This window comes from Magnolia sinica, chromosome 16, assembly GCF_029962835.1.
Source record: "Magnolia sinica isolate HGM2019 chromosome 16, MsV1, whole genome shotgun sequence".
In the NCBI taxonomy this organism is placed as follows: Eukaryota; Viridiplantae; Streptophyta; class Magnoliopsida; order Magnoliales; family Magnoliaceae; genus Magnolia; species Magnolia sinica.
The window spans coordinates 26,318,822-26,390,910 of NC_080588.1; positions in this window are offsets into that span (position 1 = coordinate 26,318,822).

Below are 72,089 nucleotides of genomic sequence, written 5' to 3' on the forward strand. Positions count from 1 at the left end.
TCGATCTTATGCCTGGTGCGGCGCCCAATTCTTTACCCACCTATCGTATGCCTCCGAGTGAAATGGAGGAGTTGAGGAAGCAGATAGATGGTTTGCTGGATTTAGGTTTTATTCAGCCTAATGTGTCTCCTTGGGGAGCACCTATTCTGTTTGTAAAGAAGAAGGATGGTTCCTTGCGATTGTGTATTGATTATCACAGGTTGAATCTGGTAACTGTGAAGAATAAGTACCCTTTGCCCAGGATTGATGATCTGTTTGATCAGTTGAAGGGGGCATGGTACTTTTCAAAGGTTGATCTGCAGTCAGGGTATCATCAGTTGCGCGTCAAGGATGGGGACGTGTAGAAGACCGCTTTCAGGACTAGCTTCGGTCATTATGAGTTCCTTGTGATGTCGTTCGGTCTGACGAATGCACCGGACATGTTCATGGATCTGATGAACAGGGTGTTTCGGCCATTCTTGTTCTGATTCGTCATTGTTTTTATCGATGACATCTTGATATATTCGGCGAGTCGGGCGGAACACGAGGAGCACTTAAGAGCGGTTTTGGATACTCTTAGGAAGAATCAACTTTTTGCGCAGTTCAAGAAGTGTGATTTCTGGAAAGAGGAAGTCAAGTTCCTGGGACATGTGGTGTCCAAGGAAGGGATAACCATCGACCTTGCCAAGGTAGCTGTAGTGCAGGATTGGAAGCAGCCTGGTTCAGTTACTGAGGTAAGGAGTTTTCTGGGTCTTACAGGCTATTATCGACACTTCATTCAAGACTTCTCGAAGATTGCCAGACCGTTGTCGCAGTTGACACGGAAGGATTTCAAGTTTACTTGGAATGAGCACGCGGAGTTAGCTTTTCAGGAGCTGAAGGACAAGTTGACATCCGCCCCTGTGCTAGTATTGTCAGAGCAAGGGGTTAAGTATATTATATATACTGACGCCTCTCGCGTTGGCCTGGGTTGTGTCCTTATGCAGAAGGACAGGGTGATTGCTTATGCTTCGCGTCAGTTGAGAAAACACGAAGAGAATTACCCTACGCACGACCTGGAGTTAACAGCTGTCATTTTCGCATTAAAGCTTTGGAGACATTACCTCTATGGTGAGGAGTTCGAGCTCTTTTGTGACCACAAGAACCTTAAGTATATTTTCACGCACCGTGATTTGAATATGAGGCAGCGCCGATGGATGGAAACATTAAAGGACTTCAAGTGCGATGTTTCTTACCATCCGGGCAAGGCGAACCTTATGGTAGATGCGTTGAGTCGCAAGAAGGCTATTGAGTTTGCGGCTCCGCTGATGATAGCAGAGTGGGATATGTTGGAGTTCGTGCGTGATTTTGAGCAGAAGCTTACGGTGGTTGAGCCGTATGAGGTTATCGCACACATTCATGTACAGCCCCTTATCGATGAGAGGATCGTTGCAGCTCAGGCAGATGATGAGCTGTTAGTGAAGATGAGGAAGCGGGTTGGTACAGATGAGAACTCCGACTGGAGTATTAGTTCTGATGGGGGTCTACGTTTTCGTGGCCGGTTATGTGTTCCTAACATCCCTGACTTGAGACAGGAGGTTCTCGAGTTAGCCCATAGTTCTAAGCTTGCGATGCATCCAGGTAGCACGAAGATGTATCAAGATATGAGGAGATTTATTAGTGGGACAATATGAAGGTCCAGATTGCTGAATTTGTTTCTCGTTGTCTCACGTGCCAGCAGGTCAAGGCAGTGTATCACCGACCTCCTGGGTTGTTGCAGCCCATGGCCATAGCTGAATGGAAGTGGGACTTCATTTCTATGGATTTTATTTCTGGGTTGCCGAGAACGAGGAAGGGATATGACTCTATTTGGGTGATCGTCGACCGATTAACGAAGTCGGCGCATTTCTTACCGATCAGAGTCACTAACTCTGCAGACGAGTTGGCTAGGTTGTATATCAAGGAGATAGTGCGTCTGCATGGAGTTCCCCTGGAGATTGTGTCTGATAGAGACATGCGTTTCACATCTATCTTCTGGACTCGTATTCAGGAAGCGATGGGTGTGAAACTGAAGTTCAGCACCTCGTTTCATCCGCAAACAGATGGGCAGACGGAGCATGTGAATCAGGTCCTGGAAGATATGTTGCAAGCTTGTGTTTTGGATTTTAAGGACAGTTGGGATGATTGTCTTCAGTATGCAGAGTTCGCGTATAATAATAGTTTTCAGGCAAGTATCGGCATGGCTCCCTATAAGGCGTTGTATGGTCGCCCGTGCAGAGCACCACATTGTTGGGCAGAGATTGGTAAGCGTAGTTTGCTTGGCCCAGAGTTGGTGCAGGTGACTTCAGAGAAGGTTGACATCATTCGACGTCGACTTCTGACAGCGCAGAGTAGGCAGAAGAGTTATGCTGATACGAGGTGTCGACCGCTTGAGTTTGAGGTTGGAGACCATGTGTTTCTGAAGTCCTATGAAGGGAGTTCTGCAGTTCGGTAAGAAGGGGAAGCTGACGCCGAGATTTATTGGTTCATTTCAAGTTCTGGATCGAGTGGGAGCGGTAGCATATCGCCTTGCTTTGCCCACACCTCTTGCGGGCGTGCATAACGTATTTCATGTTTCTATGCTGAAGAAGTACGTTCCTGATCCTTCTCATATTATCAGTTGGGAGCAAGTGCAGTTGAGTGAGGATGCCACTTATGTACTGCGACCGACTCGTATTCTCGACAGGAAGGAGTAGGTATTGCGTAGCAAGGTTATCCCTCTTGTGAAGGTGCTATGGATGCATCATAGTGTGGAAGAAGCTACTTGGGAATCTAAAGCTGAGGTCAGGAAGACCTACCCTCTGATCCTTGAGGAATTTATGAAGGTATGAATTTCGAGGATGAAATTTTCTTTAAGGGGGGTAGATTGTAATGACCTTGGAAATTTTGTGCTTATCTTTCCTTAAGTAGTTGTTTTTGGGGTAATTAGCGCTATACCCGATTGCTTGTGAAATTCACATCAATCACTTTAAATTTGATCTGCATGACTCAAAACCTGTAGATTAGTTAGCGCTATATTACTTTGAAATCTAGGATCCATCGCTAAATCCAGTTGTTCTGGGAAATTTTTGGAAGTTCTGGATCGGACCTGGACCGCGCGTCGAAAGTCCGATAGTGATGATCTTAGGCTGTTGCGGTCACTATGTTGGGCTTGACCATCACCTCGAAAATCAAGTCTATGTGATGTTCTGGGTCAATTTGTTTGAGTCTGGAGTGAAGAGTGTGAGAACGGTTGGATGTTTATTAAGCTTTTATGAAATCTGAGTCGTGTCGCTTGCGCGACGATTTTAAGCAATCTAACCGTTGGATTCTAACCCAATTTCACCCTCTGATCAGGGAAGGTGGCCCAGGCATATCCTTGTGCTTGTGGACCTGATCGAGATTCTGTGACCGTTGTATTGAGTGTGGTCCGCCACGGCTGATCTGAAGATCCTGTCGGTACGAAAACTCAGCCTGACCTAGATCCATGGTCAGTGAGCTTAAGTCCGACCTTTCGTGGTATTTGGCCCACCAGAAGTGCTTCGTTGGATTGCGAGAGTCAGGTTTTGGTTATACCCTAAGTATACCTTGGCCCTGGGGTTATTTTCATCAAAGTTAGGCCTATTTATAGTCCTTAAACCCTAACTCTCTTTTCCATACGAATTTTCTCTAACCCTAGCTTGGAAAGAGAGTGGAAAAGAGAGAAAGTGAGAGAGAAGTTGGTGAATCATCTTGGATTCTTTCCTGTTCTTCTACATCCTTGAACCTTCACTTTGAATCGTTATTCTGACGATTCTGAGTTCATCTTTGGGGTAAGTTAACCTAACCCTAATCTGTGTTAGAGCTTAGATTAGTCTTGGTGTTATTGTATCTCATTTCTATCCTTGTTTTAGGGTATTCTATCGCCGTTGACGAAGACAACTCGTCTAAATCAGTTCGGTGTTTCTTTTCTGGCTTAAGGTGCAGACTTTAAGTGTATAGGTTATGTTTTCAAGGCTTTCAATGCCAGTTAATGATTTATTCTTGTTATGGATGAGATTTCACATGCCAAATGTTGTGTTTATGTTTCGTTCCTGATATGCATGTATTATATTGAGATTTGTGTATTCTATGTGTATGTATAAAGTACCGTATACGTATAAAATATGCACTTATGTCTGCCATGATTATTTGTCATATACGTATGCTAGATGTATGTGCGACAACTCCTTGGTAAAAGGAATTGTCCAAATACTTGTATTTCAACATATGTCATATATGTTATTTTGTGTATTCTAAGTGTTTGTAGAAATGTCTGAATGATTTAAAGTGTGATACTTCAACCTAGTTTGGGCGTTGGGAAGCGATTTTCAACTCTCCCACTAGTGTGCATGATTTCCTTCTTGCTAGTTACATTCCTTGTTATTTAATTTCAAGCATTACTTATGCTTACATTTATGTTAAGTTGATATTCTTCAAATGCTTGAGTACCACATGATTTGAGTTGTTGCTCCATTACTGTTCTACATTTAATATGATTATCTGTTGTAGTGTACTGTGTTTGGGACTATGAATAGTCCAGGAAATCGGTAATCTGCCTTAAGGTTGTGGCTGAGATTGCTTTCGCCACAACGGATGTAATTAGACGAACCCAAGCCGTATTAGAGTTGGCGGCAGTGGTTTGGCCACGTGGAGTGTTTGCGCACTCTATGTCATTCAACCCAACGTGCGCTCGTGCTAGTCGAGTTCCTCAAGTAACCCGATTATCCGATGTATGTTCACCATGTATGGACGCTACTGCTTGAATCTAGGGTACCGAACTTACCAATGAAATCCTATTAACCATGGTACCTTGATCCGCTAAGACTCATGAGCCGGACATGGTGGTATGGGACACCGTGGTCGAGCTGTCAGCCTACGCTGGGGTGACGAGCCTCCGCGTAGTGAACAGTGAGCAACCAAACTCGTGAGCCGATTATGGTGGTATGGGACACTATATTCGTGCTGTCGGCCTACATTGATTGGTGACGAGTCCTTTGTAGTGACCTTGAGCATGCCTGAATACTGCATTGAGGCGACGAGCCTTGTTGTAGTAATGAAGGTATGAAAGGCGTGCATTGATTGGTGATGAGCCCTTTGCTACGACCTACAACAATATGATCGTATGAGATGTTTAGGACTGACGACCCTAGAATGGATCACTGTTTGGATGGTGATATGAGGAAGGTATCTTAGCTTCCCAATCCTGCTGTATGAAAAGGGCTAATAACAACTTGGTAATCATATCCATGCACCGCATTTGCATGTGCTTTGTAAATGTGGTGCACTTTGAGGTGGTGTCATGCGTAACGTAAGATGAAAACGCTGAGGGTGTACGCGTGAGGGCACGCATCATTCTGCATACATCCTTGCATTAAGAAGAGTACTTAAGATTTATTTAATTGTTATGCTTTATCATTACTACTTGATTGAACTGATAACATGTTAACCAATGCCTTATTGTTCCACTGAGTTGATCACTCACTCCCACGTTCTGGGGCGGTGTTAAACACCCACCAGACTCTGTCTTAGGTTCTGATGTTGCAGATGTTGATGCAACTTCTGAGGCAGAGCGGGAGATGGATGATGATGAGGCTGTTTTCTCTTATATGCAATTTTCAGATGGGTTCTAGCGAGCCTTGTTCTGATGTGCGGGATGTTGGGATTATTTTTGGGATTTAAATGATGTAACTTGATACTTGTAATTTTGATAAGTAACACTTTCAATACGACCTAGTTGGTGAATGTATTTCAAGGATTTACACTTGTACACATATATTTCTATAAATCTTCCGCTTGCTTTCTTCACTTATCCCTGAATTATATCTGTGCTTTGGCTTAATCTATTCCATGTTTCATGCACTAATATAGTCAACATACATCCATCATTAATTTTGTTGCATAAGTGATGTTTTAAAACTCGGGAGCTGTGTAAGACCCGTATCCTAGCCCATACCATTCCATAACTTCCACGGTTCCCTCTAGTCGAGTTTCGGCGACCCGGGACGAGTAGATAGCATTGGCGCATGCTCTTGAGTCACATCCTGTAAACCCGAGCCGACTCAAAATGAGACCTATGTCATTTTGACCGCGCCGTCGCCGCGGTTCCGACGATGCGTCTTGTGCGTCAATACGATGCTCAGATTATAAGATCCGGCCCGTGCATTATCTAGGCCGTTGATCGCTTGATTGTGGGACCCACCTATCCCTATTGTTGTACTTCCTTAGAAACATTAATTACTATGATGTCACCCTAGGGGTGACATCACCCTACCCTACCACCTTACCTTCCCTTTTCCCCATAAGTCAAACTCATTAATTCCCATTACCTCGCCATCCCTCTCTCCCATCGCTCCCTTACATCATTTCTCTCTTTCACTTCTCTCCATTCCAAGTAATCCCTCCATGGAGCAACCCACGTCCATGGCTCCCATGAGAGAGCTAGTGTGGCCCACCTCCCTATCTCCCATCTTATAACCCCACCAATCCAACCTCTAGATCGTCATCTTCACCATTGATAGAGCTCTTAGAGGCATTGGAGTTTATGGGAAGAAGAAGAGTAAGGTGGGTGCTTCTCTTTCTCTTTTCATTTTTTGTGTGATGTGTGGCCCACTTGGAATGAACTCCACTTTGATATACGTCTTATCCAAACCATCCAATCTTGTGAACTCTACCTTATGGATGAGGAGAAAGCATTATTAGACTTGTTACGTAGGCCACATTCATGTGAGACCCAACTTAATAAAGTGTGGGCCGCATACAGGTGGGACCACCATGATACTGAGCTTATCCATGCCGTCCAGCGTCCCTGGACGCTGGACGTGAAGCTGGCTAATGTGGAGGTCGTGAACCGGCATGGGTGTGCACTGGCAAGCTAACCCAAATATATAAATATAATATATATACATGACATAGGTGAGATTTTAGACTTTTGGGTGGGTCATTCATACAGGCCCCACCTTGATACATTAATTTAATCCAAGCTGCCCATTTCATTCCCCGGATTATTTTAGTCGTTGAACCAAAAAATGAAATGAATCTGATACTCTGACGGGCCACACCATAGAAAATAGTATTTTCTACCATTGAAAATCTACCATAATATTTATATATATTCAAAATACCCCAAACTTGGACTCGTTCAGACTGTCTCGAGCCATGGAATGCAATGGATGGAGTGGATTTACCTGATGCGGGCCCCATGTATGAAAAACCCTGAAAATTCAGATTTAAAAAAAAAAAAAAAAACAGAGAGTAGCAGCAGTGCCTGCTACCGCTGACACTCCTGAGGACGGACGTCCTGTGGACGGACGGACAGGGTCTCAACCGTGGGCCCCATTGTGATGTGAGTAGAACATCTACACCGTGCATGTGGTAGGCCTCTGAGGGAAGTGGGCCTAACCAAAAAAATCCAACTGTGTTTGGAGCTCAAGTGGCCCACGTTACAGACAACAGTGTGATTGAACGTCTACCTTTAAAACCCCCCATTTTGGGCGTGACAGAAGTTGGTATCAGAGCATAACTTGGGAATACCTGAAGATAACATCACATATCTGCTAATAGCTACCCTACACTTTATGATTGTTGAGAACTTAGAATGGTTAGATCCCCGAGTTCTGATAACCTAGAGATTTTTCTAATATAGCTCCCTACCGTTGAGATTGTGAAGCTGCATAGTATTCAAATTTCGATCGTCTCTGATCTGTCCGAAGATTAGTAGGGTCACCATAGTGTTGATGATGCATCTTGGGGGCGAGGTTGTAATTAGAGAACGCTATCTTCATCCTCTTGTAGATTGATTAAGCCTTAACATATATACTTGATGATGTTTCCTCTTCCCTTATCTGTTCAGCAAATTTCGAGGACGAAATTTTTATTTGGTGGGGAGAGCTGTAAGACCCGTATCCTAGCCCATACCATTCCATAACTTCCACGGTTCCCTCTAGTCGAGTTTCGGCGACCCGGGACGAGTAGATAGCATTGGCGCATGCTCTTGAGTCACATCCTGTAAACCCGAGCCGACTCAAAATGAGACCTATGTCATTTTGACCGCGCCGTCGCCGCGGTTCCGACGATGCGTCTTGTGCGTCAATACGATGCTCAGATTATAAGATCCGGCCCGTGCATTATCTAGGCCGTTGATCGCTTGATTGTGGGACCCACCTATCCCTATTGTTGTGCTTCCCTAGAAACATTAATTACTATGATGTCACCCTAGGGGTGACATCACCCTACCCTACCACCTTACCTTCCCTTTTCCCCATAAGTCAAACTCATTAATTCCCATTACCTCACCATCCCTCTCTCCCATCACTCCCTTACATCATTTCTCTCTTTCACTTCTCTCCATTCCAAGCAATCCCTCCATGGAGCAACCCACGTCCATGGCTCCCATGAGAGAGCTAGTGTGGCTCACCTCCCTATCTCCCATCTTATAACCCCACCAATCCAACCTCTAGATCGTCATCTTCACCATTGATAGAGCTCTTAGAGGCATTAGAGTTTATGGGAAGAAGAAGAGTAAGGTGGGTGCTTCTCTTTCTCTTTTCATTTTTTGTGTGATGTGTGGCCCACTTGGAATGAACTCCACTTTGATATACGTCTTATCCAAACCATCCAATCTTGTGAACTCTACCTTATGGATGAGGAGAAAGCATTATTAGACTTGTTACGTAGGCCACATTCATGTGAGACCCAACTTAATAAAGTGTGGGCCGCATACAGGTGGGACCACCATGATACTGAGCTTATCCATGCCGTCCAGCGTCCCTGGACGCTGGACGTGAAGCTGGCTAACGTGGAGGTCGTGAACCGGCATGGGTGTGCACTGGCAAGCTAACCCAAATATATAAATATAATATATATACATGACATAGGTGAGATTTTAGACTTTTGGGTGGGTCATTCATACAGGCCCCACCTTGATACATTAATTTAATCCAAGTTGCCCATTTCATTCCCCGGATTATTTTAGTCGTTGAACCAAAAAATGAAATGAATCTGATACTCTGACGGGCCACACCATAGAAAATAGTATTTTCTACCATTGAAAATCTACCATAATATTTATATATATTCAAAATACCCCAAACTTGGACTCGTTCAGACTGTCTCGAGCCATGGAATGTAATGGATGGAGTGGATTTACCTGATGCGGGCCCCATGTATGAAAAACCCTGAAAATTCAGATTTTTTTTTTTAAAAAAAAACAGAGAGTAGCAGCAGTGCCTGCTACCGCTGACACTCCTGAGGACGGACGTCCTGTGGACGGACGGACAGGGTCTCAACCGTGGGCCCCACTGTGATGTGAGTAGAACATCTACACCGTGCATGTGGTAGGCCTCTGAGGGAAGTGGGCCTAACCAAAAAAATCCAACTGTGTTTGGAGCTCAGGTGGCCCACGTCACAGACAACAGTGTGATTGAACGTCTACCTTTAAAACCCCCCATTTTGGGCGTGACAAGCTGAGTTATGCTCGACCCCCGAATTTCAGGGCGTTACATTACATAGGATGGATCTTATGGATATTTGGAAACTTGAACATTTCTTTGAAGAGTTCAGTGGTCATTTTTGAAATAGAGGCGATACGGTCGGGCGAAGAGACAAAGGCTAATTCATTGTTAGTAGGGAAAAATTCATCGAAGAATTTTTCGATTATCAGCAGACCGACAATCCTATGAATGTCCCAAAGCGTAATGCTCATTTCGCCTTCGGGTAGATGGAAAGAATTGGTGGAAGGGCACCAGTAGTTGAGAAAGGCCTTCAGAATGGAAGACTCCTTATAGAAAGGATGTGATGTTGCTTCAATCATGGTGTAGATATTTATATTGGTAAGATCTTTGCGTGCTTCGCTAGAACTGTCATGGCCCATTCAGAATAATAATTACGAGGAGTCAAGAGGCCCCTTGTTCTAAATTCTTCAGGACTCCAAATGAGTAGACCTTCACTGAAATGTTGTTGGAGCGTCTCATAAAAATGGGTTGGATACAGGCTGTGAGGATCATAAGATGGGGTGAGAGAGATCATAAAATGAATATCACCAATTTGCTGTCTCGATTTTGTCTGCTGTAGAATGCCTTTCAGTAATCTTGGTTCTCTAAACGACCAAGACTCTATATAAGCTAGCCTCTCTCCGTCCATCTGATCCCTAGGCTCGCAGTTTAAAATGGAGTAGTGATGATGGAGGCTGACTGAAATCACCATGATACCTTGCTTGTAAGGGTTGTCAAATTTTATGACACCCTCGATCGCGCGAACTGACTCCCAAGAGTTTTGCAACTTCTTTCAGTTATGCTCCTTAATTTTCTCCTGAAACTCTTGATCCTTAATCTGGCGAGTCTTTTTCGATCGGGAAGGGGGTGGAGTGTCTTCCCTGGTAGGAGGTTTCTGGCTAATGGTTTGGGGATGCGTTGTTGATTTTAGCCATTCCTCCTAGTCGTATTCATGACCATGCTCGGGAGGTCTTTCAATATCACCCATGGTGATGGCTCTGTGGATGGGAGATGAAAGCGTGTTGATGCGTTCGATGAAGTTGAAAGCAGGAAGCACTGGCTCCTTGAAGTAGGCAGGGTGCTTATCGGTTGTCTTAAGGCGCTTGCGCAGGGGCTGGATAGGGGATGATGGAGATTTTGTGGCTTGAAAAGGTGTAGGGTTTGGTAATTCTCAGTGAGAAGGATGTTCAGTGGGAGGATTGACAAAAATAAAGGTTCTTTTCGTGTGGGCCATAGTGGAAAAGTCCCAGTTTTAGACTTTCGAGTTCAAAAAATTGGTTAAGTTTGGGAAGATTGGCTAAGGGTCAATTGCACGAGTTGCGAAACCAATATCTTGTTACGTGGGCAGCAAAATGCAATTCTAACTCGTGCGAACAGAAAGTTAGTTGCGCAGGTCGTGTAACCAATGTTCATTGCACAGGGAGGAAAAAGTGAAACAGAGCTTCGCTGCAGAGAATGGAAGTGAAGAAATGAGTTAGGACCAGCTATTTATAGAAAATTGGGCTGAGTACGGTGCTCGAGTGGCCATTGCGCAGGTCGCGCAACACGTTCAGGATTCAGAAATTGAACATGATTGATTCTAATTCTTTGATTCCAATAAACAAAGAAAAGATCAAGGGGGCATCTGTTGGAGCATAAAAATAATGAAGAAAGATTGAAAAGGTAGAAGATTAAAAGAGAATTGGAGAAATGAGAAAGAAAGAAGAAAATTAAATATCATAGTCAGTGGTTGTGCGGGTCGCGCAGGCCGCGCAATCGACTTCCTCCATTGCGCGGGTCACGTAAACAAGATCAGAAGTAGTTTATTATGGCGGGTCAGATCTGATGCAAGGTGGGCCCCATGGGACAAAGATTGAGGGTTCACACGTGTGGAGGCCTATAAATACCCCACTCCCCCTCTCATTTAAGAAGAAGAAGAATTTCAGAAGAAGAGTAGAGCTCCAGAGGAAGATCGAAGGTGAGAGAGAGTCGTGGCAAGTTGGTTGCGAGCCACGCAACCAAGCTGTTAGACAGCCAGTAATGAAAGGGGCCAAGGTGCTGCCGAAATTGCCAAGTTCAATCTTTGTCGTTCAAGCTCTCCTTTTACATAAGGGACAAGATCAAAATAAAAGGAAAGATAGAATGATCAAACCCACACAACATTCCTCCTAAGGAGATGATCGAAGCACAAGTCGAAATGCTGTTGAATTTGAGATTCGACATTCAAACTTTGTCAAATTATGTATTTTAAATGATCTATCTTAGAATCAGTGGATATTAGAGGATGTAAATGAACTCAGTATTATTAATATAACGATTGTTCTGTGTATTCTTTTTTTGTTATGTTCTAATAAGATAATTCTCCAAATCAAATGCATTTATTTTTAGTTTGAAATAATGAGCACCTAAAATAAAATATATAATAACATATAAGAAAGAAAAAAAATAATGATGATGAAAGAAAGAAAAGCAAATAAAGAATAATAAGATTTTCTTACCCAGCGAATATCCATATCCCCCAATGTCCAGGAGTTCATCTTCTCCTTCCTCCACCATTAGTGAAGTCCTTGCATACAGTGATATCAGGAACAACTTCAGAAGTTAAAGGGAAATGCTCTTCGTTGGTAGAAACACCCTCCGTAGCAATGTCTTCTTCGCCATCAATGTCGACTTCTCCTTCCTCATAGTCATCATCTTCATTCTCCCCTTTAGTCTCATAGTCACTAGAAGCGGTACTTTCAGATGAAGAGGTCAAGCCCTCATCCTCTGAATCTCCTTCGCTTGCTTCTTCAATTACCACCTACATCCCTTTAGAGAGAGGAGACCGACTGCCCCTTGGCTGAAGAGCTGTACTAACTAGAGCTGGGGAAGTGGAAGCAACAGTCCCTTCTTGAGGTGAAGGGGGAGAGGCTTGGGAGCGCATCTGAGACCTTGTCATCGGTGATGAAGGACTGGGATGGACAGTCCTGGGGGCAGGGGAGGAAGTTGGCTGTTCTTGAGGATTGGCTGAAGAAGCTGGCTGATTTGGAGGATTGGCAACATCTTCTTGAATTGGAGAAGCAGCTCCCATTATCTCCTTAACTATCCTCTCAAGGCGGTCTCGGGGAACTCTTTCAAAATCTCGAATGACTCCATAAGCTACCCATCCTTCCAGAGTATTATCAGGTTTTTGTTTGTGAATGGGTTCGTCTACGGATATCTTAATGCAGAGATGACCAGAAAAGGGGGCATGACTTGTTTCTAGTATAAAGCCTAACCCTTCTTCGATTGTATGGCCCCTAAGCCTCGGTGGTGAAAGCCAAACAAGCTTAGTCACCGGAAAACCTTTCCTTACCAAATATGATTGGTGAACCCACCATCTCATGTGACTATATGAGGCCCGAGGGATATGATTGTAGCCAGGAAGGATGAAAGAAGAGTTGACTCGGCTGCCCAACAGTTGTTTCCATATCATCGCCCAATTATATGGACCAGTTCCATAACTCCACATCCATCTGGTCACTAATCCGCAATCCTCTGGAACCGCTTGGTCAAAGTCGAATTGATGAGCAAAACGACTTGGGTAATATGGTTCTCTCCAAAATTTTGTTCCTTCCCTCAACGGGAGATTGCACGATCAGATCAACAAGAAAAATGCTCTTTCCCTCAAGGTAAGTGCTCCCATGTCTATTTTATCTGTGTCTGTTGTATAAAGATGTAGGCAAAAATGGAAATAATTAATCTTGTCATCGAAAGAGATTGCATCTTTCACCCAATCATAAGATCTCTTCGCCATAGCTCTCTTTTGAAAGAATAAGAGTGGAATATAAGAAGAGTAAATGTAAGCTTTCTCCGAAACTTCAAAGGTCCAGGGGAAGTATACACCTAGCCAGCTGATAAAGTAGTGCCATGGAGTGTAGGTAGAGGCAGAGCTAACGAAAGGACTTTTCACATGTGAAGTGATTTCTCCAAAAGCTTTATAAATCGAACACAACACTGGAGGGGCAAGGGAATACTTGAATCCTTCGGCCATAGCACCAGCAACTACAAAAACTGAGGGATGGATGGCATTTGCCCACTTCGAGCTAGGCAAGACTACCACGCTTAGCCAATAGGCGAGGAATGCCGCAAGCTCCCTATCAAGAGAATATTCGGGGCGCTCTTTCATGTTTTTACAGAGGCCTTCCAGCACTCGTAAATGATTGCCATTAAACCTGGAAGAAGAAGGAAAGACAGGAGATGAAAAATTTATATGAATCAAGATAAGATGAAAATTGTTAATTCAAAAAGAAGAGAAGTTACCAGAGAGTCCTGCTGAAGTGTGTGAGCCATTGCATAGGAGAGATCTTGTGGATCTTCGAAAACCTGGACATTTCCCTGAAAAGTTTGCTAGTTGTTTCTGAAATGGAGGCAAGGCAACCAGGAGAAGAAACATAGGCCAGTTCATCGTTAGTTGGAACGAATTCATCATAAATCTTTCCGGTTATTGGAAGACCGACAATCCTGTGAATGCCCTAAAGCGTGAGGCTCATTTCACCTGTAGGACGATGGAAAGAATTGGTCGAGGGACACCAGTACTTAAGGAAACCCTTTAGGATAAAAGACTCCTTGTAGAAAGGTTGTGACGTTGCCTCAATTACAGTATAAAGGCCTAACTTGGACAAGATCCTTGAATGCTTCGTCAGAATCGTTGTGGCCCACTCAAAATAATAATTACGTGGGGTCAAGAGACCCCTTGTTCTGAGTTCCTCGAGACTCCAAATGAGTCGGCGTTCATTGAAATGCTGTTGAAGCATCTCGTTGAAATGGGTACAAGTTGTGGGGATCATGAGATGGAGTGAGGAAGATCATAGGATGGATATCGCCTAGCTGTTGCCTCAACTTCTTCGGTAGTAGAATGCCTCCCAGAATTCTTGGTTCTCTGAACGACCAGGACTCTGTGTAAGCTAGCTTCTCTCCGTCCATCTAATCCCTAGGCTCACAGTTCAAGATGGAATGGTGGCGATGAAGGTTCATAGGAATCACTGTTATACCTTGTCTATAAGGGTTATCAAATTTCATGATACCCTCAATTGCTCGGATTGATTCCCAAGAATTCGGCAGCTTCTTTCTGTTGAGCTCTTTAATCTTCTCCTGAAACTCTTGGGCCTTATTTTAGCGGGTCTTCTTCGATTGGGAAGGGGACAGAGTATCTTCCCTAGCAGGGGGTTTTTTACTAATGATTTGAAGATGAGTTGTTGATTTCAACCATTCCTCCCAGTCGTATTCACGACCGTGCTTAGGAGGTCTTTCGATGTGACCCATAGAAATGGCTCTGTGAATTGGAGACAGAAGTATGTTGATGCACTCAGCGAAGTCAAAGGTAGGAAGCACCGACTCTTTGATATAAGCAAGGCACTTACTAGTTGTTTTGAAGTGCTTGTGTGAAGGATGGGCTGGGGATGATGGAGATTTTGTGGCTTAAGAAGGTGGTGGGTTCGGTAATTCTTGGTGTGAAGGATGTGCAGTAGGGGGATCAACAACAATGAAGGTTCTTTTTGTGCGGCCCATGATGAGAAGGTTCAAGTCCTGAAAGAATTGGGTTCAGGAAAAAATTTTAATCAGGAAAACAAGCCAAGTTGAAGAAAAAAGACTAAGTCTAGGAAAATGACTAAGGGTCGGTTGCGTGGGTCACGCAACCAAAGTTCATTGCATGGGTGCATGCAATGCACTTATACCTTGCAAAAATGAGATATTCGTTGTGTGGATCATGCAACCAGATTTGATTGCATGGGGAAAAGTTGGCGAGGCAGAGCTCCGCTGCAAGAAATGAGAAGTGAGAGAATGAAACAGGTGCTACTATTTATAGAGGACGGGGCCGAGTGCGGAACTCGAGTGCCAGTTGCGCGGGTCGCGCAACCACTTTTATGGTTTAAAAATTAGAATAGATTGATCCTAATTCTTTGATTCAAAAGAACAAAGAAAGGATTAAGGGGGCATCTGTTGAAGCATAAAAAGAAGAAAGAAGATTGAAGGGATAGAAGTTTGAGGAGAAACAAAGAAATGAGAAAGAAAGAAGGAAATGGAATGACATAGTAAGTAGTTCTGCGGACCGCGCAACCAATAGTTGGTGGTGCGGGTTGCGCAAATGACTTGATGTGTTGAGCAATAAAGAGTTGGTTATGTGGGTCGCGCAAACAACTTAGCATGTTGCACGTGTCACGCAAATAAGATCAAAAAATAGTCTGTTATGGATGGTTAGATCTGATGCAAGGTGGGTCCCGTGGCACAAAGACCGAGGCTTTACATGTGTGGAGGCCTATAAATACCCCATTCCCCCTCTCATTTATGGTCGGAAGAATTTTGGAAGAAGGTCAGAGCTCCAGAGGAAGTTGGTTACACGGACTGCGCAACCAATACTTAGTTACACGAGTCATGCAACCAGGTTGTTATACAACCAATGATGAAAAGGGCTGAAATGCTGCCGAAATTATCAAGTTCAATCTTCATCACTTTAAGTTCTCCTTTTGCATAAGGGATAAGCTCGAAAAGGGAAGGTCAAATGATCAGACCCGTACAACATTCCTCCTAGAGAGATGATCAAAGCACAAGTCGAAATGTTGCCGAATTTGATATACAGATTCGACATTCGAACTTTGTTAATTTATATGTTTTAAATGATCTATCTTAGAATCAAGGGATATTAGAGGATGTAAATGAACTCAACATTAATAAAATAATGATTGTTCTTCATACACTTTCTTTTGTTATGTTCGAATGAGATAATTTCCCCAAATCAAATGCATTTGTTTCTTGTTCGAAATAGGGTCCACCTTGATATATGTATTCTATAGCCACGCCATCCATCTGCTAGGGATGGTGGGCCCCTAATGCATGCATTCTATATCCACTCGTCCATCTATTTTGACGTGGGGCCCACCCCACACATGCTGCACATGTGGGGGTGAGGTCCACCTTGATGTATGTATTTTGTATCCCCATTGTCCATCTCAGGATGGTGTTGTGGGATGCACCATGATATATGTGTTTGATCCCAGCCATCCGTCCATCTAGGGATGAGATGTGGGACCCCATCGTTGATGTATGTATTGTATATTCACACCGCCCATCTCTGGACGGTGTGCCATGTAGGGCCAACCATGATGTACAGGTCTTATCTACATCATCCAGATCGCTGGATGGTGGGACCCACCTCTGATGTATGAGGTTTACAGCCACGTCGTCCATCTATTTTAACTGCCACGTGAGGCCAGATGATGTATATCCACCCCGTCCATTTACTGGATGGGCGGGGCCCACCTTATGATGTGTTGTATATTCACATTGTCCATCCACGTGGCCCCCACGTGATGTACGTGTGTGATCCAAGCTGTTCATCTGGTAGGGCCCATTTGGAATGTGCAGGGCCCACCCTAATGTGATGTATTTATAGTGCATGAGTGAGGCCCATTGTGATGTATTTTTGGTCCAATTGGTGAGTCCCATTGTGATGTGTTTGTGGCCCAATTGGTGAGGCCCATTGTGATGTATTTGTCACCTAATTGGTGAGGCCCATTGTGATGTATTTGTAACCCAATTGGTGAGGCCCATTATGATGTATTTGTGGCTCATTTGGTGAGGCCCATTGCGATATTTTTGTAGCTCATTTAGTGAGGTCCATTGTGATGTGTTTGTGGCCTTTGATGAGGCCCGATGTGATGTATATGAGGCCCATATGATGAGGCCCGTGTGATGTATATATGACCCATATGATGAGGCCCGATGTGATGTATACATGGCCCATATGATGAGGCCCATTACGATGTATGAGAGGCCCATTTAGTGAGGCCCAATGTGATGTATATGAGGCCTTTGTGTGAGGCCCAATGGGATGTTTATTAGGCCCTTATATAAGGCTATGGGCCCACTATATGTTTGGCTCTATGTGGGCCACTCCTTGGGAGCAATGTTGGTTAAATGTCCACATTGATGGGCAATGATGGTTAAATGTCCACATTGTGACCTTCCCTTAGGCCGTTGTTAGGCCCATTCTCATCCTTCTCTAGTGGGTTGACCTAAATCACTAGGCCCCATTGATGTTTGCATGACCCATCATATTGGGCTAACCCATAATGTTGGGTCCCCATTGGTTGCTAGTAGGATGTTTTAATCTTGGAGTCCATCTAGGACTTATTTGGGCCCCCTAGGGCATCTAGCGGACCATATGATAGTATAGTGAAGGAAGCCTTCTGGATCCTTAGGATTAAAGGTAGGCCACCTAGGCCTAACCTTGATATGAGTAGAGTTCATCATCACCGTAGACGGAGGGATTTGTGTTATTAGATTTGTTATATCCACAATTGAGGACCGACCTTCATGTTATGGGTCTGCTGCCCATCTATGGACCCCACCTTGTGTATAAGTCGATTATCGATGCCGACTATGAGTAGGTGCTAGTATAACATCATGATACAAGTCATTGAGATGGTACGAGGCCCCTTGTGATTGTATTAGGCTCATTCTCATTTCCCCCTTAGTGGACTAACCCAAATTGATGGGCCCCCACTATTATTAGTATGATCCATCTCGCCTTATTGGGCTATCCCAATTCTTTGGGTCCCCATTGATGCTAATAGAATTACCCAAACCTGGAAGCCCACTCTTAGGCCCATGAGTAGGCCATTTAGACCCATCATTGTTATGAGGAAGATGTATCATCACCTCTGGCCATAGGTAGAAGAATTTGTGGTATTAGATTTAGTATATCCACTGTTGAGGACCGATCCTCATGTTATGGATTAGATCTGCTATCCTTCTATGGACCCCGCCATATATAGGCCGATTATTGGTTACGGCTATGTTAGTATACGCGCTGAATATGTGTTAGCATAGCATTATGATTATATAAGGTCATTGTAAGCTTTATTGTGATTGTATGAGGCCTATTGTGATTATATGAGGTCTGTTGTGACCATGTGAGGCCCATTGTGATTGTTGAGGCCCATTGTGACCATATGAGGCCCATTGTGACCATGTGATGCCCATTGTGATTGTATGAGGCCCATTGTGTGATTGCATGAGGCCCATTGTATAATTGCATGAGGCCCATTGTGATTATATGAGACCCATTGTGTGATTGCATGAGGCCCATTGTGATTGTATGAGGCCCATTGTGTGATTGTATGAGGCTCATTATGATTGTATGAGGCTCATTATGATTGTATGAGATCCATTGTGATGGTACGAGGCCCATTGTGATTGTATGAGGCACATTGTGATTATATAAGGCCCATTGTGATTGTATAAGGCCCATTGTGTGATTACATGAGGTCCATTGTTTGATTGCATAAGGCCCATTGTGATTGTATGAGACTCATTATGACCATGTGAGACCCATTGTGATTGTATGAGGCCCATTATGATTATATGAGGCCCATTGTCTGATTGCATGAGGCCCATTGTGACCATGTGAGACCCATTGTGATTGTATGAGGCTCATTGTGTGATTCTATGAGACTCATTATGATTGTATGAGATCCATTGTGATGGTACGAGGCCCATTGTGATTGTATGAGGCCCATTGTGATTGTCCGAGGTTCATTATGATTATATAAGACTCAACTGTGATGTATGAAGCCTATCATATGTGTGAGGACCATTATATGCGTGAGGCCCATTGTGTGTGAGCCCCACCATGTGTGGTTGATTATTGCACACCACCCATTCACCTATATGGGCCATGGGCCATCTTATACCAGCCCACTATGATGCATGTGATTATAATCATACTTGGTATACTTCATGATACATGCCCATATGCATCATCCATATGCTTATTATAAGGAGTGATTAAGCGTAACATATGCCATTGGGCTGATTGTTTATGGGACTCCCTGAGAGACAGAGTTGCCCCATATGAGCGCATGGTATGCGTAAGTTTGATGCATGACTAGATGGTATGACTCATGCATCTCGCATTTTATGATATAACCACTATACGCCCTAGCGACATCAGGGCCGTGGCCTCCACAGGCATATCATGGATGGCCAGATGGGACATCAAAAATGTTTGGTTGTAGCATATGGTCACGATCAATGTCCCTGTGTGAAATTTTCTAAACCCCCGAGGCCAGAGGATGCTCCAACGTCTTGAATGAGTGGATATACATGAGTGCATAAGGGCCGTATACCAGTAGGCCACGTCTCCCATTGTGTCGTGGTCGGTTAGAAGGGGAAATGGCCTAACCCGCCCGAGGGTAGGGGGCAATTGCTAGGCTGAGTATGACCAGCTCGTAAATGGGTCCGTTATTGACATGCTGGATAGATATTGGTAGACTATTGGTCATGTGGATAGTGAGGTCTCTTCCTCTTGCACAGTCGTGCGTCTAGTGTGGGGCGGCAATATGGTGTATAGTGTATTAGACCCTGGTGAAGATCCCAGATATGAGGACTTACTGAGTAGGAGTTGCATACTCAGCATTTGACTCATTCATTCATTCATTCACTATCCACTCAGGTTGGTGGTGAGCTACCAAATCATTATGTGTTCCTTCACGATGGCCAGGATTTTGGTTGGGGGGTGCGACCAACCTGAGATCAGGAGTTTACCACATTGGTTCAAGCTATCCAAATTTAAGTATATGAATGGTTTGGATAGAAGTCCTTGTGATGGACCCACAGTCTGTGATACCACGTACTATCATCCCAATTTCACACTCTAGATTGGTCATTTCTTTCGTACCGCATATTGCATTATATCCCTAGCACATGGCATTTGGTTTACCATGACCCCGCATTGCATAGCCGATCTGCATTGCCAACTCTGATATTATATAACTCATGGACTTGTCAGTATTTCTGCTTACTCTAATATTGTATGACTCATGGACTTGTCAGTATTTCTGCTTACTTTGATATTTTATGACTTATGGACTTGTCAATATTTCTGCTTACTCTGATATTGCATGATTCATGGACTTGTCAGTCTTTCTGCTTACTCTGATATTGTAATCTGAGCACGCTTATATTATGCACACACTTACACCATCCTCTAAGCTTTCTATAAGCTTATGCATGATAGATGCGTGTAGGTGACGATAGGACGTAGCTGAGCTAAGGCAGGAGCATGCGGTTGAGCTTTTGGAACCTTGATATCTATCTTGTATTTCCCCTTTTATGTATTATACTCAAAGTTTTTTGTTATAGTAGATATGTGGTGATGTTTCTTATTATTATTATGGGTTATGCTTATGGTTATGCGTCTCTTTATGAAATTTTATTCTGAAAATCCTCCTTGTGGGATGCCAGAAACGGAATCTAGTGTATAGGTGTTAGGAGTCGACAATGGGGTATTACAGAGGCTGTCGGCACGGGATTCGACGATCGGGAATTTTGTGAGCCCGGTTTCCGAGCTTAGGAAGTGACATAAAGCAATGCATGTCATGAGCTAGGCAAATGGAATAGAACCATGATCAGGATGAAGACAAAACTGAATAATAATGTAGCATATGAGAGATGGAAGATAGACTTGAATATCAGATGCAATTGAATGGAGGACACGAGTTATAAAGGGAGTAAGTTCCAACTTATTCTCCGATCTAAGATAGACATTAAACGTAAAGATCCTATGAAGAACTCAATACTTTGGGAGCATTTGGTTAGCACGGAGAGCATTATCGGATTTCCATTTAGTATTAAAATGACATAATTTATGAGTAATCGCTTGCCATTCAGAATGAGTCATTTTATCAGTTAAATTATCAATTGGAATTGCATCTTCTACAACGGTAATCTCAGTTAATGTCGAGATAGTATATCAATTTACTATGAAGGTCCCTTCTACGAATTTAATCGTAAATGTAAGCTCTTCTAGAGACACATCTCAAATAGAAGCGTACATTGCTTGCGCAATGAAACAGTAAGCCATTTCGCCCCAACCAAGAATGTCATCCCAACCGGTATTGGAAAGAAGAGGAACAAGTTCAAATGGTGTAATGTGATCAAGATTGATAGTACGCTTGATACTTATATCTCTTGAGCAAAAATCCCTAACTTACTCCGAATCTTCTTCGGGGCCCCTTATGGTTCTCACATTAATTAGAGTTAGCCTAACGATGAGCCAGCATGGCTCTTGCGTGTTGTCATTCTTTTAGTACGATTCTCCATTTAATGATTGCATAAGAAATAATTAAAGAGTAGATGGATTGAAGCTAGATCAGATTTTACACAAAACCCACCAAAAGAGGGTTTGAAAACAACAATACACCCCAAATATGAGATTTACTAGCAAAGATACACCTAAAACTTGAAGGAAATCGAAAAATAACCACTTACAAGCAAGTTTGGAAGTTGGGTTTGTTGAGTGGAGCACCAGCTATCGAGGAAGAGGGTGAAAATAAATTGAAAAAAAAAATGATTTTCCCTTTTTAGGGTGAACCCGCATGGTCCTCGACCGGTCGAGCACATACTCGACTCGTCGAGGATTCGACTGGTTGAGTATTTACTCGACTTGTTGAGAATCACACAAAAATTTAAATTTTTAACATGATTTTTTTAATTATCATTTTATGCATTTAATTAAAATAAACATAAAATAAATAAATGCATAAATTATATGATTAATTAATAATACACAAACCAATATCATGCTTTAAATTGAAAAATCTATTCCTGTCGAGCTGTTTAGTTAGTATGTCCTCCAACTGCTTCTTAGTTTAAATGTACTTTAGTTAAAACTCTTGTCTTCAACTAATTCTCAAATATAATGATATCGAATATCGATATGTTTAGTACAAGAATGTTAGATTGGATTTTTTGAAATATTAATTGTGCTCAAATTATCGCAGTATAATGTCATTGTACCTTGCACAATACCATAATCAGCTAACATTCTTTTCATCCAAATAAGCTGAGTGTAGGCATTACCAGCTATGACATATTCGGCCTCAGCTGTTGAGAGAGATACAGAATTTTATTTTTTACTGAGCTATAAAACTAAACAGTTCCCTATGTAGAAACATCCACCACTGGTAGATTTTTTATCGTCAATATTTCCTGCCCAGTTTGTATCAATATATCTGGCAATTTGTACAGATGTATCATGTGGATATCAAAGTCGTAAGTTAGCAGAACTTGCGACATATCTGATTATCCGTTTAACAGTAATTAGATGTGATTCTTTAGGATTAGATTGATACCTAGCACATATTCCAACACTAAAAGTAATATCAGGTCTACTAGCAGTTAAGTATAAGGGACTACCAATCATGCTTCGATATAGACGAGTCTACACTTTTACCTAATTCATCCTTTAAGAGTTTAAGAGTTGTACTCATTGGAGTATCAAAATTCTTTCCATTCTCAAACCCAAACCTTTTTACAAGGTTCATGGCGTATTTGATTTGTGAGATGAAAATCTCATCTTCAAGTTGTTTAACTTGTAATCCAAGAAAATAGTTTAGTTCACCAACCATACTCATTTTAAAATTAGATTTCAATAGATAAGTCAGTGCATGTAGATCCATAGATATCATCAACATAGATCTAAACTATCAGTATATGATCATTATATTTCTTGACGAATAAATTTTTATCAATACTACCCATTATAAAGTTACGACTAAGTAAAAATTTAGTCAATTTTTCGTACCATGCCCTGGGAGCTTGTTTCAAATCATAAAGTGCCTTTTTAAGACGGTACACATGATTTGGAAGTTTAAGGTCCTCAAAACCCTTAGGTTGTTCGACATATACTTCATCATGTAAGTCACCATTTAGAAACACACTTTTGACCTCCATTCGATATATTTTAAATTTCTAATGACATGCAATTGAAATGAATAATTTTATGGATTCAAGGTGTGCAACTGGTGTAAAGGTTTCATCATAATCAATACATTCTATCTAAGTGTACCCTTGTACAACCAATCGAGCCTTATTTATGATAATATTACCTAATTCAACGGTTTTATTCTTAAAAATCCACTTGGTTCCAATTATATGTTTATTAGAAGGTCTATAAATTAAGTCCCATATATCATTTCTGACAAATTGATTCCATTCTTCTTACATGGCAATTATCCAATTTTCATCAGCATGTGCTTCATTTACATTAACCAGTTCAATTTGGGAAGCGAAGTAGACATAAATACAGATATTTTCTAATTGTCTTCTTGTCTGAACACCAGTACGAGGGTTACCAAGATTTTGATTAGTTGGATGGTCTTTGACTAATCTTGTCTCAGTATTGACTGATTTGGATGAAGAGTCAAGTATATAAATTATATTGAGTTCATCATCATCTTGACTTGGAGTGGGTGTGATTTGTCGATCATCAATCACTACATTTATAGATTCATGAATCACCCCAGTTCTTTTATTAAGAACCTGGTAAGCACAATTATTTAGCGCATAGCCTAGAAAATTTCCCTCATCACTCTTAGCTTCAAATTTTTCCAAATTTTCTCAATCACGTAAAATAAAACATTTACTTCCAAAAGTCTGAAAATATTTAACAGTGGGCTTTTATTAAACCATAGTTCATAAGCTATTTTATTTTTAGATTTTTTTAAATGTAAACATGATGTATAATATAACATGTAGTATTAACAACTTCAACCAATAAAGTTTTTGGTAGTTTCATGCTATTTAGCATTACACTAGCCATTTCCTGTAAAACTCTATTTTTTTCTTTCAACAATTCCATTTTTTTAGGTGTTTTAGGAGCAGAGAACTCATGTGATATACCATTATCATTATAGTACTTCTCAAAATTGCTATTCTCGAATTTTGTGCCATGATCACTTCTAATTTTGATCACAAATATCTCTTTTTCAATCTGAATACGCTTTAAAAAATTTCTGACTTCATCGAGAGTATCTGATTTCTCTGTTAAAAAAGCTACCCATGTATATCTGGTGTAATATCAACAATGAATATACTTCTTTCCACCTCTACTCTCTGTTCTATTTGGTCCTACTAGATCCATGTCGAGTAATTCTAGAGGTTTGGCCTGGCTAAGGAGTTCACTTTCTTATGACTACTCCTGATCTGTTTGCCAATTTAACATGCGTCACATACTTTTTCGATTCTTTTCAGCTTAGATAAGCCATTTAAGTGATCTCTTTGCCTAACTTATAAAGATCTCTATCGTTCACATTGAAATGGACAAGCTACATGTCCTAGGAGGGGGGGGGGGGGGGGGGGGTGAATAGGACTATGCCAAATTTTAAGATAAATACAACAGAATATGAAACAAAGAATAGATAGCTCTATACACCAATCACAGTATAGGAATGGAAAGCAACTAAAATAGAGAAAATGGAAACACAAATTGTTCTAAGGACAACCTTACACCAAAAACCAAAGTTTATAGTAGGACAACCATATTTCTAGAACAAATAGAGAAACAGAAGCACAATGTAATAAAGAGATAGCAAAAATATAATGCTGAAATGTAAATCTAAATTATTACAACATTCCCCACTGTGCTTGAAATGTAAAATTTACAACATTCACACCCACACATACATTCCATAATTCTGAATGATAAAAGATAGAAAATATAAATCACACATCCACAACACAAAGAATTATAGTGGTTCACCTGTGTGTTCACCAACTGTTAAACAACAGCCACACAGAATGTTATTCCACTCCTAATATCCTCACATAGGGGATATTAGCGTTCACCATCAAATAGGTTTTCACAAGTTCATGTAAAACCTTCACAATTGTATCTTTTTAAAAGGGCTTACACAATTCAAAAACCCTCACTTCTGAGTTTTCTAGCTCTCCTCAGATAACCAACAACTTTGAGATTTTTCTGGCTTAACCTCAAATAAAACCAAAACAATGTAAATTATACAAATTGTAAAATACCTGATTTTTTCCTTCATTGTAGCAGCCTAGAACAACCAAGTCGAAGCAGAGATTTGAATGTCAAAGTTCAATGTCTAATACTCACTTTATAATGGTTCTAGGTTCTAATAGATTTTAAATTAAAACAAAAGGGCTAGCTCTAATTGATTTTGATTCTAGAAAAAAGAAAACAACAATTCCTCTTTTCAGATTAGATTGGAATGCAAGAAACAAAACCAATTAACAAAGCTAAAGAAAGAGAATATTAAATATGCACACTTAGCTTACCATCAGGAGGAAGTCACCAGCTTCTCCCTTATGTACAGCTTCACCATCGCCAACACCATCACCTTGGCTAGGAAGGTAATCCAGTTTCATCTTATTGATATTGGAATTGTTAAATATCAGATGATGGATAGGGGCCTCTCCAACCGGCATATCGACTGACATATGTGTAGCCAACACAGTCATCAAATATCCAAAAGGAATGTCACTATGACTAGGATGGAGATGAAACTGAATGATGAAGTGATAAATCAAGGATGGTAAACAAATGTTAACACCTATAACAACAGAATGAAGAATACGAACTATGAAGACGTCAATTCAGATTTGTTACCCGACCGAGGATACAAATTAGACACAAAGATTTTGTGAAGAATTCTGTATTTGGGTAACAAATACCTTGAGGGAAGCACATTCCCTTTATGCGTCTATTGTACAACCAAATTGCATAAGTCATTAGTCAGCATACGTTTTTCAGTGACAAAGGGTTTATCATATAAAGTATGGATAGGGATACCCTCATCATTCACTGGAATATCCCTAAGGGCTGAAATCAAATGTCAATCAACTTCAAATGGCCCTTCTCTTGTGGAGATAGAAAAAGTTAAATTTTCCAGAGAGAAAGCACATATGCATGCAAACATAGATTGGGCAATGGACCGGTATGCTGGCCCACCCCAAAGCAATAAGTTATTCCAACCTACAGATTGAAGCATAGGAAAAATATCAAAAGGAGCAATATGATTAATATTAACTGGATGCTCAACAATAACATTACGCAATCGGATTTCCCGAAGATAAGATGGATCGTCCTTAGGAGCCCTAAGAAGACGCTTAGTGATAGGGGCTGATCTGGAAGAAGAAGATGGACCACGGGACGTTGATTTTCTTCCTCTAGAAGTCATATGCAACAATGATTTGAAGAATATAAAGAGTTGCAATGGAGTAAGAAATGGGTGTTCTTAAGTTAGATTTTTTTAAAAAAAATTCCCAAATCTCAACTAAATTCGAAATAGACAACTCCAAGAGAGAAATAGAAGCAATCTAGACACAAATCTACAAGCAAAATACAAATGGAGCACTAACCTTGAAGATTTTGGAAGATGGGTTCGACTAGTCATGTGTCGGCTTGTTGGAGAGTGAAGTTGAAATGAAGAAGAAGATGATTTCCCTAAATTTTAAGTGAATCCACGCAATTCACGACTGGTCGTGGATATACACGACTGGTCGTAGCACGACTGGTCGAGTACAGGCCAAAAAATCTGAAGATTTGAAAACTAAACTAGTAAATATATACAATAAGATACAAATAGGCATAATTAATCATTTTAAAATGCACATGCCGAGATCAAATTTCATTTTATTAAACCTGCTTTTGTCAAGCGGTTTAGTGAAAATATCAGCACGTTGATTCTCGGTAAGGATATATTCCAAAGATATAACTTTTTCTTCTAGTAATTCCCGAATATAATGAAATCTAATGTCAATGTGCTTAGTACGAGAATGTTGAATTGGATTTTTTGAAATATTTATGGCACTGAAATTATCACAATATAATAACATAGAATCCTGTTTAATTCCATAATCACTTAGCATACGTTTCATCCAAACAAGCTATGTACACGCATTACCAGCTGCGATATATTCAGCTTCAACTGTTGAAAGTGATATAGAACTTTGTTTCTTGCTAAACCAAGAAACTAAACGGTTTTCGATATAAAAACAACCACCACTAGTTGATTTTCGATTATCAAGATTACCAACCTAGTCAGCATCCGAGTACCTAGCTAATTGAACACTAGTCTCATGTGGATACCAGAGACTGAGATTCACAGTACTTGCGACATATCGTATAATCCGCTTGACAGCAGTCAAGTGCGATTCTTTAGGTTCAGACTGATATCTAGCGCAAATACCAACACTTAGAGCAATATCTGGTCTACTAGCAGTTAAATACAATGGACTACCAATCATACTCCGATATAATTTCGGATCCACATTTTTACCTGCAGAATCTTTTGAGAGTTTCAAGGTTGTACTCATAGGAGTATCAAAGTTCTTACCATTCTCAAATCCAAATCTCTTAATCAAGTTCATAACATATTTAGATTAAGAAATGAACATTCCATCAGGTTTTTATTTTACTTGCAACCCGAGGAAATAATTCAATTTCCCAACCAAGCTCATCTCAAACTGAGATTTCATCAAATCTGCAATAGTCATGTCAGTACAGGTAGATCCATAAATGATATCATCAACATAGATTTGTACTAATAAGATGTGATCCTTATGTTTTTTAATAAACAGAGTTTTATCAACACATCCTATTTAAAAATTATGGTTTAATAGAAACTTTGTTAATTTCTCGTACCATGCCCTAGGAGCTTGTTTTAAACCGTAAAGTGCCTTTTTAAGATGATACACATGATCAGCATTTTTGGGGTCTTCAAGACCCATTGGTTGTTCAACATAAACTTCCTCATGCAGATCGCCATTTAAAAATGCACTTTTCACATCTATTTGGTAAATCTTAAACTTTCTAAAACACGCAATGGATATAAAGAGTTTGATTAATTCAAGACATGCAACTGGTGCAAAGGTTTCATCATAATCAATACCTTCAATTTGAGTATAACCTTGTACCACTAGCCTAGCCTTGTTTCTAATTATATTGCCAAGTTCGTCAGACTTATTTTTGAAAATCCATTTAGTTCCAATGATGTGTTTATCTTTAGGTCTAGGTACGAGATACCAAACATCATTTCTCACAAATTGGTTAAGTTCTTCTTGCATTGCAACGATCAAGTTTTCATCCGCAAGAGCTTCTTTTACGTTAGATGGTTCTATCTGGGATGTAAAACATACATAATTACATATATCCTCAAGTTGTCTACGGGTACGAACACCAGTGAGAGGGTTTCCAAGAATCTGTGTGGTTGGATGATCTTTAATAGTCCTCAGTTCAGAATCAGTCTGATTAAATGAAATATCAGATTTATCAATTACAAGAACTTCATCATTATCTAAACTTGAGACAGGTGTGCTTAAGTGATCATTAATGACCACATTGATGGATTCTTGAATCGCACCGGTCCTTTTGTTCAGAACCCTATAAGCTCAACTATTTAAAGAATATCCTAGAAAGATCCCTTCATCACTTTTCGTATCAAACTTTTCCAGATTTTCACGATATCGTAAAATATAACACTTGCTGCTAAAAACTTGAAAGTATTTGACAGTAAGCTTTTTATCGAACCACATTTCGTAAGACGTTTTATTATTACCTTTACTAGTGTAAACCCGGTTAATAATATAGCAAGCTGTATTGACTGCTTCAGCCCAAAGGATCTTAGAGAGCTTCATACTATTCAACATGACATTAGCCATTTCTTGAAGCACTCTATTTTTTCTTTCAACTATTCCATTTCATTGTGGAGTTTTGGGTGCTGAAAATTCATGTAATATTCCCTGGTTGCTACAGAACTTCTCAAAACTGCTATTTTCAGATTCAGATCTATGATCATTACGAATCTTACTAACTTGAGAACCTTTTTTAGTTTGAATCCTTTTAAGAACCTTTTTTACTTCTTCAAAGGTTTTTGATTTGTTCCTTAAGAAGACTACCCATGTATATCTAGTAAAGTCATCTACAATTACCAAGATATATCTTTTACCACCTCGACTTTATGTCCTGGTAGGTCCTACTAGGTCCATATGAAGAAGCTCGAGTGGTCTTGATGTGGTATTGGAATTCACCTTTTTGTGTGAGTTCCTTGTTTGTTTGCCAATCTGGCATTCACCACATATTTTATCTAATTTTTTTAGTTTGGGTAAACCTCTTATAAGTTCCCGTTTGCTCAATCTATATAGATTTCGGTAGTGTATATGTCCAAGACGTTTGTGCCAAAAGTCAGTCTCATCTGTATGGACCATGTAACATGATTGATTAGATGAGCTGGATTCGCTAACAATATAGCAGTTTTCAGACATTCTACGTCCAGTTAATATTACTGAACCCTTGTTGTTTAGAATCTCACAGCTTTGATTAGAAAACCGTACACTATGGTTATTGTCGCATATTTGAGATATGCTAAGAAAGTTATGTTTTAGACCTTCAACATATAAAATATTTTTAAACAAAGGAAGGTTATAGAGTTGAACAATACCTTGGCCCATAATCTTGCTATTGTTACCATCTCCAAAAGTTACTGAACCGTCAGTCATGTCTTTGAGATCGGTGAATAAAGCCTTGTTGCCTGTCATATGCCTAGAGCATCCACTATCTAGGTACCACTTAGAATGGCTTGTTGCTTTGAAAGCGGTGTAGGCAACCAAGCAAGTGACCTTTGGAACCCATTTCATAACCATTTTGGGTTTAGGAGGATAGTAGGTCTTGTTTCAACTGTAAGAGTTATAAGTATAACCTAGTGAGTTAGACTTTAGAAGCTCCTTAAGTAGATCAACTATCTTTTCTGCCAAAGGACTTTGGTTTTGCTTTTTATAGTTGATATGTCTTTTAGGTTTTTGAAAAGACTTAAAGTTTTTAGAAAACATTTGATCTTTCCCTTTTGAGTTTAAGATCTCTCCCTTTACAAACGTGGGAGAAGTATTCTTCGATTTAGGAGGAACACTCTTGTCATAGCCCAAACCGGATCGATTACCACATTTTCTTGATCCAGCCGGATCGATTACCACATTTTCTTGATCCAGATAAAATTTTTCTAATTTAGGATCACCTTGGGCATATTTCCAAGTTTCCTTTAAACTCAAGAGAGAAGAGACTTCATGTTTTAGTTGTTCGTTTTCAGATTTTAGATTTTCAAACTGCGAGGTTTTAAACTCTAAATCGCATTTTGTCTTTTCAAAACACTCTGAAATATGGGACTTTTCTAAAACAAGAGATTCATAAATTTCTTTGAGTTTAGAAAATTTCTCTTTTTGAAGTTTTAATTTCACAGCAATTTTACAACTTTCCTTGTATAGGGCATTGTAAGCATCTTGAAGATCATCTTCATTTTCATATTCACTATTCAAATTTTCTTCATTAGTCGAGTCATCATTATCTAAAAAAGTGAATTTGGCTAGAGTCATAAGGGCCTTAACATCACACCTTGACTCAGTTTCAGAATCTTCTGATTCAGAAGAGACTTCAGAATCAGAGGACTCATCCGAAGTAGCCGTTATACTTTTCTTTTTTAACTTGCCCTTATTAGGACATTTGTTAGCCAAATGCCCATACTCATGGTAGCTGTAACATTGACTGTCTTTTAAAGATTTTCTAATTTTAGATTTAGGTTTCTTTTTATCAAATACTTTTTGAAAATCAACCCTCTTTTTACTTTTAAAAATTTTATAAGATCTCTTAGCCAAAAGAGTCATATCATCCTCAAAGTTTTCTAAATCTGAGTTTAAATCATTTTCAAAAGTTTTTAAAGCAATAGATTTACCTTTTGGAGCTTTAAAGGTTAACTTATAAGTTTGTAATGAGCCAACTAATTCCTCAACCTTCATATTGTCCGTATCACGAAGTTCCTGGATTACGGTTACTTTAGAATTGAACCGTTCAGGAAGTGAGCGTAGTATTTTAGCACATATCTTGCTTTTAGGAATTTTATCGCCTAGACCCCATATAGAGTTTACAATATCATTTAATCTGGTATAGAAGTCCATAAACATATCATTTTCTTCCATACATTTTTCCTCAAATTTAGTTGTGAGGATTTGTATCATAGATTTCTTGACAATTGAAGTTCCCTCGTGTGTCATTTCCAATATATCCCAAGCATGTTTTGCAGAATCACAAGATATAATTCTTTTGAATTCATCCAGTGATAGTGCACAAGTAATTACATTTAGTGCTTTAGCATTTGCACTACTCTCAGTTTTCTGAAGTGTGGTCCAAGAGAAATATGGTGTAATTTTCATAGATTTTGAACCATTAATCCCGGTTACTTCAGTGGTAGGAGGGGTCCATTCATTCACTGTAGATAGCCACACACTTTCATCTATGGATTTGAGGAAGATCCTCATCCTGGCTTTCCAATAGGCATAGTTGGAGCCATCAAAGGGTGGAGGCCTAGTGACTGATAGGCTATCAAAATTTGACATCTTTTATATAGTTGAGATCGTTAGCTCAAGAATTAAATCCAAATAAAAAGCAATAAGAGCGAGCAATTAGGCTCTGATACCACTTGAAATGGCCAAGCTATATGTCCTAGAGGGAGGGTGAATAGGACTATGCCAAATTTTAAGATAAATACAGCAGAATATGAAACAAAGAATAGATAGCTCTATACACCAATCACAGTATAGGAATGGAAAGCAACCTAAAATAGAGAAAATGGAAACACAAATTGTTCTAAGGACAACCTTATACCAAAAACCAAAGTTTATGGTAGGACAACCTTATTTCTAGAACAAATAGAGAAACAGAAGCACAACGTAATAAAGAGATAGCAAAAATATAATGCTGAAATGTAAATCTAAATTATTACAACATTCCCCACTGTGCTTGAAATGTAAAATTTACAACATTCACATCCACACATACATTCCACAATTCTGAATGATAAAAGATAGGAAATATAAATCATACATCCACAACACAAAGAATTATAGTGGTTCGCCTGTGTGTTCACCAACTGTTAAACAACAGCCACACAAAATGTTACTCTACTCCTAATATCCTCACACAGGGGATATTAGCGTTCACTATCAAATAGGTTTTCACAGGTTCACCTAAAACCTTCATAATTGTGTCTTTTTCAAAGGGCTTACACATTTCAAAAATCCTTACTTCTGAGTTTTCTGGCTCTCCTCAGATAACCAACAACTTTGAAATTTTTCTGGCTTAACCTCAAATAAAACCAAAACAATGTAAATTACATAAATTGTAAAATACCTGATTTTCTCCTTTGTTGTAGTAGCCCAGAAGAACCAAGTCAGAGTAGAGATTTGAATGTCAAAGTTCAATGTTCAATACTCACTTTATAATGGTTCTAGGTTCTAATAGATTTTAAATTAAAACAAAAGGGCTAGCTCTAATTGATTTTGATTCCAGAAAAAGGAAAACAACAATTCCTCTTTTCAGATTAGATTGGAATGCAACAAATAAAATCAATTAACAAAGCTAAAGAAAGAGAATATTAAATATGCACACTTAGCTTAAATGGAGCACCGACTTATCTCTCAGAAGATCGCATTAAATTAACTTGAATTGCTTGTTTTATTCTGAGATTCGTGCTCTATTTATAGGTGAGCAAACCACATCTTTGACTGGTTTAAGGACCTCTATGACTGATCGTAGAACCAACAGATATTTAAAAAATTCAAGCGCGATAAGATTTGGCAGTTTTACGACTGGTCGTAGGTGGTCTACGACTGGTCGTGGGTCTCCTACGACTGGTCGTAGGTTTGACGCGACTAGTCGAAGCAAGTTAAATTTTAGCGCTGTACATTGAGTTGTAGATCTACGACGGGTTGAAAATGCAGTCGACACTGTACCTACGACTAGTCAAACAGTCCCCAAGACTTGTCGAAGCCTAACAGAAAATTTTCAATTTTTGTAACAAACTTACGACTGATCCATGAATTTCTTAGACAGGTCGAAGCAGTGCTAGGACTAGTCGAACAAAGTCCAAGACTAGTCTTAAAACAGACCAAACTCACTTATAGAAAACATATGAATTATGTATCCAAAATGACCTACTCTAAAGGTCAACCTAAGGTCAGTCATACCTCAGGAGTGAAGTAAGGACATTGAAACTTTAGAGACAAGTGACCTTTGAAAGTAGCGAAGCTTAAAGTCTTGATGGAGCTCAAACTTGAAAGCTTCTTAAGATTCTTGACTTGTGAATAGTGCTTGTCAACCTAAGTTGATCTTGAGTAGAGCATTGTTCTTCACAGATGCAAGCTTCATAACAGTGTCTTTGGCACCATAAATTTGACAACACAAAGGGCTATAAACTATGGCACTTACACACATGTCCAAGATGTTTATGCCAAAGTTCAGTCTCGTCTGTTTGGACCATGTAACATGAATGGTTTGATGAGCAAGAGTTATCGATAATATAGCAATTCTCAGATGTCCTACGACCATTTAATATTACATTACCCTTCTCATCCATTATCTCACATCCGTGATCAGAAAATTTCATAGTGTGTTTATTATCATAGATTTGAGATATGCTTAAGAGGTTATATTTTAAACCTTCAACATAAAGCACATTTTTAAAGAGAGGTAAGTTAGGAAGTTATACAGTACCTCGGCCTGTTATTTTACAGTTGCTTCCATCACCAAAAGTAACTGAGCTGCCATTTACTTCTTTAATATTCGTGAATATCCCCTTATCACCTGTCATATGTCTCGAGCATCCACTATCCAGGTACCATCTTGAGTGACTAATGGCTTTAACAACTGTGTGGACAACAAGACATTTAACCTTTGGAACCCATTTCATTACAGTTCTAGGTTTAGGAGTGACTCTTGATTTTCACTGCATTTGAGAGTTAGGATTTCGCCCTTTTCTATAAATTCCATTTTCAACTGAGTTGGATTTTAGAAGCTCTTTAAGCAAGTCCACAAATTTTTTAGCTAAGGGAGATTTATTAATCCTTTGATGTTTATAGTTGATGACATTATTAATTTTAAGAACTTGAAAGGGTTTTGAGTTTTTGAAATCATTACAATTAAAATATCTTAAAGTCTTACCTTTAGAGTTCGAGGATTCTCTTCGTATAAAAATAAGAGCAGAAACCTTGGATTTCAAAGAGTTACCATTAATATAACCCAGACCAGACTTGTCACCACATTTTCTAGATGAGGTTAACAATTTTTCAAGCTTTTTGTCACTATGGGTATATTTCCAAGTGTCCTTAAAACTCAAAAGGGAAGAAACTTCAAGTTTTAGTTTCTCATTTTCTGTTTTGAATTTTTCTAGTTCGGAAGATTTAAAGCTTAAATCTAATTTTGTTTTTTCAAGGCAATCTAAAAAATGAGATTTTTCTAAAACTGTATTTTCAAGTTCTTCCTTTAGTTTATCATATTTCTCTTTTTGAATTTTCAATTTAACAGCAGTTTTATAACTTTCTTTGTATAGGGCATTGTAGGCATCCTGAAGATCGTCTTCATTTTCATTTTCAGGGTCACTTCTAAGATTTTCATAGTCAGATATATTACAACTATCTGAGGAAGTGACTCTAGCTATAGTCATAAGAGCTTTTACATCATTTGCATTTGCATTTTCTTGTTTTGACTCATCAGACTCAGAAGTGCTTTCAGAGTCAGATGATTCATCCCAAGTATCTATCATGCCATTTCTTTTTGATCTATCCTTTCAACATTTATTAGCCAAATGCCCATATTCATAACGGTTGAAACATTGACTGTCCTTTGTTTCGGATTTCTAAGAACTAGATTTTCCTTTTCTTTTATCAGTTGATTTTTGAAAATTTGATCTTTTCTTGTTTTTAAAAATTCTATAAAATTTCTTAGCTAACATTGCTATATCATCTTCATTTTATTCAAAATTAGAATTAGAACTATTTTCTTTTAAAATAGATTTAGAAGATTTAAGAGCAATAGACTTAGCTTTAGGAGCCTTAAAATTCAACTCATATGTTTTAAGAGAACCAACTAACTCCTCAACCTTCATAAGATCAGTATCCCTCAATTCCTGAATGACAGTAACTTTAGAATTGAATCTCTTAGGAAGAGATCGCAATATTTTTGCACAAACTTTACTTTTTGCGATTCCATCTCCTAGACCCCACATGGAACTTACTATGTCATTTAGTTTCGTATAGAAGTCCATGAAAGTTTCATTTTCTTCCATGCGAATTTTCTCAAATCTAGTAGTGAGGATTTAAACTTTTGATTTCTTAACTATAGAAGTTCTTTCATGTGTCATTTAGAGAATATCTCATGCTTGCTTAGTTGTATCACATGAAATAATTCTTTTGAATTCATCAGGCGATAGAGTGCAAGTTATGGCATTTAAGGCTTTAGCATTAGCACTGCTTTCACTTTTCTGAGCTCCAGCCCATAAATAAAATGTCGTTTCTTTTATAGATTTAGTTCCATCACTGCCTAATACTTCAATTATAGGAGGTTTCCATTTGGTCACAGTGGCTTGCTACACACTTTCATCTAAGGAATATAGAAAAATCCTCATTCTGGGCTTCCAGTATGAATAGTTAGAACCATCAAAAGGAGGTGGCCTGGTAATAGATAAACTGGAAATTTGACATAATACAACTTTAGATCTTAACTTAAGGAAGTTAATAAAAAAAATGAGCAACCCGCTTTGATACCACTTAAAAAGGAGAGCTGAAGAAGTCCTAGAGGGGGGGTGAATAGGACTATGCCAAATAATCAAATAAAGTGCTGAATTAGTAGATCATAAATCTCAATTGCACTAATATTGAAACTTTGATTCAAACTAATTCGTAGGACAACCATGGCCCAAATAAGTTTAGGTAGGACAACCTTATTTCACGAATGTAATAAGAATCAAAATTCTAAACTGAGCAAGAGTAAATAAAACTAATTATTACAAACATTCACCACTCATAATAAAATGAAATTACAACCATTCACCATTAAAGAAATAAAAGTATTCACCACAACAAGAAGAATTACAGTGGTTCGGTGTGTCAACAACTGTTCTCAAACGGTCACACCTACTTCACTCCCAAAATTAGAATCCACGTAATCTTGGCTTTCACTATGAATAAGGTTTTCACAAGGTCACTTTAAAACCTGATATAGTTGTGATTTACCGGGCTATCACAAACAAAAACCCTCACTGAGATTTTCTAGCTTATCTCAAAAAAACCAACACTGAGATTTTTTAGCTTATCTCAAAAAAACCAACACTGAGATTTTCTGGCTTATCTCAAAAAAACCAACACTGAGATTTTCTATCTATCTCAGAAAAACCAAATACAAAATGTAAATGTATACTTATCTTCACCGTATAAGAAGCTATAGCTGTAGAACCGCTTTTCTTGAATGTCAAATGTTCAATGTTCAATCTGATAGAAAAGGTTCAGGGTTCTATTGATTTTAATTAAATTTAAACCAATGGTTACTTGTATTAATTCTTTTAAATCTCAATAAGAAGAGTATTCTCTCTTTTTAGAATCACAATGATAGAGTTTTGAGATTAAGGGATTAAACAAAAAAAACTATAAAATGATTTATAAATACTGCTTAATAGCTTGACATTAACTAGGGCTTCTTTCTCTCTTGCAAAAGAATTTTGATAGACTTTAATACCTTTTCGGATTGAGAAAGAACCTCAATTTATAGGTAAAAAAGTTGTTCCTTCGCCTGGCCTAAGGTAGTCTTCGACTGGTCCAAGCACCAGATTCAATTCCAATGGATTTTCATATTTGAACAGGATATGATCTAACGAATCTTCGACTGGTCAAAGGTGGTCTTCGATTGGTCGAATATGATCTTCGACTGGTCGAGGATGCCAGAATTCAAAATGATTTGGTTGATGGACTTTGAATCAAGAAATGCACAACTAGCCGAAGAGTATTCTTTGACTGGTCGAGAAGACCACTCGACTGGTCAAAGGTGTAATAGAATTTTCTATTTCACTTGGTTTGTACTAGGACTGGTTGAGAAAATCTTAAGCTGGTCGAGCCATAACTTAGGCTGGTCGAAACTCAACCTAATACAAGCATAAAAATTCAATTTTAAATATATTTTGAATGCACTTAAACCTAAGGTCTTTCTAAGGTTTATAATACCTGTATGGACTGAACTTCATTGCCTTGAAGTAGATTAGAGATTTGAATTTCTCTAAGGAGGTTGATCTTCTACTAGAACTGTAACGCCCTGAAATTCGGGGGTCAAGCATAACTCAGCTCCCGAGTTCCAAAACATCACTTATGCTACATATTCAATGATGGATGTATGTTGTATGTAGTAGTGCATAAAACATGGAATAGATTAAGCCAAATAGCAAATATAATTCAGGGATAAGTGAAGAAAGCAAGCGGAAGACTTAAAGAAATATATATGTGTACATGTGTGAATCCCTGAAATACATACACATACCAGGTCGTAATGTAAGTGTTGCTATCAAAATTATAAGTATCAAATTATATCATTTAATTTCCAAAAGAAATCTCAGAATCCCGCGCATTAGAACAAGGCTCACTAGAACCCGTCTGAAAACTGCATAAAAGAGAAAGCGGCCTCATCATCCTCGATCTCCCGCTCTGCCTCAGAGATTGCATCAACATCTGCAACATCAACAACTAAGACAGAGTCTGGTGGGTGTTTAACATCGCCCCAAAACATGGGAGTGAGTGATCAACTCAGTGGAACAATAAAGCAAAGGTTAACATGTTATCAGTTCAATCAAGCAGTAATGATAAGGCAGAACAATTAAACAGGTCCTAAGTACTCTTGTTAATGCAAGGATGTATGCAGAATGATGCGTGCCCTCGCGCGTACACCCTCAGCGTCTTCATCTTACGTTCCGCATGACATCACCTCAAAGTGCGCCACGTCTACAAAGCACATGCAAATGCGGTGCATGAACATGATTACCAAGTTGTTATTAGTCCTTTTCATATAGCAGGATTGGGAAGCTAAGGTACCTTCCTCATATCATCATCCAAACAGTGATCCATTCTAGGGTCGTTAGTCCTAGGCATCTCATATGATCATATGGTTGTAGGTCGTTGCAAAGGGCTCGTCACCAATCAATGCACGCCTATCATACCTTCATTACCACACTAAGGCTCGTCACCTCAATGCGGTATCTAGGCATGCTCGAGGTCACTACAAGGGCTTGTCACTAATCAATGTAGGCCGACAGCATGAATATAGTGTCCCATACCACCATAATCAGCTCACGAGTTTGGTTGCTCACTGGTCACTACGGGGAGGCTCGTCACCCCAGCGTAGGCCGACAGCTTGACCACGGTGTCCCATACCACCATGTCTGGCTCATGAGTCTTAGCGGATCAAGGTACCATGGTTAACAAGATTTCATCGGTAAGTTGGTACCCTGGATTCAAACAGTAGCATCCATACATGGTGAACATACATCGGACAATCGGGTTACTTGACGAACTCGACTAGCACGAGCGCACGTTGAGTTGAATGACATAGAGTGCGCAAACACTCCGCATGGCCAAACCACTGCCGACAACTCTAATACGACTCGGGTTCGTCTAATCACGTCATACGTGGCGAAAGCAATCTCAGCCACGAACTTAAGGCCGATTACCGATTTCCTGGACTATTCATAGTCCCAAACACATTACACTACAACAGATATTCGTATTGAATGTAGAACAGTAATGGAACAACAACTTCAACAATGTAGCATATGAGTACTTGAAGAATATCAACTTAACATGAATGTAAGCATAAGTAATGCTTGAACTTAAACAACAAGGAATAAGACTTGCATGTAGGAAATCATACACAACAGTAGGAGTGTTGAGAATCGCTTCTCGACACCCGCAATTAGGTTAATATATCACACTTTAGTTCATTCAGGCATTTCTACAAACACTTAGAATACCTAGCTCAACATACATGACGTATGTTGAAATACACACATTTGGACAATTCCTTTTGTCAAGGAGTTGTCGCACATACAATTAGCATAAGTACACGACAAATAATCATGGCAAACATGTGTTCATATTTTATACGTATATGGTACTTTATACATACACATAGAATACACAAATCTCAATATAACACATGCATATCAGGAACGCAAAATAAACATAACATTTGGCATGTGAAATCTCATCCATAATAAGAATAAACCATTCCCTAGCATTGAAAGCCTTGAAAACCATAACCTATATGATTAAAGTCCGCACCTTAATCCAGAAATAGAGCACAGAACTGATTCAGACAATATGTCTTCGTCAACAGTGACAGGATAACCTAAAACAAGAATAGAAATGAGCTACAACGACATAAAAACTAATCTAAGCTCTATCACAGATTAGGGTTAGGTTAACTTACCCAAAGATGAACTCAGAATCGCCGGAATAACGATTCAAAAGTGAAGGTTCAAGGATGAAGAAGAACAGGAAAGAATCTAAGATGATTCACCAACTTCTCTCTCACTTTCTCTCTCTTTTCCTCTCTGTTTCTTAGCTAGGGTTAGGAAATTCGTATGGAAAAGAGAGCTAGGGTTTTAAGGTCTATAAATAGGCCTAACATTGATGAAAATAACTCCAGGGCCAAGGTATACTTAGGGTATAACCAAAACAAGCCTTTCTCGATCCAACGGAGCACTTTCGGTGGGCCTAATACCACGAAAGGTTGGACTTAAGCTCACTGACCATGGATCTAGGTCAAGCTGAGTTTTCGTACCGATTGGATCTTCAGATCAGCCGTGGCGGACCACACTCAATTCAACAGTTACCGAATCTCGATCAGGACCACAAGGACTAGGACATGCCTGGGCCACCTTCCCTGATCAGAGGGTGAAATTGGGTCAGAATCCAATGGTCAGATAGCTTAAAATTGTCGCGCAAGCGACACGACTCGGATTTCATAAAATCTTATTTAATTTCCAACCGTTCTCACACTCTTCACTCTGGACTCAATCAAATTGACCCAGAACATCATCTGGACTTGATTTTTAAGGTGATGACCAAGTCCAACATGGTGACCAACACAGCCTAAGATCATCGCTATTGGACTTACGACGCGTGGTCCAGGTCCGATCCAGAACTTCCAAAAATTCCCAAGAACAACTGGATTTAGTGATGGATCCCAGATTTTAGAGTAACATAGCGCTAACCATTCTACAGGTTTTGAGTCATGCAGATCCAATTTAAAGTGATTGATGCAAACTTCACAAGCAATCGAGTTAAGCACTAATTACCCCAAAAACAACTTCTAAGGAAAAAAAAAATAGAGGTAGTACTCAGGTCTTGGCACAAAATTTTTCGAGTCATTACAAGAACATTAGTAGATCTTAAACTTCATTTTGTTTTTCGAGCTTGATCTTCAACTTTATCTTAAGCTTGATCTTCTACTAGATCTTTAACTAGGCTTGAACCTTGATCTTGAATCACACTTGAAGATCACTTAATAAGATGTTTTGACTACACAAAATTTGATAAACAAGGTGTGAAGTGTGCTTTAAATATTATAGCACTTACAGTACCGAACATGCTTTCGATGGCACCAAACCTGGCTTCGATCGCACCAAAGTGTCAAGACGAACTAAGTCTGAAAATCAATATTTTTACTGGACCGTTCTATGCACATTCGATCAGACCGAACCAACCTTAGGTGGGACCGACAAGTTTGTTTATTCAGTTCTTGAACCTTGTGATTTTGTCAGTCTTTTTCCTCTCCTTTGTACTTAGTTTTCTTAGATCTTTGGCATGTGAATTCTTCATTAATGAATTCCAAATGTCCAATTCTTCATCATCTTTAAGCTTAATAACTTTTTGAGCTTTAAATTCATCTTTTAAGCACGCATTTATCTTTAGGTCCAAAATCTTCTTACATGAAGAAAACATATATAATTATATCAAATTAATACGTATATGTCAGGAAAGCTAATGTAATTGAAGAGATAAATATTAATATTTAGCCATTATGTCACCCCCTAACCACGATTTTGCTAGTCCCGAGAAAGACATATGAAAGTTATTTCGAAACCAAATGAATAAGTTTTCTATAAACTTGATTAATTTCTTAAAAACAATCTAGATTATAGAAATTTAAAATACACTAATGTAGAGTACTACTTTCACCTAAACTCTAACACTTGGTAAGTGTCCTAATCAATTTCAAAGCATTAATCTTATAATTAGAAAAATTCTAAACATTGAGTTCCATGGGTACATACTGAAGTGTAGACTTATCATAACAAAGGTTTAATTCTCTAGTTTCATGATAACATTGATAATTAAAAGAGTTTAGGATAACCAAAACCTAAACCAAAATTTGCCTTATAGTTTAGTATTCTACTCATCTAGCTTTTAATTTTTCCATCAACGACTTTCACACTATTTTCAAATTTTCTTCTTTTATTTTCACAACAATACTTTCATGGAACTTCGATAGGTAGCCCTTTTCAATGACAACTGTTTTTTAGCTAGGTATTTTCTTTTCTTTCATTTTTTTATTATTATTCTTTTCATTGAACATGATGGACAAATTCCCCGAGTTTGATTCCTATTAGCCTTAATAATCATCAATTTAGCAGTTCAATATCAAACTTAAGGTTTAATATATAAGATAGATGTGACATGTGAAATCATGAATCAATCAATATTTAAAACTTCTAATCAAAGATTAAAAACTTCAACTTAACTTGGAAATATATCAAATAACTAGAATCTAGGATTTAAAAATCATCAACATTAAGTATCTAACCATTTTAATCTTTAGATTAATTTCTTGCCATTCTAATATTTGGATTAATTTCAAAATCACTTAAATTCACATAAAATTTTAAAAAAATTGAAACTTTTTTATAGCTCAAAAGTTTAACAATTCAGCACAAATCCGAAGATTTTTTAAAGGAAACCTATCCTCTAACCTAAATTCTACATTGTCATCAATGTATAAATTTATGCAATAAGAATAACATGAGAGCAAAGAAAATAAAGAGGAGTAGATGAAAAGTATCTAAAAGGTGACAGATAAATAAGCCAGTGCAAACTTCCTATCAATTGGTCATTGCTTTAATACCACTTGAAAGGACAAGCTATAGATGTCCTAGTGGGGTGGATAGGATTATGCCAAATATTTCGATATAATGCGGAATAATAAAATAATAATACTCAATTGCATAAAGTATTGAATTCTTGATATCAAATAGTTCGTAGGACAACCTTCACCTAAAAGATTTAGGCAGGACAACCTTATTTCACGACGTCTTTGAAATTAAAATATCAAACTTAGCAAGAGCAAACTAATCATATGACTAGCATATCAATAATAAAAACATTCACCATAATGCACAAAGGAATTATAGTGGTTCAATCCTTAAACCCACACCTACTCTACTCTCAAAATTAATACTCTCACAATTTTGGCTTTCACTATTTAGGGTTTTTCCAGGGTCACCTTAACAACCTGATACAGTTCTTATGATTTTCACGGGCTATCACAACAAAACACACTTTGTGATTTTTATGGGAACACCACAAACAAACCCACTGAGATTTTTGGGCCATCTCAAAAAAACACAAAATGAAATAATTAAATTTACAGTACTTATCTTCCAATGGCGAGCGAAGACGTTACTATAACCTGATTGCAGCGATCTTCTTCTTGGGATATTGATGAAGCCGTGAATGAATTCAACCCAAAAGAATATAGGCATCGATTGTGTATTCAATATAAACAAAAACCCTGGGTGCTGCAAATTCTATTCTCTAAATCTTAAGTAGAGTTTAGATCACTCTATTACAAATGGTTATAAAAACTTAAGAAAGAGAATAAAATAAGCTAAAATATAAGATTAGAATTACCGCTCAAAAGCTTAGGAAGGGTCTGGCTTTCTCTCTTTCTTATCGGAGGTTTCTCAATGAATTTTGTTGTGGGAATGAATGAGAAAAGGCCTTTATTTATAACCAAAGGAATTGAAAATTTGGCTAGCCCAATTTTAGGTTTGGCTAGCCGAATTCCAATGATTGCATTCCAACGGATCTTTCGATTTCGCGAGATAAGATCTTTCAAAAATTTGGTTGGCCGACCACAAGGTTCGGCTGGCCCAATTTTCCTAAAATCCAAAATCTTGCATTGCTGGAAACTTGACCAAACATATTCAGGCTTGCTGAATGGTCATGTTTGGCTGGCCAAACCCAGGGTTGGGATGGCCGAACATGCTACAGAAAATCTTGTTCAATCTGTAATCTTGCCTGAATCATGTAGGGTTAGCCGAAGGCAGCTAGGCTGACCGAACCAGATGTCAGACTGGCCTAACTAGAGTGTATTTTAATATAAAAGATGATCATTAAGACACTATGAAAAATACACCTAACCTAAGGTCAATCTAAGGTTATACCACCTAATTGTTGACTCATCCGGAGTGTTCCGATCTTCGAACCATGTACTTTCATGCCTTGAGATGTTGAATCTTCGCCAAGACACTTGATTGAGTCGATAGCATATCTTCATGAGTTGTCGAAGAGTATCTTTATGAGAGCTTAAGATCCTTTCAGGACTACGAAATTTGACAAACTTGATTGTGCTTAAGTATAAGAATTTACAATCCCAATGGATACGATCTCGGTCTCACCAAGTTATTACTACAGCGTAGCCCTGCACTTGAGGTTGTCAACAAACACAATGATAATCCTATGAAGGTATGGCCTAAACACCATGTTCATCATATCCATGAATACGATGGGTGCATTTTTTAGTCCAAAAGGAATCACTAAAAATTCATAATGCCAAAAGCTCATCTTAAACGTTGTCTTCTAGATATCTTCTTCTTTGACTCTTAACTAATGGTACCCAGACTGTAAGTCTATTTTCAAATAATGTTAAGCACCACACAATTGATCAAATAGATCATCTATTCTAGGGAGGGGATATTTGGTCTTGATTATGATTCGATTCATTTGTTTATAATCGATGTAGAGTCACAACGATCCCTCTCTCTTCTTAACAAATAACAATGGGGCTCCCCACAGCGATACACTCAACCATATGAAACCATCATCGATGAGTTCATCTATCTGATGTCTCAATTTCTCCATCTCATAAGGAGGAATACGTTACGCAGATAGTGCGATAAGCATTGCATTGGATAGAATATCAATAGTAAAATCAATCTCGCACTTAAGAGGTAATCCGAGTATAATCTTGAACACATCTTCAAATCCATTTACTAACAGTGTCTTCGACAATGATGCATTACTCTGACTTTCATCTTGAGTGGCAAACAATAGTAAATGACACCATAACTAACATTTACGGAAAATGTGATGAGAGAATCTTCCTCATCCTATACCGTGATCGTCCTGGCATCACAATCTATCCTTGGCTTCATCGGGGTTAGCCAATCCATGTCAATAATAACATTGTAATGATGTATATTTACTACTATCAGATGAATGCATATTGCCTCACCACCCAAAACAATGGGACATTTAGGGCATAACTTATTAGACTCAGAACTTGTTCCCATGGTTAATATTAACGATCTATTAGGCGCAAGTATCGTGTTTATCTTCAGTTATTTCACAATACCGTTAAAAATGAACGAACACGTGGCTCCAGTATCAACCAAAAGACATATTGGAGTGCCATTAAAGTATGTTGTACCTTCAAACACTTCTGTGATGGGAATGGTTTCAGAAAGTGTCTCGGCCGTTAAAGCATGAACTCGAGCCTGTTACGCTTGATTAGCTACTGGGGTCATGGGATTCTGAGGGGGGCGACTAAGTACATACAGAAGGAACTACATTTGCTTGTTGTGGCAGACAACTTGACCAAAGAGGTGGCAAGACACCTTCATCTCTCATCTTCTTATGGCATTCATGGCCAATGTCTTAACTTCCCATAATAGATGCATATATGTTTGATAGTCCACCCTTAGCAAAGGCGCTTATTGTAAGGCTGCTTAAGGTCTCTTATCGATGGGGTAAAGAGAAGAAGCCAACCTGATCCTTTTATTCATCTAAATACAAGCTTTTGAAATACGTTCCCCATCTACTTATGACCTCAATGGCATATCTACCATAGTGACATAAGATGTGGCACACGAGCATCACATTTTTGTGAGAAAAACTATGATGTAACCCATCTTCAAACCACTATCTCAGAAAGATCACTAGCTACTTCGATTGGCACATACCAGGATAGCTTAGTAAAATGATTTTCATACTCAGATGTGGACATACTTCCTTGCTGCAGTCAGTTAAATTGGCTTTATGTTCACAACCCTAACTATATGGTCGCGATGTAGTAATAACTCGGTAAGGACGAGGTCGAATCCACGGGGAATGGGGAACATGGTCTAGAACTAATCTAAATCTAACTTGGTTGTCTGGGTTTTTAATCTAGCAAAATAAAAAGAGTTTTAAATAATAAAGATAAAAGACTAAGGATCCAGGAATCCACCTATAGCAATCTCAATATTAATTTACTTGATTTAATGATAACTCAATTGGAATCGAAGTCCTATCCTATCCAATCAGATGATGGAGCGGCTAAAATAGAATCTGAACTTTCATTGGATTAGTTCTCAAATATCCATCTATTTGTAATGATGGCAGGGAATTTAATCATCCACCATGCCCAGGGGACAATGGTGAACAATGACTTATACACATCACATAATTTAAAATAATAAGAAGATATTCAAAGTTCTCACAGCATCTACTGTAATTGGAGTCACAATAAACCATAAAAAACTGAAAATATTCCTTAAATCAAACTAGAAATCAATGAAGTTCAATATAAACTTGAATCAAAATTTAAAAAAAATCAAAATAAACTACAAGTTTCATCCCTTAGCCTTAGCTAAAAGATTAGACTGAGAAGACTAACATCCTAGAAGAAAAACAAAAGAAAAACTAGAAAGATCTACTAGAACCATGAAGAAATCGAAGTGGAAGAACATTGTCGGCGCTTTATCTAAGCCTTGTTTCCCTTTTCAAACCCTAGAAGATACTTTAGAACGTCCTAGGGACTCGTATTTATAGTTGTGGAACTCCAACTTTCGCACCAACTTTGAAACTGCCTCAAATTTATGCAAAAATTTACGCTTCAATTGGACTGAATTAAGGCTGAAAATCTTACTTTCTCGTTGGACAATTCTGCGGGATTTCGGTCGAACCGAATTAAAGCTGAAAATTTTTCTTCTCACTGGACTATTTTGCCTGATTTCGGTTGAAAAGAAATTGAATTTTAGTCAGATCGAAGTCTGTTTCAGGACTTTTTTGTTTTAAACTCATAATTCCAGAATATATTTTTTTAGGCTAATTTTCAAAATTCCTTTTTTTCACTTCAAACCTTCGATTCTCTTCATTCCTCACTTGATTTTCTTGGATCTTTGGCATGTGAATTTTTCATTAATGACTTCCAAATCTCAAATTCTTTATTATCTTCCTTTGAGCTATAAATCCATCCTTTTAAGCGCATATTTATCATAAGCTTCCGAATCACCTAGCATGATGAAAATGTTTATAATTAAATGCTAGGAAAACTAATGTAATTAAAGGGTTAAATATGCACTATTTGAGTCTTAACACACACCCCAACCAACATTTTGCTAGTCCCGAGAAAAATATGCAAAAGATATTTTAAAAACCAATGTATAATTTTTCATAAGCTCAAGCGGTTCTAAAAACAATCCAAATTGTAGAAATCTAAAATATATTAATTTTGAGCACTACTTTCTCCTAAACTCTAGTAGTTTGTAAATTTCCTAATCAAGCTCAAAGTGTTAATCCTCTAAGTAAAATAATTCTAAACATTGAGTTCCATCGGTGTATAGTGAAGTCTAGACTTATCACAACTAAAGGTTCAATTCTTTATTTTCATGATAACATTGATAATCAAAAGAATTCAAGATAACCAAAACTTGCCTTACAGTTCAACACTTTATTCTTCCAGCTTTTGATTTTTCCATTGATGGCTTTCACACTATTTCACTTTTTTCTTCTTTTCAACAGTCTTTAATGAACTTTAATAGGTAGCCATCTTCAATGACAACTATTTTTTTGTGTATTTTCTTTTTCTCACTTTTTTTTTCATTGAACATGATGGACAAACTCCCTGGGTTTAGTTCCTATCATTCTTAATAATCATCAAGTTAACAATTCAATATCAAACTTATACTTTAATGTGTAAGCTAGATGTGATATGTGAAATCATGAATCAATCAATGTTTAAAACTTCTAATTATGAATTAATAACTCAAACTTAAACTTGAAATATATCCAATAACTAGAATTCAGGTTCAACAATCTTCAACAATTAATTATCTTATCATTCTAATATATGAATTATCTTTAAAATCACTTAATTTCACAGAAATTTCTTTAAAAATTGAAAAAAAAAATTATAACTCAAAATTTTAACAATTTTGCTCAAATTTGAAGAATTTTCAAGGAAACCTACCCCCAATCTAAAATCTACATTGTCCTTAATGTATAAACATATGCAATAAGAGAAAAATTGAGAGCAATGAAAATAAAGGATAATAAATGAAGAGTACTTGTGAAGTGAATACAATCTTTCAATAAAATATGGTTCTAGTGATTAAAATAAACTACGAAAAGAAAACTGTGAGGCCCGTATCCTAGCCCGTACTGTTCCATAAGCTTCCACGGTCCTCCCGGTTGAATTTCGGTAACCCGCGATCTGTTATCGGTGTTTGCGCTTGATCCTAAGTCGTGTTCTGTTTATTAGAGTCGGCTCGACCTAAGACTTGTACCCTTGCAACCGTGTCGTCGCCATAGTTTCAACGCCGCATATTACGCGCTGAGGCAATACTCGGGCTAGGAGATGTGGGCTCGTATTTAGTTCGAGAAAAATGTTGTGCGTTGCAAAACCCAAGAGAAATGTTCCATCAATCAAGTACTATATCACATCATGTTAAGTACCAACACCCATCCCTCTCTCCCCTAAAGTCAACTCTCTCTTACAACCAAGTACACCCATCACTCACTCACCCTTCACACCCCATCACTCACCCATCCCTCTATCTCTTACAACCCTTCTCTCTCATCTGTCTCTCTCATTTCTCCCAAGCACCATGAGAGCAACCGTCCAAGCTTCCATGGAGAAGCTAGTGTGGCCCACCTTCCTACCTTCCATCTCCACCATCCAAGTCCAATCTCGACCGTTGAAAATGCACCCCTTAGGGCTCTAGATCGCATCGGTGGAAGGAAGAGTCCAAGATCTAACGATGGGTATTCATTTCATTTGATTTTTGATATAAGGTTCACATGATTTGGAACCCACTTGATGTATGCATTGTGTAGGGAGGGCCCATAGTGGCTGGGTCCCTCCCCTTCACCGATTTCTTTCTCATTTTCTCTATCTCTCTCTCCCTTCTTATTTCTTTTTTTATGTTGAAGATGATATGTGTGTGGCCCACCCGATGTGATCAATCATGTGGATTGTCCCGATTATTTTTGGGGCGTTCAGCGGATGAGGCACACCTTGCTACCCATTTTGGGCTAGCTAGGATGGAGGGAAACAACAAATATCATCTTGGTCCATGTGGATGCCACCATGATGTACACTCATCCACACCGTCTAGCCACGTGGATGGTGGATCCGACCACGGGGTATATGTTATATCCCACCATCCATTCATTTCTAGTGGGTCCCACACGTGTGGACCCACCTCTGGCATATGCATTTCATCCAAGGGGCCCCACATGATGAATATGTTTTATCCAGGCCGCTCGTCTAGGGCTAAACTCTGGATCAAATTATGATGTAATATTATATATAATATAATATAAATATATATATGATACATATATAATATAAATATATATGTATATATTCATGTATGTGTGGTGGGTCCCACGTGAGACCCACCTGCTATGAGTGGATTGGATGGTCTATCACCACACCAATCATATAACTATTGTATTGACGTCAGCAGTTCTGTGGGCCACTCGTGATGTATGTGTTTCATCTAGGCCGTTCGGCCATGTACCCCACCTAATGTGTGTGCACTGACCACACACGTGGGTCCCAAATGATGCCGGTGAGATATCCACACCGTCTAATCTCTAGACATGTGGATAATGCCCTGATATATGTGTTCTCCAAGCTGTCCACTTGTTTTGCCATGTGGCCCCCACCTTAATGTATTTATTTTATCCACACCGTCCAGATGTGCTGAACGGTGCTGGACAATGTTTGGATAGTGCTGATCATCATTAATGAGCCATGTGCCCCATGGAATAATAGTGTACAGTGATACACATGTTACACCTACAACTATTGAAATGATTTTTGGTGTGGTCCAAGCTCACTTAAGGCCCAACACGATGTATATTTGAGACTCATGTGATAAGGCCCACCTGTCTTGTATTTAAGGCCCATATGCTGGGGCCAACCTGCTTATATCAAGGCCCACGGGCAAGGCCCATTGTAATGTATTCGAAGCTCATGAGCGAGGCCCAATGTGATGTATTTGAGGCCCATGGATGAGGCCCAATGTGATGTATTCGAGGCCCATGGGCAAGACCCATTTTGATGTATTTGAGGCCCATGGGCGAGGCCCAATCTGATGTATTCGAGGCCTATAGGCAAGGCCTAATGTAATGTATTAATGGCCTATGTGATGTATTTATGGCCCATGTGCAAGGCCCACTTGTTGTGTATATAAGGCCCATGATTGAGGCCCAGTGTGATGTATGTGTGGTCTATATGTGAGGCCCATCATGATGTGTATTAGGCCCGTGAGAGAGGCCCATGGTAGTATATATTGGGCCATTATGTGAGGCCATGGGCCCATTATACATTTGGCTTTATGTGGGCCACTCCTTGGAAGCAATAATGGTTAAATGTCCACATTGATGGGCAATGATGGTTGAATGCCCGTATTGTGACCTTCCCTTAGGCCAATTGTTGAGGCTGATTCCGATTATTGAGGCCGATTCTGATTGTCGAGGCCAATTCCCATTGTTGAGGCCGATTTCGGTTGTCAAGGCTGATTTTGATTATCGAGGTCGATTATGATTGTCGAGGTCAATTCTGATTGTCGAGGCCAATTCCAATTATCGAGGTTAAGATTTCGATTGTCAAGGCCGATTCTGATATCAGGGTTGATTCTGATTGTCAAGGTGGATTTATATCGAGGCCGAATTCGATTATCGAGGCCGATTCTGATTATCGAGGCCGATTCCGATTATCGAGGCTAATTCCAATTGACGAGGCCGATTCTGACTGTCGAGGTCGATTCCAATTATCGAGGCCGATTCTGATTGTCGAGGCCGATTCCAATTGTCAAAGTCGATTTTGATTATCGAGGCTGATTTCGATTATCGAGGCCAATTCTGATTGTCGAGGTCGATTCTGATTATCGAGGCCGATTCTGATTGCCGAGGCCGATTCTGATTATCGAGGCCGATTCCGATTGTCGAGGCCGATTGTTTGGCCAATTTTGATTATCGAGGCCGATTCTAATTATCTAGGCTAATTATCGAGGCCAATTCTGATTATCAAGACTAATTCCGATTGTCGAGGCCGTTTCCGATTGTCAAGGCCAATTCTGATTATCGACGCCGATTGTCAACGTTGATTCTGATTATAAAGGTCGATTATCAGTGCCGGTTGCCGATACCGATTATGAGTATGTGACAACATATCATCATGATACATGCCCATATGCATCATCTGCATGTTTGTTATGAGATGTGGTTAACCATTGCATATGTCATTGGATAAGTTGTTATGAGACTCCATGATAGGCAGAGAATGTCTCACATGAGGGCACGATATACGCAAGATTAATGCATGACTAGATTGTATGACTCATGCATCTTGCATTGTGTGTTGTGATTACTATACGTCCTAGCTACATCAGGGTCGTAGCCTCCATAGGCATGTCGTGGATGGCTAGATGGGATATCGAAAATCTGTTACTAGCATCGGGCTGTCATATATGGCCCTGGGTGAAAATTTCTAAACCCTCTTAGTACCAGAGGATGCCCCAATGTTAAGACCGATTGGATGTATATGAGCGCATGAGGGCCTTATACCAGTAGGTCACATCTCCCATTGTGTCATGGTCGGTTGGGAGTGGGTGTGACCTTACTCGCCTGAGTGAGGGGGCAATATCTAGGTTGAGTTTAACCAGCTTGAGGAATGGGTCCTCTATCGACGAGCCAGGCCCGATATTGGCAGGTGGATAGTGAGGTCTCTTCCACTTACCCAGTTGTGCGCTCAGATAGGGGTGGCAAGATGGCGTAGAGTGTAATAGACTCCAGTGATGATCCTAGAGATGTACAGTATTGATTTGTAGAGCAGGAGTTGCATACTCATTCATTCATTCATTCACTATCCACTCGAGCTGGTGGTGCGCAACTATTTGTTACGTGTACCTTCGCAATGGCCAGGATTTTGGTTGGGGCGCATGACTAACCTGAGATCAGGAGTTTACGACATTGAGTCTGACTATCTAAATTTAGGTATGGGACTAGTTTGGATAGAAGTCCCTTGTGGTGGACCCCATAGCTTGCGATACTACATACCATTAACCCGACTTCACACTCTTGCATGGTCATTCACACCGCATATTGCATTGTATCCTCGGTATCTGATACTTGACTCTTTATGACTACTCATTTGCATAACTGATTTGTATTACGTACTCTGATATTGTATGGCTCATGGACTTGTCAGTATTTCTACTTACTCTGATATCATATGATTCATGATCTCGCCAGCATTTCCGACATTGTATGATGATGGCATTATATTGAATACTTGGCACTTACCTTGTGCACACACTTTCACCACCCTCCAAGCTTTCTATAAGCTTATGCACGATAGATGCATACAAGTGGCATTGGTCGCAGCGGCGTTGAGCTTGGAGCATGCAGCTGTCTTTTAGAGCTTCGATTTTATTTTGACATATATACTTCCTTTTTAGCGTTGTATTCAAAGTTTATATTAGTGGATACGTGATGATGATGTTGCCTTTGTGATTTGGTTAAACTTGTGGTTATGCTTATTACGAGACAAAAGTACGTTGGAAAATCCTCCTTATACAATCTCAGGATCGGAATCTAGCGTATGGACGCTGGGAGCCGAGAATGGGGTACTACAAAGGCCGTCGACAGGGATTCGGCGATCAAAAATTTTGTGAACCCGGTTTCCGAGTTTGGGGCATGACACAAACTGTCATGCCCTGTGTCACGCCCCAAACTCGAAAATTGGGCTCACAGAATACCCGATAGCCGAATCTTATGTCGATAGCCTCTGTAGTACCCCATTATTAGCTCCCAGCACCCATACGTCAGGTTCCGATCCTGGGATCCTATAAGGAGGATTTTTAGTATGAATTTTTTTTATAAATAAAGGAGCATAACCACAAGTGTACCCAAATCACAAAGGCAACATCATCATCACATATCCATTAATATAAACATTTGATTATAGTGCATGAAAATGGAAAATACATATATATGAAATAAAACACTAAAGCTCAGGCACCTGCTCCTGACTCAACGCTGCTACAACTTAACATCACATACACGCAATAGTCGTACATAAGCTTACTACGAAGCTTAGAGAGTGGTGTACGTGTGTGCGCAAAACATGTGCCAAGCATATAATATCCTCGTAATCGGAATACTGGCAAGTCTATAAGTCATTCAATATCAGAGTATGCAACGCACATCGGCTATGCAATGTGGAGTCACGGTGAACCAAATATCAGATGCAAAGGTGCAATACAATATGTAATTTTTTACGAACCGTAAATTCCATCAGCCTCATCTAGGCCATATAAATGCAAAAACATAGCAACCCAAATACCATATGCCGCAGATGTAATGCAATATGCAGATCCTAGCAAGTCCACAATACTATCAACCTTATTCAGGCTATGCAATACAAAAGCATAGTAAACCAAATGTTATATATCACACCTCAAACTCGAAAACCGGGCTCACAAAATTCCCGATCGCCAAATCCGATGCCGACGGCCTCCATAGTACCCCATTCTCAGCTCCCAGCGTCCATACGCCAGATTCCGATCCTGGGATTCGACAAAGAGGATTCCCATGTACATTTAACTCGTAATAAGCATAACCACAAGTTTACCGAAATTACAAAGGCAACATCATCATCACATATCCACTAATATAAACAGTTGAATATAATACTGAAAAGAAAATATATATATCGAAAATCAAAGCTCCAGAAGACAACTGCATGCTCCAAGCTCAATGTTGCTACAACCTAACGTCACCTGCACGCATCTATCATGCATAAGCTTATAGAAAGCCTAGAGGGTGGTGTAAGTGTGTACACAAGGTAAGTGCCAAGTATTCGATACAATGCCATAATCAACAATATCAGAAATACTGGCAAGATCATGAATCATACGATATTAGAGTAAGCAGAAATATTGACAAGTCCATGATTCATACAATATCAGAATACGTAATACAGATCAACTATGCAAATAAGTAGTCATAAAGAGCCAAATATCAGATGTCGAGGATGTAATGCAATATACAATTCCTAATGAGTTCACGAATACCGTCAACCTCATCTAGGCCATACATCAAACCTGCGCGTATCACGCAATCATGTGGAGATAACTCCATCTTACAAGGAGTCTCATAAATATCTCAACCCAATGGCATTTACTTTAATCAATCATCCATCACAACATGCATACGAATGATGGGGGGTCCACAGAAGGATAGCGGATCTAGTCCAAATATCAAGATAAGATCAATGATTTAAAACGCATCATGATAGTTAAGAAAAGAATCCAACTTATAGCCACCACAACATCGGACAATGCTCTCGATGTGAGATAAAGTCTGCCTTCACTGTGTGCACAGTAGCCTGCCAGCACAGTAGCCTGCCAATATCTGGTGGCTCGCTTAGGTCCTTATGCACAGCCCACTCAGTGTCTGCCCATGTGTGCCTACCCACATGTGATCACAGTGATGGAGTGTCACTGAGGGCAGATCTGAGTCTAAGTGCAATAAGTGGGCTTCCTTACCCTCTCAATCGCACAATAAACTAGACTTCCTAAGGGGCTCAATAATTAGGGTTAACCCACTTAGAAAATGATGAGAATGTGCCCGATGTTAGGCCCATTCTCACCAATTCTGATTGTCGAGGCCGATTCTGATTGTCAAGGCCGATTGTATAGGCTGATTATCGATGTCAATTATCGGTGCCAATTGTCGATACTGATTATGAGTATGTGACAGCATAGCATCATGATACATATCCATATGCATCATCTGCATGTTTGTTATGAGATGTGGTTGACCATTGCATATGTCATTGGGTAGATTGTTATGAGACTCCCTGATAGGCGGAGATCATCTCACATAAGCGCATAGTATGTGCGGGATTGATGCATGGTTGGATTGTATGACTCATACATCTTACATTATATGTTATGATTACTGTACGACCTAGTGACATTAGGGCCGTAGCCTCCACAGACATGTCGTGGATGGCCAGATGGGACACCGAAAATCTGTTACTAACATCAGGCCGCCATATATGGCCCTTAATGAAAATTCCTAAACCCTCTTAGTACTAGAGGACACTCCAATATCGAGACCGAGTGGATATATATATATATATGAGTGCATAAGGGTTGTATACCAGTAGGCCACATCTCCCATTATGTCATGGTCGATTGGAAGGGGGTGTGGCCTTACCCGCCTGAGGGAGTAGGCATAGCTAGGATAAGTCTGAGCAACTTAAGAAATGGGTCCACTATCGACGAGTCAGGCCTGATAATGGCAGACGGATAGTGAAGTCTCTTCCACTTACCCAGTTGTGCGCTTGATGGGGCGACAGCTGGTTTAGAGTGTACTAGTTCCCGGTGATGATCCTAGAGATGTACAATACTGATACATGGACTTATTAAGCAGGAAGTGCATACTCATTCATTCACTATCCACTTGGGCTGGTGGTGCGTAACTAATTATTGTGTACCTTCGTAATGGCAAGGATTTCAGTTGGGGGCACGACTAACTTGAGATCAGGAGTCTACTACATTGAGTCTGGCTATCAAAATTTAAGTATGGGACTGGTTTAGATAGAAGTCCCTTGTGGTGGACCCCGTAGCCCATGATACTACGTATTATCATCCCGACTTCACACTCCTGCATGGTCATTTTATTCACACTACATATTACATTACATCGACGCCATAAAGCATTTTGGGTTGCTATGTTTTATATGATATTAGCTTATTATGTTTTTTCCATTGCATAGCCTAGATAAGGCTGATGGTATTTATGGACTTACCAGCATATTTTCGCATTACTCTGAAATTGTACGATTTATGCATTGCCAACATTTCCGCATACTCTGATATCTATAGGCTTGGCACGTGCATCGCACACACTTTCACCACCCTATAAGCTTTCTATAAGCTTATGCATGATAGATGCATGCAGGTGGCATTAGATCACAGTAGCATTGAGCTTAGAGCGTGCAGCAGACTCCTGGAGCTTTGATTTTGATATATGTATTTCCCTTTTAGCATTGTATTCAAATGATTATATTAGTGGTATGTGATGATGATGTTGCCTTTGTGATTTGGGTATACTTGTGGTTATGCTTCTTACGAGGTAAATGTATGATGAAAAAAATCCTTATTGTAAGATCCCAGGATCAAAACCCAGTGTATGGAAGTTGGGAGCTAAGAATGGGGTATTACGGAGGTTGTCAGCACCGGATTTGGTGATCAGGAATTCTGTGAGCCCGGTTTCTGAGTTTGAGGCATGACACTATGTGCTGAGATTGCAATGCAATATGCTGTGCGAAAGAAATGACCAAGCTGAAGTGTGAAGTTGGGATGATAGTACGTAGTATCGCAAGCTGTGGAGTGTTAGGGCATAAAAAGAAGAAATATTAAAAGGTAGAAATTAGAAGAAGGGAGTGAGCCAAAGAAGAAAAAATGTGATTTCATATGGTTGTGTCGCGCAGTCCACGCAACCAATATGTTGGTTGCGCGGATCACACAATCAAACAAACCAGTTGCACGGATCGCCCAGGAGTCTTATTGATTGCGCTAGCCGCGCAGATAGTTCCATTGATTACATGAGTCGCGCAAAGGGATAAAGGTGTTGTTTTGAATGGACGGTCAGATCTAATGTAAGGTGGGCCCCATGGCACAAAGATCAAGGGTTCACACATGTGAACGCCTATAAATACCCCACTCCCCCTCTCATTTGGTGGTTGGAAAATTTTAGAAGAAGATCAGAGCTCTAAAATATTTTGAAGGTAGGAGAAGAGGGGCGCAAGGGGTTGCGCAGGTCTGCATAGACCATATTGGTTTCGTGGCCCACGCAATTGAGCTGTTATACATCCAGTAAAATTCAAGAGCTGTATTGTTGCCGAAATTATTGATCTTAACTTTCAGCATCTCCAGTTCTCCTTTTGCACAAGACCATAAGCTCAAGAGAGGGAGATCAGATGATCGAACCCGCACAATATTCCTCTTAAAGAGATGATCAAAGCACAAGTCGAAATGCTGCCGAATTTAATATTCAAATTCAACATTTGAACTTTGTCAATTTTTGTATTTTAAATAATCTATCTTAAAATCAAGGGATATTCGTGGATGTAAGTGAACTCAATGTTAATAATACAATGATTGTTCTTCATATACTCTCTCTATAATATTTAAATAAGATAATCTCCCAAATAGAATGCATTTGTTTCTTGTTCGAAACAAAATGGCGACTCTGTTGGGGATCGAAACCAGAATCTCTGGTTTCATAGTCCAATAAAAGTTAAGAGTTATAATGCTGCCAAAATTGTTGATCTTAGCTTTCAGCATCTCCAATGAACATAAGCTCAAGAGAGGGAGATCACATAACTCGCACAATATTCCTCTTAAAGAGATTATCAAAGCACAAGTCGAAATGCTGCCAAATTTGATATTCAGATTCAACATTCGAACTTTATCAATTTCTATATTTTAAATAATCTATCTTAGAATCAAGGGATATTCAAGGATGTAAGTGAACTCAACGTTAATAATGCAACGATTGTTCTTCATATACTTTCTCTGTTATATTTAAATAAGATAATCTCCCAAATCGAATGTATTTAGTTTTTATTCGAAATAAAATAGCAACTCCACTAGGGATTTATCTTATTTAATGTTAACATTGAGAAGGTTACAGGACTTTCGTTGTAGTTTGGCGTCTTTCTGACGCCAAAATGGCGACTCTCAGTGGGAACATCCTCCCCTTCATCTCTTAGATAGATTACATTATCATTCAAATACTAATTACAATTTCATGTTTTATATTAAAGGTAAAAAAATAAAATTGCGAACTATGATCAATGGCAAACTCAATGAGAAAGGTAAACTTCTATTTCACTATAACTAGATTCATGGTGGAATACACACCAACCAGCCTCCGAGGCATAAGACTCAGTCCCCCGCAAGCAAAGATGACTTAACCTGAATAATGGTTGGAGTTATATCTGCCTCACCTCAAGCACTGGAAGGTGATGAGGACTGGATTATCATGACATTTAGAAGGATGAGAGTTCGAAATGCAAGAAGTCCCGGAACGAGCTTACCTTCTCCATGAGTTAGGGGACCAATAACGCAGAATGCTGCTAAGAAGAATCCCGAACTTGCCCCTCCTATGATATATCCTGGGCAAACAGCTCCACAGTTAACATCGCGTGACTTCCCGACTCTGATTACCTCAAGAGTCCAATGGACAAAAGAACAAAAGGGTAAGGCACTACTCGTAAGTTCACCTACTTCTATATCACCCCAATTAATCAGTTGCAGTGGAAACACAGGAAAATCGAATAAGACTCCCCTCTTCATAAGCCCTATCACATCAATATATTCCCATCCCACTCTGACCACAACTTCATTAGGAAGTGAGGAAGCCGCAATACACATGGCCAGAACAAATCGGGGAACTATACCGACTATAAAGGACCGTATGAATGAAATGGTACATGCATAGAGAACACTGATAGAAGAGTATAGAAATCTTAGAGAAGCTTTAGCAACTCTCATGCACAATGTAGCCCAGATGGCGGCTCCTTCAATGATGGGCATGATGAACAAACAAGAACACCAACTTGAAGGTTTTCAGCCACCAGTGGCAGGATCACTCAGATCTACTCCAGTAATGAGAACCATAACTCAAGCGGATGTACGACAAATTGTTGAGGAAGCTGTCAGAACAGAAAGGGAGCGTGAGAATGTTGGTCGATTCAGATATAAAACACCATATCCAAGGGAAGTGGAAGACGTCCCATTTCCAGTTAACTTCAAGCATCTAGACTTTCAGAAGTTTAATGGGGACAGATCACCAAAAGAACATTTGATGCATTTCATCACCAGTATGGGAAATTTCTTTACGATACTACAATATTGTCTATGATTGTTCGGATCTTCTCTAACAAGTAAGGCATTCTGATGGTATTCTAGTTTGACCTTAGGATCGATACACACTTGGGAACAAATGCAGGACACTTTTATGTCAAATTTCTTCTCATCAAAACACGACGTTAGCATTACAGAGTTAGCTTCTGTACGGTAGAGAGAAGAGGAACCTGTGGAGAAATTTATAGACAGATGGAAAACATTGGGAGCCTCTTTGTAACGTCCTGGATTTTCACTATTTTAGATTTGTCAAAAATCCTTTAATTTTTTTAACAACTAGCCACGTCATCACTTACGGACCATTGATGCTTTCAGGTGAGCTTACACGTGGCTGGTACCGATAAAGAACCATAGAAATAAGATTGATCAACCATAGAAAAACAATGAACCCAACCGATCACTTAAAATCAAGTTTATCTCCATGATATGTTCACATAGGGCCCAAATCTAACCGACCTACCACTGATTAAAAACAACCCCTGGACCACAGTACGTGCACCTTACTCAACTTAGAAATGAAATAAATACATTTAGGGGGACCTAAGGGGTCCCACGGAGTGAAACCACAAACCCCAGGGGGGTGGCCATTGCCAAATCGGCGACGCACCGCCGAAGGCTCCAGAGGAATGTGGCGACACCGCAGGCGGCTTGACCATGTGGGTCCCTCCCACGTGCGGGAGGCATCTCTACATGACCCTACACCCCTTTAAACTCCCTTTTACCCCTTTTCAACTCATTTTCACTCCCCATAAATCCTCCTTCACTCTTAAATTTACCCGAAGCCGAGTCAGATAAGGCCTAGTTCTTGACTAATAGACCAAATCAACCCCATTACTCTTTTAGCCTAAAACTGACAATTTAGAGTATTCATGACCAAATATCAATTTTCACTGATTATAAATAGACTACACTATGAATGTAGTTAATCCAAACCCTAATCATTGCCCACGAGAAATCTCGATACCTAATTCATTCCATAAATGCCTCGATTTTTCAAACAAGTTTTAGACTGCTCGTTAGTGAGGCCACTAGTTCCGAAACTATAGAATAATGTCTGTCCCATTGGGCTTGAAGCCCATCGCAGGTGGCGAACCAAGAAAGTGCCTAGAACGGCTCAACTTGGGCCAAAAGCTAAGTGCTTGCAATGCGCGAATCCCCTATGCCGAAATTTGAAACTTCAATGAAATAGACCTTTTCGTTCTTTCGTAAAGTTGTGGTTTTTCGACCGTTAGATCACAACCAAACTTAAGGCATGAGTTAATGATATTTCTCTGCTCATATCTGTATAACAATGGCCCCGATCGACCATTGGTGACCATTAAACAGACTTCTAATCATATCCGTTAATTGACGCATCCAAATGGTGGGCCAATTAGATCCATACGTAGATCATCAGTAGGGCTAACTATCCTATAGTGTATATTAACATGTACACCCCATAGTGAGCCCTAGAGATTAGAAAAATCCTCCCATAAGGCTAGTATACTAAAAACCCAACTCTTAAGGCCATTTGCACCAAATCTGGTGCTTTAAATAAGTCATTTGGGGGGCCTCATTTGCCCCCATACGAATTTGTAAAGCCAAGGAGAGAAACAGGAGGAGAAGAAGAAAGGAATGAGAGATAGTGGGGCCCGGTGACGGATCACACCATCCAATCCCCATGCTCACCGAATTCGTATAAGACCTCACCTCTATTCCCAATCTCATGTCTTCCGCGGATGGAATCCGAAGATTTTGGGTTGGATTCTCCACTCACTTGCTAGGTAAGAGATTTCCCTACATGTATTTCCATCTTTTTTTTTATTTCTCTCATTTTGAGCCATTAGGGTTAGAAACCCCATTTTATTTCCATCGATTCTCGCAAACCCTAATATTAGGATTGAGTATGTTAGGGCTTTAAGTCATAATTATCAATTAAAGCAGTCCATACTCTTGAGGGAGTCATAATCGGGCCCTATTCCATTACGGTTTCGATTGTACGTTGATTACGAGTCCCGATTTGTCGAACTGAGTTGATGGATCAACCAAATTGATTTAGTTAAGCCATAATTCATTATTAAATATTTAATTAGGACTAAGTCCATGTCATTAACGATAGTCTTATGTTTTAATTTAGGTTTGGAGCATTTTCCCCAAATACCCAACCCTAGGAGCTCAAAATTGGAGATTTCTTCTTAAGGTGCAGACCATTATCTCTAAGTTTTCATTTATCGACCCTTGAGGGTCTTAGTTAATGATTAGATGCTTATAGATAAGTTTATGCATGCTAGTATGTTAACATTTTAATTTTTACTATAATATATATTATTGCTTAGATATGGATGCTCACATGTTTGATGAAATGTCTGAGTGGTGGAATATCTTGCTTTGTCGATATTTACATGCTTGATTTAATGCTTAGGTGGTTGTATTACTTTATGTGTGTTCGTATGCTTGATTTAATGCTTTAGTGAATGTAGTACACTATGGATGCTCACATGTTCGATGAAATGCCTAAGTGATTGTGTAGTGAAACTTATGTTATAATTATGTGATATAGTGTTATTCCATAGCGATACTTAGGATTGTTACAATGTTGGGTCAGTTGGCTAACCACCTGAACTAAAAGGAGTGGCCCAAGTTAAGGCGGCCACTCTAGGCTTGTTCAATCGACACGGGTTGAACACGGACGACCGAAAGAAGCTGGACAACATGGGCTGCTTGCACCCAATGCCGGTTTTATCGTGGTTCTCCCAGGTCAATCAAATTAGTCTACTAGCCGACTGATCATGTATGTTTACAATGTATGACATGACTAAATGGAATCAAGAATACCCCGTTCCCAATGGATGTGTCCATTCATAACCGTTAGTGCGATACGATCCCACTAAGACTCATGAGCACATGGCCCACTAATGAATCCTTAAACAACTGGATTATCAATTGCATCACTATAATAGCTTTAATATAATGATCAGTGTCATCTAAACATTGTCCAAGTAAATCAGCAGTTAAAAGTAGTTTATTAGTCACCCGGACATGATCTTGTGCCTGTGGCCCCTCCAATACTTCGAATTTCATCATTTTCAAGCAAAGTATATATTTCAATGGGATTATTACAACTATTAGATCAAACATTACATACGTTCACTAATTAGAAATATTAAAGTTGATTTAGTAATTAAATTTAAACCTTTTTAAATATACCATGTATAACTACTTTTGGATTAAAGTTTATTCCAAATCAATGGTTTCATACACAATAAGAGGATTTCAAATCCATGAGGTTCCAAGTCCAGAGGTTTCCAAATCCACCCTCCTAAATGAGCACATAGGAAAATGAAAGGTCTAAAAAGCAAAGAAAAGGAATGGGCGTAATGAAGTCTATCACCGTCTTCCTTAAGAAGACAACTACTCTAAATCCATGGAGCTTCTCTAGGCTCCTCATAAAGATGAAAAGGCCAAGCTATATGTCCTAGAGGGGGGTGAATAGGACTATGCCAAATAAAACTTTTAATACCGGAAACTAAGAAAATAGAATAGCCAACAATATAAAGAAAACAAACCACAATACAGGAATGTAAAGCAACCTCAAAATTCAAGTCTTGAGAAATTGATACAAATGTTGTTCTAAGGACAACCTTACACCAAAAACCAGAGTTTATGGTAGGACAACCTTATTTCTAGAAAGGTCTTTGCATCAAAAACTCAAACTGAAGAGGAATAAATAAATAGCAAGGAATTGAAATTAATTACAGGAATTTAAATCTAAGTTATTACAACATTACCCACTATTCTTGAAATGTAAAAATTACAACATTCACATCCACGCATACATTCCACAACTTGAATGATAAAAGATAGGAAATTAAGCAAACATCCAAACCACAATACACGAGTTATAGTGGTTCGCCTGTGTGTTTACCAACTGTTAAACAATAGCCACACAAAATGCTACTCCACTCCTAATATCCTCACACAGGGGATATTAGCGTTCACTATCAAAATAGGTTTCACAGGTTCACCTAAAACCTTCACAATTGTGTCTTTTTAACTTGGGCTTGCACAATCCAAAAACCCACACTTTCTAAGTTTTCTGTCTCTCCTCAGATAACCAAACACAATGAGATTTTTCTGGCTTAATCTTAAAAGAAACCAATAATAGAATGTAAATTACAATAATGTAAAATACCTGGATTTCTCCTTTGTAGCAGCCCGGAAGAACCAAGTCAGAGTAGAGGTTTGAATGTCAAAGTTCAATGTCCAATACTCACTTTATAATGGTTCTAGGTTCTAATAGATTTTAAATTAAACCAAAATGAGCTAGCTTTAATTGATTTTGATTCTAGAAAAAAGAAAATAACACTTCCTCTTTTCAGATCAGATTGGAATATAAGAAACAAAATCAATTTAAAAAGCTAAAGAAAGAGAATATTAAATATGCACACTAAGCTTAAAATGGAGCACAAACTTATCTCTCAGAAGGTTGGATTAAAATTGCTTGAGTAGTGATAAATATTCTGAGATTTGTGCTCTATTTATAGGTAAGCAAATAGCATCTTCGACTGGTCCAGAAGTCGCTACGACGGGTCATAGGACCAACGGATATTTGAAAATTTGAACGCAATAAGATAAGGCAGTTTCACGACTAATCGTAAGTAGTCTACGACTGGTCGAAGGACACCTTCGACTAGTCTTAGGTTGCTCATAACTAGTCGAAGCCAAGCAAAATACATCGCTTTAGTTTGAGTCGTAGGTTCACAACTGGTCGAAGGAACAGTCGACACTGTTCATACGACTGGTCGAACAAACCCCAGGACTGGTCGAAGCTTAATAAAAAATTCTGAATTTTTACAACAAACTTACGACTAGTCCAGGAAAATCTTAAACAGGTCAAAACAGTGCTAGGACTAGTCGAGAAAGATCTAGTACTAGTCGTAGAGCAGACCAAATTTCCAAATATAAAACATTTGCATTATGTATCCAAAATGACCTACTCTAAAGGTCAACTTAAGGTTAAACATACCTTAATTGTGAAGTAAGGACATTGAACCCTTAAGATATGTAACCTTTAAAGAAAGTGAAGCTTGAAATCTTGATGTAGTATTTCCTTAAAAGCTTCAATTACACAATCTTGAATCTTGACTTGTAACTTGTACAAATTTAGTTGAACATTCTCGAGTCTTGACTTGTAAACATGTCTTGTCTTTCGAAGTCGATGTTGCGAGACAATGTCGTGGCTTGACATATCTTGAGTTGAGCATTGTGCTTCACTAATGTAGTCAACATCCATACACTAAGACTCGCTTCATCTATACATGCTTCATCCATACTATGTCTCGAACATTTGTATTTATGTAATTTCACAAAGTACATGCAGTGTTTTTGACACCACAAATTTGACAACATAAAGGGGCTTTCAACCATAGCACTTACAATCTCCCCCTTTGTCAAATTAGTGACAAAACACACTTTCAAGATATATTACATAAATCAGAATATATGATTCAAGAGTCATGCACCAGTTATTATTAACTGGCCCACATTCATAATCAATTCAACATATAGACCACCTCTGCACATACCTGCACATACTCCCCCTGAGTAACATACATCACATAAATCCAATACCATAGACATCCATCAGACAGCCATTCAAATAGGACAAAGGAAGCAATGATCAAATGGCGGAGGAGTTAAAATGAAAGAGAGAGTAAAAAAAATAATCCATAAACAAAGATAAGTCAAAAGCAGTAACAATCTCACAAACAGAGAGAGAAGAAGAGTAATAATGTTATTACAGTCTAGTAAAATAAAAAGAACTAATCTGAGTCAGATGAAGGAGCAGGGATGGAAGGATCAAGTTAATGCATGCCCTTGTTTAAATGCCTAAGATATTTGCGCATATATTTGAACTACGTGACATTAGTAACATGCATATTCTCAACCTTCTCCTCCAAAGCACGTAAACATGCATCAAACTCAGAAGGCTCATAATCTGGATCATTAGCAGAATCAGATTCAAGTTCTTCAAAAATATCATCCATGTTAATGTTATCAAGAGGAAGATCACCAGCATCCTCCACATTTCCAGCTTCAACACCACCATTACCATCATCTTGGCCAAGAAGCAAATCCAACCTCATCTTATTAAAGTTAGAATAGTTAAATATCAGATGATGGATCAGGGCCTCTCTAACAGGCATGTCGACCAACATATGTGTAACCAACACAGTCATCAAATAAGTAAAAGGGATGTCACTGTGACCTGGATGGAGTCGAAACTGCATAATGGAGTGACGAATCAAGGATGGTAAACAAACATGAACACCTCTGGCAACAGAATGAAGAACACGAACCATGAAGGACGTCAATTCAGATTTATTACCAGATCGAGGATATAAGTTAGACACAAAGATTTTGTGAAGAACTCTGTATTTAGGTAACAAAAACTTTGAGGGGAGCGCATTCCCTTTATGCATCCAATGTACGTCCAAATTGCATAAGGCTCTAGTGAGCATACGTTTTTCAGTTTCTGAGGATTTTTCAGATAAGATATGGATGAGAATGCCCTCATCATTCACAGGAATTTCCATAAGAGCTGAAATTAAATGACGATCAACGTCAAAAGGTCCTCTTGTGGCTATTTTAAAAGTTAAATTTTTCAATGAAAACTCACTTATGCAAGTGAATGTGGACTGGGCAATGGACCGGTATGCTAGCCCACCCCAACGCAATAAGTTATCCCAACCTACAGTTTAAAGAATAGGAAGGATATCATACAGTGCAACGTGATCTATAGAAACATGACGTTCTACAATAACATTCCTCAATCTAATGTCCCGTACATAAGATGGATCTTCTTCGTAGAACCGAAGATGACGCTTGGTTATAGGAGTAGATTTGGAAGAAGATGGACCGTGGGATGTTGTCTTTCTTCCTCTAGATGCCATATGCAACAAAGTTTTGAAAGAAACAAAAAGTTGTAATGGATTGAGAAATGGATTTTCTCAAATCAAATTTGGGTGAAGAAAAACTCCAAATCTCAACAAAACTAGAAATAGACAACTTCAAGTAAGAGATAGAAGCAAACTTGGCACAAATCCATAAGAAATAAGAAAATGGAATACTAACCTCGATGGATTTGGAAGGTGGGTTCGACTGGTCGAGCATCGGCTTGTTGGAGAAGAAAGTTGAAATAAGGAAGAAATGAAATTTTCTCCAATTTAAGTCAATCAGCGTGATTTACGACTGGTCATGGGTTTTTTTACGACCAGTTGTAATAAGATAGGTCGAGGAAATCCTCGACTGGTCGAGCACCACCATAAAAATCTAATTTCCTACATTTTCACAAAAATTGAAGTCTAAACTAGCAAATATATACAATATGATACAAGGTAGGCATAAATAATCATTTTAGAATGCACATGCCAAGATCAAATTTCATTTTGTTAAACCTTCTTTTGTCGAGTGATTTAGTGAAAATGTCAGCACGTTGATTCTCGGTAGGGATATATTCCAAAGATATAACCTTTTCTTCTACTAATTCATGAATATAATGAAATCTAATGTCAATGTGCTTAGTACGAGAATGTTGAATTGGATTTTTTGAAATAGTTATGGCACTGGAATTATCACAATATAATAACATAGAATCTTATATAATTTCATAATCACTTAGCATACGTTTCATCCAAACAAGCTACGTACATGCATTACCAGCTGCGATATATTTAGCTTCAGCAGCTGAAAGTGATATAGAACTTTGTTTCTTACTAAACCAAGAAACTAAATAATTTCCGATATAAAAGCAACCACCACTGGTTGATTTTCTATCATCAAGATTACCAGCCCAGTCAGCATTCGAGCACCCAGCTAATTGAACACTAGTCTCATGTGGATACCAGAGACCGAGATTGACAATACTTGCAACATATCTTTTAATTCGCTTAACAGCAATCAAGTGCAATTCTTTAGGATTAAACTGATATCTAGCGCAAATACCAACACTTAGAGCAATATCAGGTCTACTAGCAGTTAAATACAATAAATTACCAATCATACTCCGATATAATTTCGGATCCACATTTTTACCAACAGAATCTTTTGAGAGTTTTATATTTGTACGCATAGGAGTATCAAAATTCTTACCATTCTCAAATCCGAACCTTTTAATCAGGTTCAAGGCATACTTGGTTTGAGAAATAAAAATACCATCAGATTGTTGTTTTACTTGCAACCCTAGGAAATAATTTAATTCCCCAACCATGCTCATTTCAAATTTTGATTTCATCAAATCTACAAACTCAACAGTCATATTAGTACATGTTGATCCATAGATAATATCATCAACATAAATTTGAACCATTAAGATATCATCTTATGTTTCTTAACAAAGAGCATCTTATCGACACTCCCCATTTGAAAATTATGACTTAGTAAAAGCTTGGTCAATTTTTTGTACCATGCCCTGGGAGCTTGTTTAAGACCATATGGAGCCTTTTTAAGATGGTATACATGATCAGTAAGCTTAGGGTCTTCAAACCCTGTAGGTTGTTCAACATATACTTCTTCATGTAAATCGCCATTCAAAAAGGCACTCTTTACATCCATTTGATAAATTTTAAATTTTTTAAAGCATGCAATGGATATGAAAAGTTTGATTGATTCAAGGCAAGCAATTGGGGCAAAGGTTTCATCGTAATTAATACCTTCTATTTGAGTGTACCCTTGAACAACCAGTCTTGCCTTGTTTCGAATAATATGACCAAGTTCGTCAGACTTATTTTTGAAAATCCACTTTGTTCCAATAATATGTTTATCTTTAGGTCTAGGAACAAGATACCAGACATCATTTTGAACAAATTGATTAAGTTCTTCCTGCATAGCTACTATCCAGTTTTCATCAGAAAGCGCTTCTTTTACATTTACTGGTTCAATCTGGGATGTAAAACACACGTAGTTACATGTCTTCTAATTGTCTACGAGTGCGCATACCAGTGAGAGGGTTTCCAAGTATCTGATTGGTTGGATGATCTTTGACAGTCCTTAGTTTAGAATTAACTTGATTTGATGAAGTATTTGGTTTGTCAATCAAAAGAACTTCATCATTATCTGAACTTAGGGCAGGTGTATTCAAGTGATCATCAATTACTACATTGATGGACTCTTGAATCACACCAGTCCTGTTGTTCAGAACACGATATGCCCAACTATTTAAAGAGTATCCTAAGAAGATCCCTTCATCACTCTTTGTATCCAACTTTCCTAAATTTTCACGGTCACGTAAAATATTGCACTTGCTGCCAAAAACCCAAAAGTATTTGACAGTAGGCTTTTTATCAAACCAAAGTTCATAAGCAGTTTTATTATCAGACTTACATGTATACACTCGGTTGATAATATAGCATGCAGTATTTATGGCTTCAGCCTAAAGATTTCTAGGGAGCTTCATACTATTCAACATTAAGTTTCCCATTTCTTAAAGCACTCTATTTTTCCTTTCCATAATTCCATTTTGTTGTGGTGTTTTGGGTGCAGAAAATTCATGCAATATTCCCTGATCGTTACAAAATTTCTCAAAATTGCTATTCTCGAACTCAGATCCATGATCACTATGGATCTTACAGACTTGAGAGCCTTTTTTCAGTTTGGATCTGCTTGATAATCTTTTTTAACTTCATCAAGGGTTTTTGATTTATCCCTTAAGAAGGCTACCCAAGTGAATTTGGTAAAATCATCCACGATTACCAGTATGTATTTTTTGCCTCCTCGACTCTCCATCCTGGTAGGTCTTATAAGGTCCATATGGAGTAGCTCGAGTGGTCTTGATGTGGCATTGGAGTTCAGATTTTTGTGAGAGCTCCTTGTTTGCTTGCCATACTGGCATTCACCACATATTTTGTCTACTTTTTGTAATTTTGGTAGACCTCTTATTAGTTCTCTCTTACTCAATCTATATAAATTATGGTAGTGTACATGTCTAAGGCGTTTATGCCATAATTCAGTCTCATCAGTATGGACCATGTAACACAATTGTTTAGATGAGCTACCATCGCTTACAATATAGCAGTTTTCAGAAGTCCTGCGACCAGTTAATATTATAGAACCCTTTTTATTTAAAATTTTACAAGCTTTATTAGAAAATTTCATACTATGATTGTTATCACATATTTGAGATATGCTTAACAGGTTGTGTTTTAGTCCCTCAACATATAAAATAATTTAAATAAGGGGAGATTATAGAGTTGAACCGTACCTTGGCCAATAATCTTGCAGTTGCTACCATCACCAAATGTGACTGATCCATCAGTCACATCTTTTAGATCGGTGAATAAAGCCTTGTCGCCTGTCATATGCCTGGAGCATCAACTATTAAGGTACCACTTCGAATGACTTGTAGCTTTGAAAGCGGTGTGGGCAACCAAGCAAGTAACCTTAGGAACCCATTTCATAACTGTTTTGGATTTAGAAGTATAGTTAGTCTTCTTGTTGTAATGACCCACTAAGTTAGATTTTAAGAGCTCCTTAAGCAAATCAACTATCTTTTCAGCTAAAGGATTTCGGTTCTGATTCTTATATCTGATAAGGTTATTTCTAAAAGATTGAAATGTTTTAGAATCTTTGGAAAACTTATGATTTGCACTCTTTTCTTTTGAGTTTGAAGACTCTCCTTTCACAAATTTAGGAGGAGTATTCTTTTGTTTAGGAGGAATATATCTATCGTATCCCAGACTGGATCGATCACCACATTTTCTTAATCCAGACAGAAGTTTTTCTAATTTCGAATCACCCTGGGCATACCTCCATGTATCCTTTAAACTCCAAAGTGAAGAGACTTCAAATTTAAGTTTCTCATTTTCAGATTGTAGGTTTTCAATCAAGGAAGTTTTGAAATCTAAATCGCATTTTGATTTTTCAAAACTATCTGAAATGAGGGATTTTTCTAAAACAAGAGAATCGAAATTTTCCTTAAGCTTCGAGAACTTTTCTTTCTGAAGTTTTAATTTTACTACAATTTTACAACTTTCCTTGTATAGGGCATTGTAAGCATCTTGAAGATCTTCTTCATTGTCATGATCACTATTCAGATTTTCTTCACTAGTTAAATCATCATGATCTAAAAAAGTGAACTTCGCTAGAGTCATAAGTGCCTTATCATTGCCTGACTCGGTTTTAAAATCTTCTAATTCAGAAGTAGCTTCAGAGTCAGAAGATTCATCCCAAGTAGCCATCATTCCTTTCTTTTTAGGTTTGCCCTTTTTAGGACACTTATTTGCTAAATGCCCATATTCTTTGCAGTTGTAACATTGACTATCTTTTAATGATTTTCGAGGCTTAGATTTCGATCTCTTGTCATTAGATTTTGAAAATCAACCCTCTTTTTACTTTTGAAAATCTTGTAAAACCTTTTAGCAAGAAGAGCCATATCATCTTCAGAATTTTCTAAATCTGAATCTTGAGAAATACATTTAGAAGATTTAAGGGCAATAGATTTACTTTTAGGGGCTTTAAAGTTTAACTCATAGGTTTGTAAAGAACTAACTAATTCTTCTACCCTCATATTGTCCGTATCACGAAGTTCCTGAATCGCGGTTACCTTAGAGTTGAATCGTTTAGGAAGTGAGCGTAGTATCTTTGCACGCACTTTACTTTCTGGAATTTTATCGCTAAGACCCCACATAGAGTTTACAATGTCATTTAATCTTATATAAAAGTCCATAAACATTTCATTTTCCTCCATATGAATTTCTTCAAATTTGGTTGTGAGGAGTTGGACTTTAGATTTCTTGACAATTGAAGTACCCTCGTGTGTCATTTCTAAAATATCCCAAGCTTGCTTTACAGTATCACAGGATATAATTCTTTTGAACTCATCCAGTGATAGTGCGCAAGTGATTGCATTTAGTGCTTTTGCATTGGCACTACTCTCATTTTTCTGAAGAGTAGTCCATGAGAAATACGGTGTTACTCTCATTGATTTTGAACCATCGATCCCGGTCACTTCCATGCTAGGTGGGTTCCATTAAGTCACTGTGGCTTGCCACATACTCTCATCCATTGATTTGAGGAAAATCCTCATCCTAGCTTTCCAATAAGCATAGTTGGAGCCATCAAATGGTGGAGGCCTAGTGACTGAAAGGCTATTAAAATTTGACATCTTATATATAGCTTAGATCGTTAGCTCAGGAAATGAATCCAAGAATAAAGAATTAAAAATGAGCTATTTGGCTCTGATACCACTTGAAAAGGCCAAGCTATATGTCCTAGAGAGGGGGTGAATAGGACTATGCCAAATAAAACTTTTAACAGCGGAAAATAAGAAATAGGATAGCCAACAACATAAAGAAAACAAACCACAATACAGGAATGTAAAGCAACCTCAAAATTCAAGTCTTGAGAAGTTGATACAAATGTTGTTCTAAGGACAACCTTACACCAAAAATCAGAGTTTATGGTAGGACAACCTTATTTCTAGAAAGGTCTTTGTATCAAAAACTCAAACTGAAGAAGAATAAATAAATAGCAAGGAATTGAAATAAATTGCAAGAATTTAAATCTAAGTTATTACAACATTCCCCACTGTGCTTGAAATGTAAAAATTACAACATTCACATCCACACATACATTCCACAACTTAAATGATAAAAGATAGGAAATTAAGCAAACATTCAAACCACAATACACACGGAGTTATAGTGGTTCGCCTATGTGTTTACCAACTATTAAACAATAGCCACACAGAATGCTACTCTACTCTTAATATCCTCACACAAGGGATATTAGCATTCACTATCAAAATAGGTTTCACAGGTTCACCTAAAACCTTCACAATTGTGTCTTTTTAACTTGGGCTTACACAATCCAAAAACCCACACTTTCTGAGTTTTCTAGCTCTCCTCAGATAACCAAACACAATGAGATTTTTCTGGCTTAATCTCAAAAAAAACCAAAAATAGAATGTAAATTACAATAATGTAAAATACCTGAATTTTTCCTTTATAGCAGCCCGGAAGAACCAAGTCGGAGTAGAGGTTTGAATGTCAAAGTTCAATGTCCAATACTCACTTTATAATGGTTCTAGGTTCTAATAGATTTTAAATTAAACCAAAATAGGCTAGCTTTAATTGATTTTTATTCCAGAAAAAGAAAAATAACACTTCCTCTTTTCAGATCAGATTAGAATATAAGAAACAAAATCAATTTAAAAAGCTAAAGAAAGAGAATATTAAATATGCACACTTAGCTTAAAATGAAGCACAGACTTATCTCTTAGAAGGCCAGATTAAAATTGCTTGAGTAGTGATAAATATTCTGAGATTCGTGCTCTATTTATAGGTAAGCAAATCAAATCTTAGACTGGTCCAGAAGTCGCTACGACAGGTCGTAGAACTGACGGATATTTGAAAATTTGAGCGCGATAAGATAAAGCAGTTTCACAACTGGTCATAGATAGTCTACG